The sequence below is a fragment of the Gracilinanus agilis genome, chromosome 3 (assembly GCF_016433145.1).
Source record: "Gracilinanus agilis isolate LMUSP501 chromosome 3, AgileGrace, whole genome shotgun sequence".
Taxonomy (NCBI): domain Eukaryota; kingdom Metazoa; phylum Chordata; class Mammalia; order Didelphimorphia; family Didelphidae; genus Gracilinanus; species Gracilinanus agilis.
Window position 1 is genome coordinate 617833200 of NC_058132.1, and position 72089 is coordinate 617905288.

A 72089-nucleotide genomic window follows, 5' to 3' on the forward strand; every position below is an offset into this window, starting at 1 on the left:
TTGGAGATTTGTTGAAATTTAATGGTAATAAACTTATTATAGTCAAGAGTACTTGGGTACCACTACAGATATTGGTTATATGATACTAAGCAAATCATTTAATCTCTCCATCCTTCTGTTATTTTATTTGAAAAACAACTGAGTTAGATTCAATGGTCTAGAAGTCCCTATGTGATTCTTATCCATATTGTCTCCCAAATCCTTCATATTGAAGTTTTCAATAGCAGTGGTTATGAAAAACTAAAAAATCAGGTGTTTTAGTGGATTGCAAGCTCGATGTAAATTCATAGTCTGATATGGAAGACAAACAAACAAAAATCTGTATGATCTTGGATTACATTAAGAGGGCCAGAGTTTATAGCGATTAGGAAGTGATAGTCCTCTGGTACTCAGTCTTTATCAGAACTTATCTAATTATCCTCATTTCTGTTCATTATTCACTATTCAAGAGGGCATTGACAAGCTTAAAATTGCCTAGAGGAAGAGAAATAAGTTGGCAAAGGGTTTCAAATCCATGCCATATGACTTATTTTAAAAACTGGGGATGTTTACACTAGAGTAACAATTCTAATACTTTTCAGCCTCAGGACTCCTTTGCAATCTTAAAAATGATTGAGGACCCCCAAGAGCCTTTATTTAGGTCAGCTTTATCTATAAGTATTTGCCGTATTAGAAATTAGAATAAATTTAAATACATATTTGCTAATTCATTTACAGTAATAATAATATACCCATTATCTTTAAAAATAAATAGCATTTTTGAGAGAATTCACTTTATTTTCCAGAACAAAAAACATTAGCGAGAAGAGTGATATTGTTTTACATATTTTTGTAAATCTCTTTAATGTCTGGCTTAATAGAAGACATCTGGATTCTCATATCTGCTCCTGCATTCAATCATTTGTGATATGTTGTTTTGGTTGAGGTATATGAAGAAAATCTGGTCTCACACAGTTATGCAATTGGAAAAAGGGAGGAGCATTTTCATAGGAAAATAATGTCTTAATATTATATACAAAAATAGTCTTGACATTTTGGATCTTTAGAAAGTGTCTCAGGGATCCCCTGATATCTTTGAACTACACTTTGAGAATGATGAACATGGAGAAAAGATTCAAGGAGGAAAGCACAATACCAATCTGCATGTATTTTATGAGCTATTATATGAAGGAAGAGTAAAATACATTTATTTGTTATTTTTTAAAAGGGTTAAATATGTTTTGTTTGACCACAGAAAAGCATCAGCAGCAATGAGTAGAAAGCGTAAAGTGGTGAAGGTATGTATAATATCAAAACTTCCTAACAATTAACCCTCTCCCCTCCTCAAAATGGAATAGCCTGCCTCAAGAGGTTCCCCCCTCCTTGGATATTTTTGAGCACAACCTGGATGACTTTTAGTCAAGTGTGTTAAAGTAGGGATTCTTTTTTGTATGAGTTGAATGAAATTGTTGTTGAGGTCTCTGCCTTGTCTCATATTCTATGATTCTATGATCTACTTGATTCATCCTGTCTTTCTCTGATTCTCCTAATATTTGGGGGGGGGCTATTTTGCATATCAGATAATCAATTCTTATTCCTGAACTCACTGGAAAACCAGTAAGGTATTCCATAGCCCTATTCATGCATACCTCAAATTAGACCTTGTCAGTGTACCTTTATGACTGGTCCTTCATAGCATGGTGCTTGGAATATAATTAAGTTCTTATTAAATTCTTGTTCTACCGACTTCACATAATTAATGCTTGTTGATTGACTTATGCCTTAATTGATAGATGAAGACCCAGAAACAATCTGCTATGAAGAAAACTACCTGGAGAAACTATTCTCATGGCCACAGACTACATCAATAGCCTTGTCTAGCTATTTCATACTATATGCTATGTTGTTGGTCACAAGAAGACCAAGGAAGGACTATGGATAATTCAATGCTTAATTAATGTATTTTTATACTATTACTTTCTACCTTAGAATGAACATTAATATAGGTTCAAAAACAGAAGAGTAGTAAGGCCAAGGCAATTGGGGTTAAGTGATTCATCCAGAGTCAAACAGCTAGGAAATGTCTGAGACCAGATTTGAACACAAGACCTTCCATCCACAAGCCTTGTTCTTTATTCACTGATCCACCTAGCTATTCCCGATGCATAACTTAAAAGACAAATACAAGATCTTCCTGACTCAAGACCTCGTGCTCTATCTACTGATCCACCATATGCCTTAAAGGAACTATTCAAATTAATTTTAGTGAAGATTTTTTGCACACATGCCATGTGCAAAACATCATGAAAAATATCATATGGGACACAAAGGTTAGTATGAAATTTCTGCCCTAAATAAGTTTCAAATCTGGTGAGATAATATTATCTGACATTCATGTAAGATTTTGATGCTTTTCAAAACAATTCTTTAAAATAGGGGGTAAAGAAAATATGTTTCTATTTCACAGGCCTTCAGGTAATATGTCTATACTATATTCATGAGGAAACTGAGGGGAGTGAGGTTAAATGACTTCTTCATGCTCACACAACTATTAAGTGAGAGAGGTGGAATTCAAACCCAGGTTTCTCTCTCCTGTCTCCATTTCCAAGTTCTTCCCATGACACTAGTCTGCCTCTTTAGGAAGGATGTAATGAGCACATAAGTAAAAGGGTACGATAGGCCAAATGCCATGAGAAATCCATGAAGAAAGTGGTACAAGGAATCAAACAAAAGAAAAATCATGAGAGTCAGGAGAAATGGCTAAACAGAAGTTTGTATGAAAGCAGAGCTGGGGATCTTTCTAGACTATGATTCAACTGCTAAAATAGCTAATGGGATCTTAGTTAGAGAGTCTATAAGAAGGGATAGGATAATTCCTCTATCTTCTGCACTGGTCATACTACATCTAAAATATGATATTCAATTCTGGATGCTATGTTTCTGGAAGTACATTGATAAATTGAAGAGAGTGCCCAGAGGAAGGGATCCAGGATGGTGAAGAAGTCTGGGATTGTACTACATGAATGTTGTTTAAAGGATCGTAGAACTTGGGTTTCTGGGAGTAGGTATGATAGTTGTCTACAAATACTGTATTTAAAAAGCTATGGGAGGGGGCAGCTGGGTAGCTCAGTGGATTGAAAGTCAGGCCTAGAGACGGGAGGTCCTAGGTTCAAATCCAGCCTCAAGTACTTCCCAGCTGTGTGACCCTGGGCAAGTCACTTGGCCCCCATTGCCCACCCTTATCACTCTTCCACCTAGAAGCCAATACACAGAAGTTAAGGGTTTAAAAAAAATAAATAAAATTGTCATTTAAAAAGCTATGGGAAGCCAGGTAGCCTAGAGTCAAGAGGACCTGGGTTCAGATTGTAGCCTCAGATACTTCCTAGCTATGTTTCCTTATCTTTTCCTCTTCTGTCCTAGAGTTGTGCCTAGGACAGAAAATAAATGTTAAAAAAATGAAAAAGTAAAAGCCTTTGATGTCAAAGTTTAGCTTAGTCTCAGAGGACAGAACCAGGATCAGGGAGTAGAAAAAAAAAGAAGCAAATCTCAGATTTCTATCTGGGGCGGGGGAACCCAAAACAACAACAACAACAAAAAAGAAATTAATGATTAACAACATTAACAAAATTTCTTAACAAATCTACCCAAAAGTTGAACAGACTGCTTCATGGTTTGTTACATGAGTTTCTAAAGCATCGACTGGATGTCCACTTGTGAAGGAGATTTCTAGGACATTTTTTCCAGGCATGGTTTGGATTAGATGACTTACTAGGTCCTTTCCAAGTGTTAAACTCTATGATTCTGCATGAAGGAACTCCCCGAAAGAGTGCAGACTCATTAACTTTCTTCCATGGAGAAAGAATTTGAATGGAGTCTTTAAAAATGGTTAGAATTTCAGTAGGTAGGAGTTATAGATTCAGAGAACCTAAAATCTAGAAGGGACTTATAAGGCCATCTAGTTTGATCTGTACCTGAATATGAATCATAGGTTCATGAAATCAGATTTAAAACTGAAAGGGATATAAGATGCCAAATTATGCTTAACTGGTAACATCCCTCATTTTAGAGATGATGAAAGTGAGACCCAGGGAAGTTCAGTGACTTGCCAAAGGTAACACAGGTAGCAAATACTAGAAGGAAGACTTGAACTTAGGTCCTCTGATTTGAGAACTAATACTCTGAATTGTTTCTCTACTGTCATCCAGTTCACTCATCTCTATTTTATCAAATAAGAATTTGCCAAATACTTTGCTGAAATTTAAGTGCAGAGTGATTATAATATTACTCTGATGTAACAGTCTAATTTAGGCCAAATTTGTGACTTCTTCTTTTCTGGTAACTCCCTAGTGTGGAAATAATCTATATTAATGTGGATAAGCAACCCATTGCTGACGTCATCTTAGAGAGTTGTCTGGGTCACAGAGAGTTTGAGTGTGTAAATGATTTGCTCAAGATCACATAGCCAGTATGTGTTAGAGGTAGAATTTGAACCCAGTTCTTTCTCATTCTGAGTCCATCCTTTACCCATTGTAATGGTGTTGCCTCTAATCTAGTTAATATAGTAGAAAAGAAAATCAGGTTAATCTGGCAGTTCAGAGGAGTGCAAAAAAGATTTGTTCCTCCAGCCAAAGGACCTAGTTTCAAGTCCTGTCTTTGATGCTTACTTTGTGTGGCCTTGGATGAGCCACTTGACTTCCATGGGTCCCAGTTTTCTCATTAATAAAATGAAAGAATTGGGTTGGATAATTTTTGAGGTCCCTTTCAGCTTTAAATCCAGGAGCCTAAGAAGGAAAAAAAACTATGAGTTGAGGAAGAGAATTCCAAACAGGGAAGACATGGAAGAATGAAAACATAGGAGCCAGGACGTGGGCAGTGAGTTGTCTGTCTTCGGTGGAACATAAAACAAATGAGACATAAGGCCAGAAAGATGGGTCATGTAATCATACTGTGGGGGACCTTTACAGAATGCCAATCTGAGGCATTTGGACTTAATTCTGCAAATACCATGGAAGGCAAGTGCCAGCTTCTTCCCCATATATATATATAATAAGTATTTCTTAACTAATTGGTATTTTCAGAGAGCATTGAGTATTGCCAATGAATTTAGGGGTCCAATTGGGCCAAAAGGAAATGGCAATACTTTTCTTGACATACTTTATATTTCATTAACTGTATATTGGAAAGTAGAAATTTGGACAAGAAGAATTCAGATCAAATGGTCAGAACTGTACCATCAATCATGATCAGATGGGAAGACTTGGTTCTGAGATGGACTCAGGGAGGTGAAAATACTAGCCAAACAAAGACTAAGAGGGTCAGCTGAGGTTTTAGTGAATCCACGGGGCATGTATACAGCCAAAGCAGAAGCAGGCCAATGTTAAGTGCTTTACGTATTTATGTTACAAAAACAAAAGCCGTTCTCTTCACGCAATCGATTGACACAGAATTATGGAGCAGCCTAGTCCAGTGGAGGCTGCCAGAAGCATTTTTCCTAAAACACTTTATCTTTTAGCTTGAGATATGAAACCATGCAAAGCTTTTTAGGATACTACTTCTCAGCTTTCCAAATGAATTTACTACATGTCTATAAATCAAGTTTATTTTCCATGTGTCTTTGTGGTAGGCATCCCACTGTCTGGAGACATCCTGGAGAGAATGAACTTTCCTCTTGCCCAGATGTCTCAGGAATGCAGTCCATTTTTCCTCCTTTCCCTCTCTTGTTCTCTTTTTAAATCACTAATTGTCATGTTTCTTATGATGGACAGTTAAAAGTTAAGTGCCTGGGAGGATGTGGTTGTGGGACCCTGTTAAATTAGGGCCAGTTAGGTTAGGAACTGTGACATAACTTATGTCTACATTTCTAACCCTGAACTTGCTTACTCTCTTTGCTGACCCTGAACTTGCTTTATAGTCCTTCTCATGAATTATGGTTGTATGGAAAAGGACTGAAATGAAAGATCATTTTCTCCCTTTTCTATCCTAAAAAGGTTTTGAGAACTTGAGTGGATTTCCCTTGATTGGTTTTTGTTTGAAATGGCGAAGTGTTTAATTTTTCCCCTTTAACCTGGTCACCCTTCTCCTCAAGCACTTTCCCACAATCCTTTGACACTTCCTTCCTAATATATACTAAGGTAGAAAAAAAAAGGGATTTATGAGCTGGTATTCAGGAAAAATATTAGATTTCAGCTTTGTGTAATTATAAAGGATGTATATATTTAATCAAGATTATTTTAAAGAATAGGAACTCCTTGCTCTTGAGTAGTTTACAATCTGTGTTCTAAAGTATCAAATGTCTACTTACACTAAAAGCATCAGTTAGATAAACTGAATAAATGAGAGCTCAAAACCAATAAATTAATTATTATATCTAGATCCTCCTAGTCTAATTATCTACAAATGATTAAGAATAATATTCTTGCTCCATGTTTCTCCATGGTGCTCAAAAATATCTAGTTTAGGGATCAATTATCTGCATGGTTGATGGAGTGTATAGATCATGCATTCAAATGTTTGACCTGATTTTATCTTGTTCATATGGATGATATGAAGTTATTATGGACCCAGTAATAATACTATGATTCTGAAAAGTCAGGAGTTTTAGTTGTCATTATGAAAAGCTCATTAACAGCTGAAATCTGAGAGGTAAGCAATTCTCCAAGCCTATCATAAGCCAGAGATTCAAGTAAGATCTCAGGCTGACAGGCACATGACTTCATATGAAAACATTATTATTATTGTTCAGTTGATTTTAGTTGTGATTGTGTTTTAGTTGTTTCTGACTCTTTGAGACTTCATTTGGGATTTTCTTGGTAGAAATAGTGGAATGATTTGCCATTTCCTTCTCCAGCTCATTTGACAGATGAGAAAATTGAGGCCAATAGGACTTGCAACTAGTAAAGTCTGAGGATAGATTTGAACTTAGAAAGAGGAGTCTTCCTGACTCACAGTCCATCACTCTATCTATTGCACCACTCGGCTGCCACAGAACTCAATTAATTGATTGCTTATTATTAATTGATCACATTCTAATTAATCATTTTCCCTGGAAAGGCTCTCCGTAGTGTGGCAGAAAATAGGGAAATGTCTGGTGGTTATGGTTATGAATAGTAAAACTTAAAACTGAAGAAAAGAAAATCCTTCTTCACCTCAAGGAACTTGTGCTTTTTGCTGCTAGGAAATAACAAGTATACAGATAAATCTATAAGAAGTAATTTTGGGAAAGAAGGATGTGAAGTGCTGACACCTAGGAGTGTTTACAATTTGAAGGATCAGAAAAGGCTTTCCATAAAAGGAAGCCTCTAGACAGAGCACCTTTCTCTAAATTGTAGTAGGTTATCCTAGACCAGGTTTGTCAAGGATGATTTTTGCCATATAGGAACCCTAAAAGAGATAAAAAACAAAAAAACTGCCTTCTGCGTTTGTCTCCTTGACATTGAATTGTATGTATTATTGTCTGCTGTCATTCTGGTGCTTTCGCCCACATTGATCCTCTCTTCTAATTAAAGATTGGAAGATATAGTTGCTAAACTTATTGGACTTTAAATATCTCATCTACTTCTTGCTAATTGTGATATCTTGGTCAAGTCACTGAACCACCACAACCTTCCCTTTCTTCACCTGTAAATTACAGGGCAGAGGCTTGATATTTAAGATTTCTTTCATCTTTAAATTACTAATATTCCAATCTCATGATTTTTCTTTGGTTACAAGATGGAGATTTTATGTAAACTATTAGGCAGAGCTTCTTAATCTTTTGTGTGTGTGTGTGTGTGTGTGTGTGTTAAGGGCCCCTTTGGCAATTGGGGTGGTCTATGGAACTTTGCTCAGAATATTGATTATAAATGTATAAAATAAAATGCATAAGATTACCAAGGAAATCAATTATTTTACAAAACAGTTATGAAGATTTATTTAAAGTAAGAATCACTTCTCTAAGCTAAGATCAATCAACAAGCAGAAAAATCTACTGCCCATAAGATTAGGGTCTAATTGAGAAGACAATATTTATGTCAATGTTGTCATCTTTTTATGCTTTGGATTCCTTAGTGACTATTTAAAAAAATTTACTTTAATTTTTACTGAATTAGTAGGGTTTTGTTTTTTTTTTTTTTGGTATGGTAAAAGGCACTATGAGGAGTCATACTATTTATAACATTAATGTGGTATTATCATTTTACAATATTAATAAAAATAATTAGCATTTATATGATCCTTTGTTTGTAAACTACTTTACAAATAATATCTAATTTTTGTCCTCACAAAAATCATCTATCTTATTTCTTCATGTTACTGTTGACGAAAATGAAGTAGAGAGAGGTGAAATTACTTGTCCAGGGTCATATAGCTCAGGCTCAATTTGATCTCAGGACTTCCTGAATTCAGACCCATCTTTCTAGCCATTGTACCACTATAATAAATAAACAATACAATACTAACATCCAGATTATAGTAGACAATTTTCTATGGTGGGACCAAAATTCCTTTCCAACTAGAATATTAAAGCATATTCAGAGAATATTAGGGAGAACTTGCCATATGAGGATTAGTGGAAGGAATTAGGACCAGTAAAGGGAAGGTAGGTGTAGGATATTGGAGATGTGGGGCAGAGTAGATGTCTTAAAATATTGATTGGGTCAGATCAGGGGTTTTTAACCTGGGATCAATGAAACTTTTTTTTTAAAATTCCTTAATAATTTCATTTCAGTGTGATTGATTTCTTTTGTAACCTTGTGATTCTTATGCAAATAATAGCATTTTGAGAAGGGATCGATAGGCTTCACCATATCTCCAAAATGGGCCAGGACACTAAAAGGTCTAAAATCCCTTGAGCTAGAGGAATTGACTCTTGATTGCAGACCTAAGAGTAATGAATGAATGAGTGGAAGTTGAAGAAAGCAAAAAAGCAAATAATAACAACAACAAAAAAAACCAAGTATTTTAATATAAGGAAAAACTTACCAAAATTGAATGTGCTCCCTCTAGAAGAAGTAGTTTTCCAATCACTAGAGGTCTTATGTATGGAGTTTGGATGGCTTCCTTTTAGGGATACTATATTTTAGACAGGGTTCTAAATAATCCAAAAAAGTTTGGATTATTTATTCTCTGAGATTCCTTCCTCATCAAAGATGTTATATGACACGAACCATAGAGTGTAAGGCCAACTTATCTTCAACGAAGGCACAAATGAGGCGCAAATTTGGATTTCAGCTGTTGGTGGGTTTAGATCTTGCAGAAATTGCCATCTAAAATTTTTGAGGGCCCTTCACTACTGACACTATTAACAAGTTGATATAGAGGCTAGAGCCTTGGAGCTTGGAATCAGGAAGCCTCATCTTCATGAGTTCAAATTCAGTCTCAGATACTTAATTAGCCATGTGACCCCTGAGCAAGTCACTTAACCCTTTTTGCTTCAGTTCCTCATATGTGAAATGAACTAGAGAGGGAAATGGCAAACCACTCTGGTATCTTTGCCAAGAAAACCCTAAATGGGTTCCAGAAAAGTCAGACACAATTGAAAACAACTGAACAGCAGCAACAACACTGCTGACAAGAATTTCATTGATAAAGGTAGCTCAGGGTTGGTAATTAGATGAAAAGAATCAAGTCAATCTAATTTCTTATAGATCAGTTTAACGATCTGTAGTTTAGATCTCAGTAGAACTGAAATTTTTGGAGTTCTATTCTACAGTTTTGTTATTCTTATGAGTTATAATGAATTATTGACAACTTTAAAACATATTTATTTTTAACATTAATTTTTAATTGAATCCCAAATTCTCTCCTGCCCTCACCCACACATTAAGAAGGAAAGTAATATTTAATGATCATATATGTGAAGTCATGCAAAATACATTTCTATATTGGCCATAAAACAAAGCACAAACAATAGAAAGCAAGGAATATAAAGAAAGTGAAAAAATATTCTTCAGTCTGCACTCAGAGTTCATCAGTTCTCTGGAAGTATAAAGCATTTTTCAGCATGAGTCCTTTGAAATTATTTTAGATCATTGTCTTGATCAGAGTAGCTAAAATTTTCAAAGCTGATCCTCATAACAATATTCCATTACTGTGTACAACTTTCTTCTTTTCAGCTCACTTTTCATCAGTTCATATGTCTTTCTATGTTTTTCTGAAATCGTCACCCTTGCCAATAGTGCTTCGTCATAATCATGTACCACAACTTGTTCAGCAAAACCCCAATTGATGGTCATTTCTTTAATTTCCAATTCTTTGCCACCATTGCTATGAATATTTTTGTACTCAGAAGATAGACTACATTTTTGCTTCAAATAATAATATGAAAAAAATAATATGATGAAAAAAAACAAGATATGGATTTTACATCTGTTTCCTCTTGCAAATATCATTCCTCATTATTTTATATTTTACTCTGTGTCTTCCTAAGGTCACTGATTCCTCCTTGATTTAATTTCTTGTTACTGAATATGATACCAAATATCATGCCATGGTACCACTTACTCCTATGAATATGTAGATTTTTTTCCAAGAACATCTTTTCATCAGGTTTAGGTCTGGGGCAAGATTCCTTCCCTTCCATATTTCTAGGAAGAAGGACAAGTATTAGTATTAAATAGATATTTATGACAGGTAAGGTTTAGTGGCACTTTAAAAAGCAATGGAAAATACTATTACACTATTAATATGCCAAGATGAAACAGCGACCTAGATGGAAGTTTGACCTTGAGCAAATTTGATTGGTTGAGATTTAAGAATTTAAGTGAGAAAAAAAATACAGTTTAGAGTGATTGATGAAATCCCCTTGTAAATGCTTCATTTAACATCAATCTGATTTTCTGATATAGGTAATTGGAAATCACATTGCCATTGTCCTTTGGAGAAAATCTTATCAAAGTTTTAGAAACTCTCATATCTCTGGGACTCAGTTTCCTCTCCTGAAAAAATAGTTTGATTAAATTATCTCCTACTTTTCTTCTAACTCTTTTCTTCTAACTAACATGGCAGTCACTCCTACTCAGCTAACTGTGCTGGATCAGTAATTCCCAAAATGGGTGCTACCGCCCCCTGGTGGGTGCTGCAATGATCCAGGGAGGCGGTGATGGCCACAGGTGCATTTATCTTTCCTATTAATTGCTATTAAAATTTTAAAAAATTAATTTCCTGGGGGATAAGTAATATTTTTTCTGGAAAGGGGGCAGTAGGCCAAAAAAGTTTTGGAACATTGTGCTAGATAAATGATAGATTTTTGAGCTTTAACTGGTCTATCTCTAACCAGGTTATCTGAACCCTATTCCTTCACCATGTTTCTTATGTTCATCAAAGGGAGAGAAGATCTACAGGTCGATATCTCCCATCCCCAAGAAGAAATTTCTATTCTTTTGATTTATTGACATCTGTAGAACTTTAATAATGTATAAGGAAAGGGTAGAAAATCCCTGACTTCTCAGTCTTGCAGAGTTTCTCAGTTGGAAAGCACTTTGGTAGCCATGTTGTCCAACACTTTCCTGACTAATAATTTCCCCTATAACTGTGGTTTCTATTTAGTGGTTCATTAAGCTTTTTGGGGTAAGAAACAGTTGTCAAATCTGACCCCAGGCACTTACTAGTTATATGATTTGGGGCAAGTCACTCAACCCTGATTGCCTACATCTTTCCTCTCTTCTACCTTGGAACTGAGTATCTACTCTAAGAAAGAAGGTAAGAGTTTATAAAGAAAAAAAAAGACAATTGTCCTAGTTCATGCTAAATTTTCATTAGTAGCACTTTAAGAAGAAGATAATCACTCAATTATGTTATAGATATATTTCTTTTCTGTGACAACAAATATCTGCATGTGTGAAGAATTATAGGTTTATTTCTATGGTGATTTGAAACCATCATGATCATGCACAAAACAGGTTTTGTACACATATGGAAATTACATCAAACCCTGACTGCTTCTGACTAAATGCTTCATGATTTTGCAGCTTCTCAACCAATTATCACCCCCCTCCATACCACAATGGTTTAACATTCAAACTGATTTCCAGTAGACGATCAGTCATATGCAAATATACTCATTTGCATTTTGTACATTGCACCAGAATAGCTCCCTCATCTGCATCTTACCCTGTAGTCATACCTCATTGACTATGTAATCATGTGATCAAGGTGTTATGAACATTTGAGGTTTCAGAGCACAAATGTCTGGCTGTTGAAAACCATGATGGCAGGACAAGTGCAACTTAGGCTATCTTGAAAAAAACAAGGACCGTGGTGTGTGCTACAAAAATACTTTATTTTCTTGTAGAACTTATCCTCTGGGTATGTGAGCATTATTCCCTCTGGTGGATTTTCAAATGAACTAGTTGGCAATAATGATCAGTTTTTCACTACAATTTATGGATAGTGTAGCCGGTGTGCTTGTGATATGAGATGAAAATCATGTCTTAAAAATATATACAAATGAATTTTAAACAAATTTATCATTTAATACAACATTTGTCACTAGGAAGTACAAAAATAAACATATTATATTGTAACTAGCTATTCTTTTTTATTTGTTGGTAAGGTAGCTAAAGTTAAAAAGAAATTTCTAGCTATCAATTAGGGAGCTCTTAAAAATCTCCTACTATTTTCTATCACATATTTGTATGGGCAAGCATTTTCAATTTATTTTTGTTTCTTCATAAAAGTACAGAAATAAACTCAATGCAGAACCAGATTTAAGATTGTATCTGGTATTGAGTGAAATATTATAAATCCTTGTTCATACAACAAAGTCTAATACAAAAAGGAGTTTATATATGATTTATTTTATTAAGTTAAATATCTTCCAAGTTTAACTTATTTTATTAAAATCTTATTGCTTTTTAACAAAATATGTAAAATGAAAAATTAAGGTAAAGTCTTGCAGATAATAATGTGTATGAGGTCTTGATGGATTACTTTTTTTAATCACACAAAACCCCACCTAAAGTATTTATAATTATTTCATTGCTTTATATTTTATATTTCATTTTTATTATTATATGTTGAACAAGCTTTTATATTTATAATTATAGGGTATAAATTTTATTTTGGAGCTTGGAGAAACAAAAGTTATCATTGTAGTTATTGTAAGTACTTAATGGATAAATTTGAGGATGTTACGAGCAGCATATTCAATTACCTTGGAGGTTCATGGCATATTTTTATTATTATTATAATTTAAAGAGGTTTACAGAACAAAAATCATAGGGAACACTGCTCCACAATGTACCCAATTAAGAGTGCTACAGATCTCAAATCTTGGGGAACTTGCTACCTACTGAGACAGATCATTCTATTTGAGGGTAGCTTTACTTGTTATGAGTTCCCAACCTCTAATGCCCCTCATTTCAAAACTGAATCTCCTTCTTTTGAACTTTTACCCATTGCTCCTAGTTCTTGCCTCTGGTACCAAGAACTAGTCAAATTTTTCTTTTAGGAATCTTATATTCTTGAAGAAAGCTATTATAGACCCTCTTTGTCATCTCCAACGTAAATTTCATTTCCATCAACCAGTCTTCAAGGCTCTTTAGCATCCTCATCCTTCTCTGGAGATATTCAGTTTATTACTGCCTTCCCTAAAATATAGTGACCAGATCTGAATAAACTATTTCCTGTGTAGATTGAGCAAGGGATTGTACATTGGGATTATCATCATGATAATTCCTCTTATGCCATGTCTGAGACTAGGAAAAATTGATACCATTAACAAGTCTTAGTTCCATGACTCCAGGGGTCATATATTTGTGCCAGCTACAGCATAGAAAATCAAGCATTAAGGTGACTGGCCTCTTGTTACTTTTCATTTTTATTCTATATAAACAATATTCATAATTAATACTAAGCTAAATAAATCTCTCATTTCTTGTTGTAGTTTTCTACTGTTTTGTTAGAGTCTTGTATTTTTTACTCTATTTCTGTATTGAAAACAAATTAAACTCAGCAAAATAGAAGATCCAGGGAATACAGCAAATAATTATTCCTGCCAAGTATGAGTATTTAGCACCTGCATATTTGGAAAACATTCAAATTGGTTTGCTTTGTATGGGTTCTAAAACTGCTCCCAGGAGCAGAGGAAATCTCCTTTGGATTTACTTGTCATTCATTTATTTATTTATTTAGTTATGGAAATGCATGCAATGGATCCATTAGATTAGGTTGCAAGGTCTCCAGACACTTTCATGAGCCTTGAAGATATTACATTTAGGTTCCTCTGGATTGTATATTGGTGTTAGGTTTGGAGTTATTAATTTGTGGACTTGGGGCCGGATGGATTATATTAAAGCAAGGATTTGTATGCTTTCAAATAACTCATCTTGCCATGTAGTATTATATTTCTCAGTGGCGAAAGGCTCACAAATGGCTCATAAATATTTTGTGAACGAAAGTTTGGGGATGATATGATAGTTTGTCACTGCCAGAGTGAATTCATGTAAAAGATAGAAGAAAGGGAGAGTGCTCTGGAAAGGCTGCAAATGTTGGAGAGCTGATTTAAAGGCCTGTGTGGTGTCTCCTTAATTACTTCAGAGATGGCTTTGGTAAATGCAACTCTAAATGGAACAGGGAATGATTGATAACCTGGTTTATGAGCTGAAATTAAAAATTCAATCCAGGATGTAGAGCTGAGGAAGTATGGGGCTACTCATTAAGCTGATCTAGGTTCAGTGAGTGCTGTTATTCCTTAGACAACACCTCCTTGTGGGGAGATACACGGATCCCTACTGCTCTGACAAGACAGGAATATCTGAAAACATCAGCTGAGTGGCTCCAGGAAAAACAAACTCAAAACAAACACAAATAAAAATATCTTTTGGATAAAAAACCATTTAGTCCAGCTCTTTGTTAGTCCCTCTGTAATGGCAGGAGTCTCAACATTTCTCAGAAGATGGAGGGGATGGAAAAACAGGTCCCTCTTCATTCCAGCTTTGGGGTATAATCTTGTTAAACCCATAGGGATCCTACCTTAGGGAAGTTTTGTCATTCACAGAGAAGGGGGCCAAAAAAGAGCATCTATCCTAGATAGTCCAGTAGAATCAGTTTACTAGCTGCCTTGTCCCTCCTTCAGGGAGACTTTGCTTGGACATACTCATGTCAGAGTCCATAGTGGTTCTTGGGGAGTTGAGTCAGGGGAGAACACAATGAATTTTATTGAGAACAACAAGTCAGAATAGGATCAGAATGAGAGATGAATTTAGCTCCTATAAAAAGCTTTGAAAGGAAAACAAAGGCATTGGGGAGAAAGTTTGAGTAAGTTTATGGATCCCAATCAATAACCTCACCTCCTGATCTGACACTTCCTTAGATTCAATTTCTACTTCTGCTCTTGGCATAATGATTATTCTAGGAATTATCAAGGGAGAATTACACACACACACCCATATGTGTATGAATAAACATGTTTTTTCTTAAAGTACTATAAACTATATTAATAAAATATATAAGTAGTAGTAATTAAATAACTCCTACTATGTGCCATGAATTATGTTAAACATTATGTATATATAATATATATATGCATATATTCAATAATAAAATAAAATTTAACCCTAACAGCAGTCCTGTGCCAGGGGAGCTATTATTCTCATTTTATACTTCTAAATATTTAGACAAACAGGTTAATTGACTTTCTCAGGGTCATTTAGCTAGTAAATGTCTGAAGTAAGACTTAAACACATGTGTTTCTGACTCCAGACCTGACCCTCAACCCACTGCACCTCCTAGGTCCCTCCAATATTATCTATTCTTATATTCTCCTCTTGGTTTTGATCATTTTAGAAAATCCTAAGTTACTGAACTAGCCTAGCCTTTGGTTTCTATTTGCCTCTACCTCAATTTGGACTCTGCCTTATCTTTCCACAAAAAGATATTTTTCCTCTGCTTTCCCCTTAACCACCCTTATTAATGCTTTAATCAGGTGCATGTGTCAAGACCTTATGGGAAATGTGTCTATTTTTGCTATCAAAATTGAGCTCACTAGAAAGAAATATGCATAAGCCATTATATAACTCAACTCATCACAAAGTGCCATTTATTATATGACAAGTTCTTTTTGTACCCTGTTAAAGAAAGTTTAGCTTTTAGGTAGGCAGCTAGGTGGCATGCCATGTAGAGTACTGGATTTAGAATTAAGGAGTCCTGAGTTCAAATTTTGATTTTTCTGCGTATTAGTTGTGTCTATCTTAGTAAGTCATGACAGCCTCATTTTCTTCATTTGTAAAACAGAGTTGAAAATCATATAAAATAGCATAGGTAAAATGATTTGCATATCTTAAGGTGCTATATAAATATTAATGTTATTATAATTAAAGTCCCCCAAAGATCTTTATAGAAGGCATTTTCACTTGGGAATTCTTTTCCACAGAAAGAAGCTGAGAACTGTGGTTTTGTGAGGTTTCAATGTATGGAAAGATTCATTTATACTTTTAATCAAAAATCATTCCCATGCATATTTGGTAATACATTATAGAAGATCATTGTTAAAAATAAATTGCGACCTTTGTATTATAATTCCTTTGGTCTGAAGCCATTAAGAGCTCATTTATGATCAGTATACACAGACATAGTAACTGATGGAGAGCTACTAATGAATAGAAAGCATAATGCATAACTGTGAAAATTATATTTAGGTAGTTAAGCACAGCTGTGATATTGATGTTTTATTTTGTAATTACATCTAACTTTTTAAAGATTAAAGTAATTTCAGAATGTCTCATTACTTTCTCCTTCTCCAAAGCCACTCTTTCTTCTTGAATACCTAGCTGAGTGCCATGAACACCCATGGATTTATGCAATCAGCTCCGTTCTCCCCCATTACATCTGAGACGGAGCTGGTAAGGTCCCCTGCTAAGAAGAAAAAGGGGGAAAACACAACAAAATAACCTTTAGCACCCCCATCCCTCCCTACCTTCTCCAGTTTCTGGTTTATGCTTAAAGTAAAAGTTTTAGGTAGAATTTTCAGTACCAATACCAATAATACCAATATTAGTATGCAAATGGAACAAGAACACCTTCTGCAGAGCAGTAATGTGTCAACTTGATGGTAAATAGGAAATCCAGTAGCTAGTTACACACAAGATCTCCCTGCCCTCTATTTGCCACTCTCAATAACTATTTTCAGGTTCTATATCCTGAGTGTTGAGTAAGCAGAAAATAAGTTCCATAGAACTGCTGTCTCAGAATAGGGCAAAAGGATACCATGGAAGTTTACCTTATGGATATCAATCTGCACCTCTGTTTTGCAGCAGACGACTGGAATCTGTGTGTCTCATTTGATCTGGTTGGTTATCTCACTTAGAACTCTGAGGTTTATGTCAAACCCTAATCCTAGCCCTACCTCCTCTCAATCAGTTCTCTTTGTTATTTCAGAAGTAGCATGTAATGGCTTACAGGTGGGAAAGAGAGTCTGACATAGTGGGTCCTTACCTTTCAGTGTGTTTCTAGATAAAAGCTTGTTGGATGGAGCCATAATGACAGAATCTCCAAATTTCTGGAGCTTTAAAATGGGTCTTAACTGTTAGTCATGCTTCCCTGCCCCCAGTCCCTGCAGAAAAAAAGTAATAAAGGCATATTGGGAAGGGATATGAGGCCTTTTATGTTTTTTACAAGGAACACCTGATATGGCTTCAGGTTTAATCTAGGCAGAAATGACCATCCCCTAATGAATTACAGAAATTTACAGCAGCTATCCCATTTAGATCCTAGAACTTTTCCTTATAAACATCTAAAAGGGGAATGTTGCCAAATCTGTAGGTATAAATTAAGTGCAGACAAGTTACAGCATCAAAATGATAATGTTAGCGTCTTTGTTCCATGGAAGAAGACGATGGCATATATTATAGTGGTAGTATATTTGTTTTTTGACAACCATTTATATATGTAACTACCAAAAGGCCTTAAACAAATTGCGTCTTCATGAAATGCTTTCAAAAAAAGACAAATAAAAAAACCTCAAATGAAAACAAACAATAAAGTTCTCTTTTGTATATTAAACATATTTTTATTTACTAAGTATCTTTAGCATATCCTGTGTGTGTATGAGGGGCTGTATCAGTGCTACATCTTGTGCTACACAAGATACAAAGAATTTGCCCTCTGGGCACTTATAATCTAATAGAGAAAACAAGAAATACATAGGATATTTTAAGATAATAAGTGCATGGTAGAATATGGTTAAGTGTAATAAATGATTGGTGCCAACACCATTTCAATATTCCAATAAATCCTTGATGTATGTGGGAGGTCTCTCCAGTGGTACAGAGGACAGCCCACTCATGCCTTCTCAGTTTGTGTAAATAATGTTCATATCTTTTTATAGAATAAGGGGCAAATATCATGGAAGCTTTCCTTGGTCATTAAAAAATGATAGTAATTCATCCTTGGCAGCATAGCACCAGAGGTGGATAGGCATCCTCTCTCATTTTAGCCATATAGTAGTAGGACCACTTTATCTTATCACTTTCAATTTGATCTATCTATCTATCTATCTATCTATCTATCTATCTATCTATCTATCTATCTATCTATCTATCTATCTATCTATCTATCTATCTATCTCTATTTAACAGAAGGCCTGGCACATACAGAGTCAGTCAATAAACTCCTATTAAGCATAATAAGTGATTGTTTAATAAATGTTTTTTGACTGCCTGAATGTGCCTCACATTCTCATATATACTCAACAATGTCTTTTACACCTGTTCTTGAATAAGTATTAGGTTCTCCAGCTGACCCAGAGCTTTGGGAAATAAAGCAAATCAGAAGGGAAAAGGAACACAAAGACCAACTTATCCTACCCAAAACTGAACAAGAAACACTGTGACTGTTGTCCCAACAAGTGGGCCATCAAGACTTTGTTGAAACGCTTTACTTTTGTCTTTATAGTCCCAACAATAAGCTCAGTGCTTGACACATAATGGATGTTTCACAAATGTTTTTTGGCTGATTTATGGCTCTACTTGATTTTATTTTCTCTTCTATGGAAAATAATCTTTGGGAATAGAATACTCAAAATGGCTAAAGGAGATGATAGCCAAGATAGGGAAGATGAGAACACCAAGCTATCCTTCATAAGATCATTTCATGAAACCAGAATGAACTATATTCTAGCTTTTTATATTTGTTTCCTTAGTCTAGCATTGTATTTGCACATATTGTAATTGTTCAGTTGTTTCAGTTGTGTCTGACTCTTCATGACACCATTTTGGATTTTCTTGCAAAGATACTGGAGTGGTTTACCATTTCTTTCTCCAACTCATCTTGTAGATGAGGAAACTGAAGCAAGTAGGTTTAAGTGACTTACCCAGGGTCATATAGCTAGTAAGTCTCTGAGGCCAGATTTGAACTCAGGAAGATGAATCTTCCTTACTCTAGGCTTGACACTCTCTCCATTGTGCCACCTAGGTGCCCATATATTTACACATACTAAGCACTTAATAAATGCTTTAAAAATAATTCATTCATTCATTCAGTCACTGTATCACTTTGATATAAAAGGAATTAAAGGTATTTTAGCATTATCTGCTCATGATGGAGTTCAGTTCATACTTTGTGATCCATTCCCTTTCCCAGTTGTTCTCTAAAAATCCCTTTAGTTATTTGCCATAGAAATTTACCCAAGAATTGAAGTTAAGCTCACTGACCTATATTTTCTTGCAAGTTCCTTTATCTTTCATTTTTTTTAAATTGAGAAAATATTTGCTCTTCTTCAATTCTTTGGCACTTCTCCCATTTTTCATAATCTTCCAAAGATGACTGAAAATTATTTGACAGTCACATCTGGCAGTTCTTTCCCATGCCTAATATCTAGAAAATAATTTACTGAGTAGGAGAGTAACACGGTCAGGCCTGCACTACAGGAAAATTATTCTGGTGGCTGAGTGGGAAAATTGAGTGGAGTTAGAAAAGTCTTTGGTTATGATAGTGAATATGACTGACTATGCACCAGTGAAGAATCAGAAAGATTGGTAAGACTGGTAAGAGGAGAATGAAGAAAAAGCATGAAATGCAAGGAAGAAAAGAGAATTCAGGAGGAGAGGATCGTCACTTTCTACTCATTGTCCTGTACCAAGATCCCCAAAAGAGTTGCTTTAACAGTTTTTTAATCTTTTTTTTCCCTAATGCTGTAAAAGAATCAATTTTGTTATCTCCAACCTTCCTAAACAGCCTCAGCTGACACTAAGATTTTACTCTTTTTACATTGTTTTTTTAAACCCTTAATTTCTGTCTTAGAATCAATACTATGAATTGGTTCAAAGGCAGAAAAACAATAAGGGCTAGGCAATAAGGCCTAAGTGACTTGCCCAGGGTCATATAACTAGGAAGTGTTTGAAGTCAAATCTGAGCCCAGAATCTCCTATCTCCAGGTCTGGCTCTCTACCCACTGAGTTACTAGCTACTCTCTCCTACCATTATATTTCAAAGAGTGACACACTTTAATATTTATCCTCCAATTCCTATATTCCTTTACCTCTTTCATATGTCCTCTGAAATCTAAATTGGTTGACGGGTTGTCTGTGTACCCACATCAATCTCTGTACAATTCTTTTTTTTTCTCAATAGAATAGTACCTCTCTGGAACTCTAAAATTCCATTCATCATGAACTGATTTACCATAAGGAAATTAGTTTATGGATTCCTTCTGTTCATGGTCAATGAAATGTCTTTCACTGGTATTGGTGGAAAGAGCTGGTCAGTGAGGTGAGTAGAGTTAGACCTGGAGTCTGAAAGAATTGAGTTCAAATCTGGTATCAGAAACTCCCTGTCTATATGATCTTGGATAAGGCATTTGATTTCCCCTAATCTCCATGTCCTCATATGTAAATTGAGGATAATAATAGAACCCACATTTTAGGGTTGTTGTAAGGATCAAATAAGAAAATATTTGTAAATCCCTTTAAAAACTTTAGGAGACTATACAAATTGCAGCCATTATTTGTGATTCTGCTTCATGCTTTTATTTCATACTCTCAGAAACTAGCTATTACTATATCTACTTTAGTACTAGGATCAGGAAAATATCCTGACAGAGAACCTTGATATATCAGGGGTAACTACAGACAATTGCAAGCCCTTTTATATCCTGAGGTATAGCTACTCTTCCTTCACAGACTATTAGTGAGTGAATGAATGAATGAATGAAGACTTTATTAAATGCTTACTGTTTGCAAAGCACTGTACTAAGTGCTGGGGTTACAAATGGAAAAAGAAGATAGTCCATGATCTCAAAGAGCTCATTTTCTAATGGAGGAGAAAATATATAAAGAAGATTTCTGTGGCAAATATGTTGAAAAGGTCTCAAGATCTTTAGGATACAGCAGCAAAGCAGATGGTATTGCCTGTAATTTCTACTCATGATATCAGTTTTTGGTGTTGACCTTTTGCCAGTGCCAAGTGCCAAGGACTTTGGTGACAAGAGCTCTGAGTCTTCAAGGAATGTAGTTGTAGGAACTGCTAGGTGTCTTGGTTGATAGAGAGCCAGGACTAGAGACAAGAGATCATGGGTGCAAATCTGGTCTCAGCCACTTCCTAGCTATATGACACTGGGCATGTCACTTGACCCCCATTGCCTAGCCCTTACTGCTCTTTTGCCTTGGAACCAACACTTAGTATTGATTCTAAGATAGAAGATAAGATTTAATTTTTTTTTAAAAGAAAAGAAAAAAGATGTGGATGTATCAGTGGTGGGAGAAAGTTTCCAGTTCCAATCTCTATAGTTGCTGCTTCCAGGGATGATAAATTAACTAGGTTGGAAATATTGAAACTCCCCAAATTCTTGGGTTCAAGATCCCAAGGGTGTCTCATAAGGGTCTGAGAGAAGATAGTGGTCAAATTGGTGGTGGAAGTTCAACCTCCTTGGAATATGCTCTATCTTCTCTTTCCTCCTTGTATTTGCTGCTTTAGGTAGGCTGCCCTGTGAATAGCAGTGGATGGAGATAGCTAATCCCTTATGCACAAGAATTGCTTTTCCAGATGATGATTGTGAAAGCTGAGCTTAGTAGCTTAACCAGTGATAATGCATTAAAGTATACAAAAATCTCTCTCTTACTCTCTCTGTCTTACTCTTTCTCTCTTTCTCTCTCTCTCTCTTTCTCTCTTTCTCTCTATTCACAAACCTACATACAAATCTCAGATGGGTATGTCTGAAACAGTGTTTGGAGGAGCTAAATCTAGTATAGTTGACAATCTTTTCATCTGTCCACAACATTAATAAAGCAAGGGTTTTCAACCTGGGATCTATGGAAAAATTTCAGGGGCTCCATGAACTCTACATCTTTATTTTAATATAATTTGTTTTCTTTGTCATCTTACATATTTTGTTTTATGCATGTAAAAAAAAATTCTGAGAAAAGATCCATAGGCTTCACCAGACTTCCAAATGAGTATATAACACCAAATGATTAGGTGAGGATTCTCCTAAGGAGTCTTTGTTGACTGTTAAATTCTAGAGATTTCCCTTCCACTGCAGTCTTTGCTGAGTAAGAAAGCATGATTGAGTGTCTTCTCTAGAAAGACACAAACACAATTGTGTGTGTGTGTGTGTGTGTGTGTGTGTGTGTGTGTGAGAGAGAGAGAGAGAGAGAGAGAGAGAGAGAGAGAGAGAGAGAGTTTGTGTGTTTGGTTGGGCGGGGTAGATAAACTATAAGAAAGAAAGAATGTTATGATGTTAACTCAAAAGTTATTGATGTTTTTGTAGTTGATTTGTTTCAGTCATGTCTGATTGCTTGTTACCCCATTTCAAATTTTTTTTTTATTTTAAACCCTTAACTTCTGTGTATTGACTTTATAGGTGGAAGATTGGTAAGGGTAGGCAATGGGGGTCAAGTGACTTGCCCAGGGTCACACAGCTGGGAAGTGGCTGAGGCCGGATTTGAACCTAGGACCTCCCGTCTCTAGGCCTGGCTCTCAATCCACTGAGCTACCCAGCTGCCCCTCCATTTCAAATTTTTTTGTCAGAGATACTGAAGTTGTTTGCCTAATCCTCACCCCGCCCCAGCTCAAATAGAGGAATGTTACCGATGAATGTTATGGGGGTAATTTGAGGAAAGGTGTTTGGGATAAGGGAATTGAAAGGAGGATGTTGGAGACTTGGTAAATGGATAAATTAGGCTACAGGTAGGCTGGGATTAAAGGAGATTCAGGGTATAATAGGACTGAGGTCAGGAGTATAACACAGAAGGGAAACAGAGATCTTTTTGGGAGAAAGAAGTTAAACTAAAACAGACTAACACAGCAGGCTTACAGACTGGGACTTAGACTTAAACACAAGCTGAGGGAAATAGACTAAACTGAAATTAACAAACAGGCTTTAGTTAATTTCACAAGAAGGGACCTATTTTGAAGTAACACCTTCCTTCAAGATGGATGCCCAGCTTCCCTCTGAGCCCAGAGTATGTTGTCTCTTTCCCTCTTCTTCCCACTTGATAACTAACAGACAAATTACACTAAATAGAACTATTGAAACACAAAGGGTTTAATTGTTTGAAGGATGTTGGTTAGGAAGGTGGATTAAAGGAAAGCCCTAACAGTTATCTCAGGAACCTCAGGTGGGGGAAGGGAAGTAAAGATGGAATCTGAGTAAGGAACTGCCTCACTCAGTTTTACAAAATGCTATCTAAGAGAAAATAAATGATGATTTGATTAAATTATAAATAATGCTGTCAATTAGATAACTCTTCACAGATTTAACTCCTCTCTAATTATTCTCCTTATAAACTCCACAGCCACTAAGGTAAGGGAGGGAAGGCAGGGTGGTATTAGGAAAGGAAGATATAAAGGGTCTATCTAAAATAATAATTTCTTAAGTAAATATATCAATGCTAGGCTAATTTTCAATATTGAAGCTAGATAATCTAAGAGCTCGCTCATTGACTTCCTCCCTTCACAGAAGATCCAGTCAACTGCCTCTCCTCAAGATTCTAAAACCTCTAACAGCTTTTTGGAACTCAGCCAAAGCTAGAAAAAACTATAACCCCTAATTCTGTATACTACAGGAGGAAACTGAGGAAATAGGATTAAAAGACTTGCCTAGAGTCACACAATTAATAAGTATCTGAGACTGGATTTGAACTCTGGTCTTCCTAACTCCAGGCCTGCCTGGCACATTATCCATTAGCATTCCTAACCATTCTAGCAAAGAGAAAATAATATCGATTGGGTCAAATTGTCAATAAACATATTATTTGCACTTTTTCTTCATATGGAATGACTAAAGATATTTGCCTACAACTTGTTCAATTTAAAATGTTTATAGATTTCAAGACCTGAAGACACAGGAGAAGGGGAACAAAAAGGTATTTTTGTTGATCATTGACAAGTACACTTTCTAGACAAGAGAAATTTAGTCAACAGACATGCTTGTTTTGAGAGAAGATTAGTGACACTATAAAGAAACCATTTTTCACATTCCAATCAGGAGTGATAGTGTTCAATAAGAGAAAAAATATATGAAGTATTAATTCCTCCATTTGACATGGAAATCTCTTAGTAATCTGGTTCCACTCTATCTTTCCAAGCAAATTTCCCATTGACTTTGCTCATGAACTTCACATGTAACACTGAGTGTCCAATTTACTATTCCCTATAGAATACAATTGTCTCTATCCTTCCTGTCTTTGCCATATATTCTCCCCCTTGATTGGAATGCACTCCCTCTTCATCTCTGCTTCTAAGAATCTTTAGAAGCTTCCTCAAAGGCTCAGGTCAATCCCACTCTTTTTTGGGAGATTCTATTTCCTCCATTTAATAATGCCTCTCAATGCACAAATTAGATTCTACTTATTTAGTATATTGTTTGTATTGACTTACATCATTTACATAATGTTTTTCTCATAGAAGAATACAAGTTCTTTTAACTTGGCAACTTGACAATCATTTATTAAGTATCTACTATGGGTGGGTTCTGTGTTAGGTATATTGAGAGTGCATTTGCTTCATCCTCCAGCACGTGGTAAAAAATCAATAAAGACTTTTGATTGCCTGATTTAATTATTGGAGAGCTGAGTTCTAGTCATGGCTTTGCAATTTGACAGTTGAATGATCTCGAACAAATCTTTTTACAAACTTTGAACATTTGTTTCCTTATCTGTCAAGTGAGAAGCATAGATGATCTTTAAGGCATTTTCCAGATCTGGCATTCTGTTGTTAGTGATTAGTGACAAAGTTTAGTTAGATGATTAGTGACAAAGTTTAGATTACAGACAACTCTTACATTACAGAAAAGAAATGAATTCTATGTTTTCTGAAACATCGAATAAGCTATAGGGACGAACGTTATCTCAATCTAAGTGTTTTTTGTTGGAGATTGCCTGATATGCTTAACTGAGTTCTAAAATTGAAAGAGAAGAAGAGAAAGGAAAGAACCTTAATACAATTGGAGAGAGTGAGAGGGGAGAGCAAACAAAAATGAACAAGTTACCACTACACAAGAGAAAAGGCTCAAAGATTGTTTTCTAAAGACAAAAAGACAAAGGATGGGAGTCATTTTCTTTTAAAGGTTCTGTTCTCCTTGCCTATATTGTTCAAAGTTCTTGTCATGCTCTGTGCAAAAAGTTGTAGGAAGAGGGAAAAGGGATTTTTGTCTTTATTTCTACCTTCACCTAGCTCCTCAATTCAGTTTTAGACAGCTAAATGGTAATGGGCTAAAATAAAACTCCAGTCTAGATATACTCTCCTCCATGTATTGTCTGTGCCCGCAGAACTTGTCTCCCATGTTCTCTGAATGCAATCTTTTATCTCTTGATTCTTGGATCTTTCTCATTCCTAGAATGTTCTTTCCACTTCACCTCTGGTTCTTATAGTTCAGTGATTCCCAAAGTGGGTGCTACCGCCCCATGGTGGGTGCAACAGTGATCCAGGAGGGTGGTGATGGCCACAGGTGCATTTATCTTTCCTATTAATTGCTATTAAATTTTTTTAATTAATTTCCAGGGGTGTTAAGTATTATTTTTTCTGGAAAGGGGGCGGTAGGCCAATAAAGTTTGGGAACCACTGTTAGTTAATCAGTTTCTTTAAAGATCAGTTTTTGTGCCATTCCCTACCCAAATTCTTTGGTGGTTTTGGTGGTCTTTTCTGACACCACAATTTAATATGAATAAACCTGTGTTTACCTGTTGTATATTCTCAGCTCTGTACACCCCATCCTCCCCGATATAAGCTTTTTGATGGCAGAAGTTTTTTTTTTTCTTTTCTTAATAGCAATTAATAAATGCTTGTTGGATGGCATTGAATTACATAAAGATAAACGTTTGCTTTCCTTCTTCTCTGGATTGTAATTAATTCAGTATATTTATATTTCTTAGGCTAGATTCATCAGAGGTTGATCAAAAGGAGGGGAAAGATGACAGGGACCTAATTTCTCTATTGAGAAATTGCTTCATACAACAGCAGGTAGTATATCCCTCCACGCCACATGCCCTCCAATTGTATACTCTGATCTTACTAACCCGGACAATATGGGAGCCTCCTTTTTTGTCTTTGTTTTCTCTCCCCCCCCCATCAGAATAAATACTTTGATGGAAAAGGTTATAATGCCTATCATGCCCAGAAGGTTTAGCATTGCCTTCTTGCACCATGAGAATATCTGATTGGCAAAGACCCAAATCTTCAATCACTCTGGCTCAAATCCTTGGTTAATGCAGCTGATTTATGACATTTCCCCTGACCAAATATTCAGGGAGAAAAAAAGGAGAGTGAAGCTCTGATGTATAATGGGCAAAGTTCACACAGAACATCCCTACACCCTTCACAGTGATTTCCCTAGTGATGGCTTAGAGTCTAGAGTGAGTGGCATTTTTTAAGTTCAGGGCACCGTCTTTTGTTGGAGGTCAGGTTTCTAATTTCATACTCTAGCTCCACTCAGAGAGCAGTGAGCCCACTTTGCCACAAAAAAAAAAACTTTGACTAAAGGCAATGTGTTTGCTCCTCTTCAAAGAGATAGTGCTCATGGATGTGAAATACATAGGATTCCTGTGTAAATTTCTCTATAGCTCAAAGTGTTGAAAACCAAACTCAGTTTATCAAAAACACAGCTGCTTTCTTTGGGGTTTCTGAAGGCTCATAACAAATATATATTTTTTTATGATCTTGTGAGAACACCCTGAGGAAAACAGCTGCGTTATTGTAGACATGAAGAAATCTCAGATGAGTTTGAACTATTACAATTTAAATAAGAGTGCTATTTTCAGAACTCTTTTTTATTTTAAAATAATTTCATTATTTGATTTTTTTCCTAAACATGTTATCCAGGTAAATAGAAGAATTACCCTAGGGACTGCTTGGCACCAGAGCAGAAAATTAAGGGTTCTAATTGAGAATTTCAAATGTTGTAATACATGACTAATATTGACATAATAATGGTATTTACATACATGGAGTTATTTACGATGATCATTTTGTTCTACCCAGTAGGAAGTTTCAGAATGATACAGATCCTCCAGTAGGTCAGGGATTCTTAACCTGGCACCCATCATGAACTCATTAAAAAAATATTTTGATAACTGTATTTCAATATGATTGTTTTCCTTTGTAATTCTATGCATTTAAAAACATTATTCTGAGAAGACATCCATAGGTTTCACTGGACTGCTAACAGGGTCCGTAAAATTAAGGAAAAATAAAAAGATTGAGAATCCTTGCTCTTGGTTCTGTTTGTGTCAAACTTGAGGGGGTCTATCCCAAGCTACTGACACATTCGACTTTCATTTTGTGATCTAAAAGAATGTGCCCTTTAAGAGACTTTCTACTAAACCTAATCTATGTCCTTAAATGGTTTATCAGATCAGATTGAAAAGTTTGGCTGACCTAAGTCTTCAAATTGCAAGTAAGTATTTGGAAAGAGAAAAATAGTTATGCAAAAGTCAGAATAATAGCATGGAATTATATAGTTCTTTAAGGTTTCCAAAATGTTTTCCTCATAATATCCCTAGGATGTAATTCATTTATTTTCACTCCTTTTTTTTTTTCAGGTGAAAAGATTCAAGAGATATTTTATAGTGAGTTGACCAGAGAGATAATCTGCAAGCAAGTTTTGGAGTCATCATTCAGGTCCAAGTATTTCTGCTTACTTGTCTTATTAACCTTTCTCCTCATCCTTTTATTCTTGTTCTGCTCCTTTTCTTTCTTTCTTCCTCTTCTTTTTAATCTTTCCTCATCTTCCTCCTCCTTTTCCCCCTCCTCCTTTACCTTGCTCCAAGAAGCTGTAGCATTCTTAGTTGCTACACCTTAGTGGTTACAGCGTATAACTGTTTTCACAGAGAGGCTAAACTAGTTTGAAGGTAACTGACAGGCTTATCGGTGAATTAGGGGAGTCATTACCACAAACAGTGAAGACTTCCCCCAGTAGTATGTGAAGATTAAATTGATTTATTCTAATAGCTATGAAGATGGCTGAAGTAGTCATTGTGGAATGCTTAGATCTTGGCCAGTCATGGAAGATCCTAAAGTTATCCACTGCATCCTGGGCCATTACCAGTTGTCCAGACTTTTGTCTTGCTACTGGACTTGAATGAGCATAAGGCTGATGCCTGTGCATCTCTGTCTCACTTAAATCAACTCACCTTAAAATCAAGACAATACCTTGGAATGTCATTAGACTCTTTCAGGAATGAAGGATGAACAACAATAACAAGGTAAAGGTCCCAAAGTATATACCTCAGATAATGCCTTAAAACCTAGTAAGTCATACACAGGTTGTGATCTATGCTTGTAAAGAGAAGATCAACATGCTGAGAAGATCATAGGTTCTTTATGGATTCATGTATCATCATCATCCATAAAAACAGCTTTTTTGTTTGTTATTTTATGAATTATGAGAGGTATGTGGTATATTGAATAGACTGAAAATCCTGAAGCCATTGAATATGTGATTTAAGGTAATTCTCCTAAGGTTGTAAGTTGGAAAGAATTTACCAATCTGTATTAATAGAAGGAACCTTACCCTGAGAGTTCTGGCTACCCTAGAAATAATAGATCTAGTCTCTATCCTGCTCCCCTTTATATTGGGTCATAAGGTTACAAACAAAGACCTAGGAACAAACATTTAAACTACCACCTTCCACACTGGATCAATCAAATGTTCCAATCAGATGTTTCATAGCATTGGGGCATGAGTGGTTTTTAATTTCTCTTACTGCTTTTTGGTTTAGTGCCAGGATAGGGATGGTAGAAGAGTATCACATACTCCCTTTCATGTTAAGCAGAAATATAGACAAGAAGAGGCAAATTCAAGGTAGTCATGTCCTTCCTGATTGAACCATGCTGTTATAGATACAATCTGCTACTAAATAAAAAAGGAAGTCTGCATCAGATAATAGAAAGTAAGGTAGATTTAGATTCAGAGGACTGGAGTTCAAATCTCATCTCTTCCATCAACTATCCATGTGTCCTTGATCCTCAGTTTCTATATCTGTAAAATAATAGTTGAACTAGGTGATTTTTATAGCCTCTTCAAGCTCTAAATCTATGATTCCTGAACTTAAAATTAAATTTAAAAATAATTTTCCAATATCTCTGCAAGACTACAAGCAAATAAATCAACACTTTTTAATCAAACAGTAGAACATTTCCTGTAAGGAGGAGTATTTTCAAGAATGGCTTTCCCCCCTTTCTATCCTTCCATTAACTAATTCTCTTTTATCTCTCATGTATAAAATAAAGAAGGAGAGACAGAAAAAGAGGTAGAAAAAGAGAGGGAATAAAAAATTAGGAAAAAGAGATGGGAAAGAAAGAAAGAGAGAGAGAGTAAGAGAGAGAGAGAAGAAGAGGGAGTGAATATATCAATTTCCTCAGGCCCCATTAAAACATACACATGCAGATTTTCCAAGGACTTTGTTGAACATCTTTTGGAATCAGTATATGAAGTAGAAATCACTTATATCTTTATCCACATCTGTTTCATATCTTGTAGTAAATGTTTGGCTTCCTGAACTTTTAAAATTTAAATTATATTTTATTGTCCCTAATTCTCTAGTTTCAATTCCCTCAGGGTATAACAATGCATCCCACTGGAGCTGTGGAGAGGTGAAGACTTTTTCTATGTCAGGCCACCCTCTCTGCTGCCCCTCCCATCCATCTATGCTTTAATCTCCCCAGAGAATTACATGGTTCAGTTACACCATACTCCAAATTTTATGGAGACTTTCTTGAATGCTGAACTTTAGAACACATAAAATCATGCATTTGAATATTGGCATTGAGTAAGGAGCAGAACATTCCCAGAATTATCAACAGGCAACCAAATTCTCTTCCAAGCTGCCCTTTTCCACTCCTACCATGCCACAGACCATTCCCCTAAACAGATTTATGCAGCTTTGGAAATGACAAAATCTTCCTCTATTCTAATAAACAAAGTTAGAATGATCATTTTGGTCTTCTTTGGAAACTCATAAAGGACTGTCTTCTCTAGGTTTATGATAGTGCCATCTTTATCATTGTCTAGTCCAGCAATTCCCAAACTTTTTAATCTCAATATTGCCTTTACATTATCAAAATTTATTGAGGACCCCCCAGAAGGTTTAGTTTTTGTGGTTTGTAGCTACCCATATTCACTGTGTTAGAAATGTAAATAAATTAGTATTATTATGAGAAGAATCTTGATTTTATTGAACCCACAAAAAGGTCTTAAGGACCTTCAGAGGGCCCTAGACTATTCTTTGAGAACCACTGGATTATATTTTATCTACAGCCATAAAATGATTAATAATGATGTAATATAGCAGAAAGAATGCTGGGTTTGAATTTAGAAGACCTGTATTTGAAACCTAGCTATGCTGCTTACCATTTTTTGACGTTAGGTAAAATCCTCCCCCTCCCTGGGTCTCAGTTTTGTCAACTGAAAAATAATGAAGTTGGACTAAGTGAGCTCTACAGATCCTTCTTGTTCTAAAAATTGTGAGTCTGTAATAATTCATCATGCAACCCCCAATGTATCACATGTCTTACCTGAGGAATGCAAAGCAATTTAACTTCAATATTCAATTTTGTTCCAGATAATGACAGTATCTTTTATTGATTTCTCCCTGGGTGCAACAAAGATCATCCTACTGAATTGGCAATCTCCAACTCATGCCTCATCCAGCTTCCTCACCTTCTGAGCCCACTTTAAAAGAGGCTATAATCCTTTGTTCCTAAACAGCTATTAAAATATGATATGACAGGCACAAAGTAGAGCAGTTACTTGGTACCTAGACTGATTAGGCAGAAAATAAAATTAATGAGCCCAACTCACTCTACCACAGAGAGAACAGGAAGGAAAGGGCTGTTTCATAGAGGAAACGTGGAATGTCAGAGTTGGAAGCATAGTCACTTATTCCAGCTCCTTTATTTTATAGATGGGGAAACTGGGACACCAAAATGAGAGTTTCCAGGATGATACAGATAACTAGTAGCAGAGCTCTAGTAAGACTAAATCAATTTTTAAACACAATTTTGGGGAAAATAAGTTGGAAAAATAAGAGTAAGATGATAGTATATCAGGCAAATTCAGAACTGACTGAATGGAAAAGGCATAGGCAGAAGTCAAAGAGCCATTATTTGTTAAATATCAACTTGAAGAGAGATGGTGGAGTAGTCTGTGCATCTGTATTATTTAATTGTTTTTAAAAATTAATTAATTAGATAAAGGTGTAAATGGCATGCTTATCAAATTTGCAAATGGCAATGGTAGAATGATAGCTCAAGTACTCAGTAAATGAGGTCAGCACCCTAAAATATGTAAGTAGTTTAGAAATATAGTCCAAATGGAATCAGATAAAAGTTAATAAGGATGAAATAAATTAAAGTTTTATACTAATAAGAAATCAACTGTAAAAAATGTAGGTATAACTAGACAAGAGTTCACATGAACCTGATTGGGGATAGGGGCCTGTTTCCAATAGAAATAAATAATATGTTGTGACAGTAAGGAAAGTTAATGGGTAAATAACTCTAAAATAATCAGTGGAGGAGGGAATCATGACATTAAGAAAGCTATATTCTCTAGTATTCATCTCAGGGTATTTTGCTCAGCAAAGTTCACATATGGAGTATTGAGTTCACTTCTAGAGGCCACATTATAGAAAGGAATTAATGCCCTGTTTTCAGAAGTAGATCACGAGTCAGTCCGTCAGTTATTAAGGCTCTATTAAGTATATGCTAGGTACTTTTAAGCACTGGAGATAAAGAAAAGTAAAAAACACTCCCTGATCTCAACAAATGTATGGTCTAATGGAGGAGACAACATGAAAACAAATGTACATAAACACATGTATTCAGAATAAATTGGAAATGATCAATAGAGAGAAAGCACTAACAGTGAGAGTGATCAGGAAAGACTTCTCATAGAAGATGGGATTTTAGCTGGGGCTTGAAGGAAGCTAGGGTAACCAGAAACAGAGATAAAGAGAGATATCATTCCAAGCATGGAGGAAAGCCAAAAAAACGACCAGTCTAGAGGTGGAGTGTCTTGTGCAAAGTACATAATGAATGTATGTGCCACTATTTCACAGAATCCACTAGAGAATGAGATGTAATAATATTGGGGGGGGGAAAGAGGGCCAGGATATGAAGCACTTTGAATGAAAAGCAAATTTTATATTTGATCCTAGAGGTCATGAAGAACCAATGAAATTTATTGAATGAGACAGTGATGTGGTTGGGCTTAGGCTTCAGAAAGATCACTTTGGCAGTTGAGTAAAGGATGGATCAAAGTGAAAAGAGATGAGGCAAGAAGACCAACAGCTTGCTGCTATTGCAATAATCCAGGCAGGAGGTAATAGAGGGCTAGCACCAAGATGGTGGTAGTGCAAGAAGGGAGAAGATGTCATGAGGGTAAAAAGGACAGGCCTTGGGAAGAGATTAGATATCAGCCGTGGGCATGAGGGAGGTGATGAGAGATAGTAAGGAGCTGACCAGGACACCTTGATTGCAAACCTGGACTATTGAGATGGTAATTCCCATAAAAATATAATAAGCAAATTCATAAGGGATGGAGGTTTTGGAAGAAAAATAGTGAGCTAAGTTTTAAACATGTTGAATTTAAGATATCTAAGGGATGCTCAGTATGGGATTTTTAATAGGCAGTTGGAGATGTGAATCCGGAGGTTAAGAGAAAAGTCAGGATTGTATAAGTAAATATGAGGCTGGTGAAAGGCCTGGAGAGTATATCATATGAAGGCCAATTAAAGGAAGAAGGGATGTTCCACATGTAGAAGAAAAGTCTTAGGAGGAACATATTAAGGAGTGTTGCGGTAGCCCTTGAAGGACTCACATGTTGAAGAGGGAGTAGTCTTGTTTTGTTTGCCCCAAAATGCAGAAGTAGGAGCAATGAGTTGAACTTGCAGACAAGCAGGTTTAGGACTGATATAAGGAAATGCTTCTTGAATAATTAGAATGATCCAAATGGAGAACAAGGCAATTTGAAGTACATAGTAGGGTCCTTTCAATTAAGGATTTTTCCAGCAAAGGTTGTACATCTACTTATCAAAGAATTGGTATGATACAGGTTGAAGTTGATGACCTGAGGAGTACCTTCTATTTGTGAGGTTTTGTGCTTCTATACTATTTCCTCTACATTTTGGTGTTCTTTTTATTATACCTCAAGACTCCTCATGAATAGCCATAGACCTAAGTAGAACTATATGCCATCTCAAGGGTAGTCATAAGTCTAGGTAGAGTTGTCTACTACCTTCACAGTGTCTCTTGAGAGGGGGAAAGGTATAATCTCTTCCAACATATTTCCCTTAGTCACAATGAAATTGAATCTTTGTCATTAACATGTTTTCTTGAGACTTAAGGGATTAATAAGACTTGACTGAGAAGTAACACACCTATCTGGGTAGACTAGAAATTTAGTTAAATATAGTGGAGCTGATAGAAGATAAGAAATATCCACCTACATGGATGACATAGGGAAGCAATGGTGAATCTTTCAGAGACTGAGTGCCCAAAATGCACCTTCACACTACATACCAGCCCCCCCCACTTACCTCAGACAGGGGAGGGAGGAAGTGCTCCCATTGGGCTGCTGGGCAGAGAGGCAGGTAAAGTGAGAAATGTCCTTAGGAACTCATGGAGAAGAGGAAGGGAGTAACCACATCTTGCACACGCGCCATAGGTTTGCCACCACAGACAAAGGTATGTGTGTAGTCCTTTAGGTAAATAGTCATTAGGAGAGGAGATTTTCTAAAGATTATATGGAGTGTGCAGCTAGGTGGCTCAGTGGATTAAAAAATAGGCCTAGAAATGAGAGGCCCTGGGTTCAGGATATTTGCCAACTGTGTGACCTTGGACAAGTTATTTAACTCCATCTCCCTTACTGCCTTCCTTCCTTGGAGTCAGTGCACAGTATTGATTTTAAGATGGAATGTAAAGGTTTAAAAAAAAATAAAAGAATCTACAAGGGCTGCTCTACTTTACTTCATATTAGCTTTTCATACCTAACAAAATAAAGTCCTAATTATATGGGTCACTTCCACCTTAATTACTGGGATAACCAAGTCTAACTTTGCAGGGGAATGGGAAGAGATGGGGTACTATTCTTGGAATCTTTGTAGTACTTCTTAAGTAAACCATTTGCATCAAACAGATGTAAATTTTAGACGACTTGAGTATCACTCTGAAATACAACCCAACTTATTAGCCATAAGTGATATATCAGACTAATCCATTAACACCATTGTTATTTACTGGGAAGTGTGACTCTGAGAGATTGGAACATAGAATCATAAATTTTGAAGGTGGAGTTTGGGGTGGACATAGGTTAAAATATGGGTACTTGGATAAACACTAGTAGAGTGCCACAGTAGAGGTTCCTAAATTTTTTGCTCAGTCATTCCAGTTATATTGGAATATTCATAACTCCATTTGTTTGTTTGTTTTGTAAAAGATATTGGTATGTTTTGCCAATTCCTTCTTTAGTTTATCTACCAGAAATAATGAGTACTACCAAGGTAGAAAAAATAGAGGTCTTTAAATGAGGGAAGGGAATTGCAACTCATTTGGGGTTGTTACACAGTACTAAAGTGCAGGAATGCCCAAAGAAGGGTAGAAGGGACAGGGTTTTAATACACTTCAGAGAGTACTGGGATTGCATACTGAGAGCTAGCTAACACGACATAGTAAAGAAAGTTCTGCTTTCCCCTAAATCCTCTACATATAAGAACACACACACACACACACACACACACACACACACACACACACAAAGTAACAACAACAACAACAACAACAAAGAAAAATAGGAGGAACATATCTTATTGAGATAAGAAGAGAGAGTAGCCCAAGGAGCGCAGCATCTTTGGGAACTGGCAGAATGAGCACCAACCCAACATGCTGCAACATCTGTGGCTAGAGGCAAAGAAGCAGCAGAGTAGGGGACCAGTCCAGCTTAAGTCACTCAACATGTGTAGTGAAATCAGACTGAGCACAAAACCAGTGCACTTCCACATGGCATGAGGCAGTGAAGATGCAGAACCCCCTAAGCAATGTAGGATTGGCTTAGGCTAAGCCACCTTGGAAGGACAGTAAAAGCAGAATGGAAAGGAGACCAATGCATTCCCAAACAAAAATGCCCCAAATAATCTAGTATCCAAATTCCTAGAGAACTTAGACTAGTTATGGGCAGAAATAGCTAGTAAAACATTACTGGTGGAAGACCTTAACCTTCCCTTCTCAGAAGCAGATAAATCCAACTAAAAAAAAACAACCACCAAAAAATAAGTTAAGGAGGCAAAAAAAGAATGTTGGAAAAATTTTATATGATAAACCTTTGAAGAATATGGAATGGGAAAAGAAAGCCATATATATTTTTCTCAGAATTATATGTCACCTCCACAAAAACTGATTATATAAAAGAGCATTTAAAACTCACAACAAAATGTTGAAAATAGAAAATCATTAAAAACATGCTTTTCAGACCATAATGAAATAAAAATTACATTCAAATAAAGGCAGCAGAAGATGAATTAAAAATGTATTGGAAACTAAATAATCTTATCCTAAATAATGAATGTATCAAAGAAGACATAGAAACAATAATTTAAACAACATGATAATGTGGAGACAACATACCAAAATTAATGAGATACAGCCAAAAATATACTTAGAGGTAAATATATCCCTCTAAATGCTAACATTAATAAAATAAAGAAAGGCCAAATCAATGAACTGGCCAAGCAACTAAAAAAAGAAAAACACTAAAAAACAATTAAAGGTATCTAATTAAAGATCATATTAGTAATCATAAAGGTCAAAGGAGAGATTAATAAAATTAGAAGTAAGAAAACTACTGAACTAATAAATAAGACAGCTAGTATGACAGTAGTGTCTGAGGTCATATTTGAACTCAAGAAGATATGCCAAATAGCAGCTCCATTAAAATTAATCAATCAACTAACCTCTATTAAGGATTTATCATATTCCAGTCACTGTTAAGTGCTGGGTTTACAAAGACTAAAGTGAAATTGGTCCTTTCCCGCAAAGAACTCACATTCTAAAAATTGTGGATCATAAAGGGGAAATAAATTCTTGGGTAGGAATCAAGGATGAAAGGATGAAGTATACTAAAGTGATCAGTGGAGGAAGACAATGAAGACAAAGTTTATTACATTTATCTGTTTTACAATTTGGCAAGTTTCAGAATTCTGAAAGAGCCCATAACTTTGGCATCCATATGGCATTTCTGGGCAGCAGCAATGATGCAAAAAATAACTCTATCTTCATTTGCATCTCACCTAAACAGACATGATGTCAGAACATCCATAAGCACTCATCAGTACTCACCTCACCCCCTCATATTAGATGATGAAGCTATAAACTCCTTCATTTAAGGAGGAAAACAGGACTTAGATCTCCTCAAATATTTCTTCATTCTCCTCTGGCTTCACTTGCTTTGGGATACTTTGGCTTCTTCTTTGGACCCCCACAACCTTCTTCCTTTTTAGTGTTCTTTCATATGATATCTTCCCCTATTATTATTTGTAAGCTCCTTTAGAGGAGGGGCTATAAAGTATTTTTCAAATCAATCAATCCATCAATTAACATTTCTTAAGTATATACTATGTGGCAAATAGCACACACTTAATAAATGCTGATTGACTACTGATTATTGACACTTGAGCATGGTGGTTTTCCCTTTGGAATCTTGGCCCACTGCTCTTCCCGTTGCAGGAAGAGGACATTTATATTACCTTGTTAACAACATGAAGACATCTTTCAACAGAACCTTCAGAGGCCAACAATTTTGAGATATTGGATATGGATAGAGGAAAGACTTTCTCAGATCTGAGCAATGCAGGGAGAATATCTGTAAGGATTGTACTGGTGAAGGTTGGGTAGCATACTAAATATGTAAAGAAGAAAATATAAAATATTATAAGTGCCAGTGATTGTTATCATCGTCATCATTGTCATTATTTTTTCTTGAGCCGGGAAAGTAAGACTGTAAGAGGTAAAATGGGATGCTTAAGACTATGGGGGCAGCAAGGTGGCTCAGTGCATAGAGAGTCATGCCTGGAGATGGGAGTTGCTGGGTTCAAATCTAGCCTCCAACAGTTCCTAGCTATGTGGTCCTGGGCAAGTCACTTAATTCCCATTACCTAGCCCTCACTACTCTTCTGCTTTAGAACCCATAGGGTGGTATTGATTCTAAGATGGAAGTTAAGGGTTAAAAAACAAAGGCCTGTTGATTGTTAATGCTCATCCCAAGGGGAAAGCTAATGGTGACTCATGCCTCAGATTGGGTTAGTGTACCTGCTATATACACTGGTAGTATTTAAAGGCTGGTCCACAGAAGCTAATTCTTAAGACCCACTCAGGGGATCTGTAAAGCCTAAACTACTTTCATAACTCATTTGAATTAGTTTGAACCAGATTGAACTAGTTTTATGTAATTTAGACTGGCTTGAGGAAGATTTCTCTAAAGACTTATCATATATAAGTATATAAGTACTTATTCATCTAAACTTCTTTGTAATTAATTAATTATCTAAGGACCTATGTCTAGTACATAAGTAACAGAACTAACTAATTACCTATTAATTACCTAATTACCTGAGTATATAAAACCTATATCAACATGATTACATAATTATCTAATTACCTGTGGACCTCAATAACTCTTTACCTTAGCACCTAAATATCTAATTATTTGAGTATACAAGTAACTAATTACCAATAGATCTAATTGCCTGTGTACCAAAGTACCAAATTTTATAAATACTTAAGTATTAGGTTAATTAATCTGAATATCTAAGAATTTTATCAAAGTGTCAAATTATCTAACTAACCATGAGCCTTAGTACCTGTGTACTTAAATTATTTATGGATCAAAATGTCTAATTACCTAATTATCTGGGTTAAACCAATGAAGTATATAATCCAGACTGAACTGGCTTGAACCAGACTGATCTAGTATAGACTAGATTGAACTGGTTTGAACCAGATTGAATTCAGTTAGACCAGTTTAAGCTCCTTTGAACTTTTGAGACAAAATTGAACTGGTTTAGACTACTTTGAACAAAATTTATCTAAATTCCTATCCTAAGCACCAAAGTACTTAGACAAATAATTTCCTATGTAATTAATTAATTGCCAAAGTACCAAGGTAAATATTTACTTGAGTACCTAAGACCTATACCAAAGTGTTTAAGAACTTAATTATTTAATTATTAATTTACATTTCTAAAGGATTAATCAATGAGAGAGAGAATGAATCAATGAATTGGGACATGCAAATAAAATCAACAAACTAAAATTCTCCATTCAAACATCAAATTTAAAAATCCTAAAAAATCAAAAATGGGATTCATAAAATTGAAAATAAGGCAAATAAGCAAACAAACAAAAAAAGACATTCAACTAATAAATAAAACTAGAAGCTGGCTATGTGAAAAAAGTCAAATAAAATAAATTATTGACTGATTTGATTTAAAAAAGAAAGAAAAAAGAAATTACCAACATCAAAAATGGAAGGTTTAATGTACCACTAATGAAAATATATTTAGAGTAATTACTTGGAACTATTTCACCAAATTATCTGCCAATAAATTCAACATTCTGAGTGAAATGGATGAAGATTTATAAAAAAATATTAGCTCCACAGATTAACAGAAGAGGAATTAAAATATTTAAATAACTGTATCTTAGAAAAAGAAATTGAATAAATTATCAGTGAATTCCCTAAGAAAAAAAAAGCCTTATAAACAGATGGATTCACAAGTGGATTCTACCAAATGTTTAAAGAACAATTAATTTCAATGGTATAATAAGTATTTGGGAAAATATACAAAGAAGTTTTATCTAATTTCTTTCATGATACAAATGTGAGTCTGATCTCTAAACCAGAAAGTGCAAAACAGGGAAAAAAGACATTAAAGACAAATTTCCATCATGAATATTGAAACAAAATTTTTGAATAAAATACTCTGAAGGAAATTATGGCAATATGTTGCAAAGATCATATACTATAACTATAATCATATACTATGCCAGGAATGCAAAACTGGTTCAATATTAGAAATACTGTAAACATAACTGACTGTGTCAATAAAAAAATCATATGATTATATCAGTAGGTGCAGAAAAAGCTTTTAAAACTCATTTTCATCAAAAATACTAAAAAACAAAGGAATAAATGGAACTTTCCTTAAAATAAGTGATAGCTGTGTAAAAACATCAGCAGGAATTATGTATAATGAGGAAAAGCTAGAAGCTTTTCCCAATAAGATCAGAGATGAAAGAAGGTTGTACATTGTCACTATGATTATTTAATATTGTACTAAAAATACAAGGTAGCGATAAGAGAAGAAAAGGAAATAGGAGAGGCAGGGACAAAACAAAACTATCAGTCTTTGCAGATGATATGATGGTACACTTACAGAATATCCCGGAATCAACTAAAAAAACTAGTTGAAACAATTAACTTTAGGAAAATTGCAGGATATAAAATAAACCTACACAAATTATCAATATTTATATATGTATATATTATCAAAAAAGTAAAGCAGAAAGAGATAGGGAAATTCCACTTAAAATAACCGTAGACATTTTAAAATTCTTGGGAGACTACTGTCAAGATAAATCCAGGGACTATATGAACACAATTTCAGAACATCTTTCACATAAATTAAGACTATCTAAACTACTGAAGAAATATTAGCTGCTTGTGGGTAGGTTGAGCCAATATAATAAACATAGTAATCCTGCCTAAATTAATTTGCTCCTTCAGTGGCACACTAATGAAACAATAAAAAATATTTTTTAGAGCTAAAAAAAGTAATAAATTCATGTGGAAGGAAAAAAAGACAAGAACATCAAGGAGACTATGGAGAAAAAAGGGAGGGAAAGCAACCCCAGCGTACCAGATTTTCAAACTATTACAAATCAGCAATTATGAAAACAATTTAGAACAGGCTAAGAAAAAGTTGTAAATCAGTGTAGTAGATTCGGTAAACAATACATAGTAATAAATGACCCTATTTGATTAACTCAAAAATCCAAAGTTTTTGAGGGGTACAAGAACTCAGTATCTGACCAAAAATTGCTGGGAAATCTAGAAAGCAGTATGGCAAAAGCTTAGTATAGAGTAATATCTCATACAATGTCAAAATGGGTACATGACTAGACATAAAAGGTGATATCATATGAAAATTAGGGGACCATAAGAAATGTTACCTGTCAGATCTTTGGATGAGGGGAAAATGTATAACCAAACAAGAGGGGAGTAAAATTCATAATTTGATTGCATGAAATAAAAAAGGGTTTGCATAAACAAAGCAATGCAGCTAATATTAGAGAGAAAGCAGGAAATTGGGAAATGTATTTACAGCAAGTTTTTCTGATAAAGTCCTCATTTCTCTAATATATAGGGAACTGAGTCAAATTTCTAAGTATATGAGTCATTCCCTACTTGACATCTTGTCAAAGACAATGATAAGCAAGTTTTCAGAGGAAATCAAAGCTATTTATAGTCATATGAAATGCTCTAATTTACTATTGATTAGAAAATGTAAATTAAAACAACTGAGCTACCACCTTAAGCCTACCAGATTATCTAACATGACAGAAAAGGGGAATTACAAATGTTGATGGCAGTGTGTAAAAATTGTGATTCTAATGCAATATTGGCGTAATCATAAACTGGTCCAATTATTCTGGAGAATAATTTGTAGCTAAGTCCAAATGACTACTAAACTGCATATACTCTTTGCTATGTATACTTTGAATAGTATACATATACACTACTAGGTCTGTATCCCAAAGAGATTATAGAAAAAGGAAAATGACCTAATATATACAAAAAATATTTCTAATAACTGATTTTTGATGTCAAAGAATTAGAAATCAAGAGGAATCCCATCAACTGGGGATGGTTGAACAAGGAGCATATAATTAGGACAGAATTGTGCTAAAGAAATGACAAGCAGAATGCTTTCAGAAAAATCTGGGAAGATTTATATGAGCAGCTTCAAAGTGAAGTGAGCAGGACTAGGAGATCATTCTACAAAGTAACAGTAATATTCTACAATGATCACCTGTAAAATACTTGACTATTCTAATCATCTAAAACATGGACATCATCTAAAACAATTCACAAGGACTCAGGTTATAAAATGCTATCCACCTTTAGAGAGTAAACTGATGGAGTCTGAGTACAGATTGAAGCACAATATTGTTTTTACTTTTAATTTTTCTTGCCTTTTTGGGGCAATGTGGCTAATATAGAAATATATCTCACATGAATTCACATATTTAATTAATATCATGTTTCTTGTCTTCTCAATGAGCACATGAGAGCTGAGAGGGAAGTTGAGATTTAGAATTCAAAGTTTAAAAAAAAGTATGTTAAAATATTAATATTACATATTAATAGAGATATTAGTAAAGATGTCTCACCTCTTCCCTTCTCTCCATTAGCTGGCGGCCATTCTAGTCCAGAGCCTTAACACCTGGACTATTACAAAAACTCCTAATCGTCTCTTAGTTCATACTCTTTCTATCCTCTTGGTCAATAGTGCTTACAGGTATTTGGTCTTTCAGAAACATTTCTTTCCATATTCAAAACATCTATGCAATTGCTTGCAAATTCTTCCACTCCATAATTGAAAAGGATACAATCTGATTCTTCCCTACATTTACAACATTGTTTTTCACTATCATTATCCATTGAGCATGTGTTCCTATAAAATCCCACTTCTGCTCCTTTGCTTAAGCTACATAGCCTGAAATGTACCATTTTTTACTCTTCTGAGCTCATGTGTTTCAAAATCATTGAAAGATTAGTTTGTCTTAATTTCTCAATAGAGCTTTTTCCTTTACAATCAAGATATGAATTGATCTACTCATCTCTTTGAAATTTAATAACATTAAATTTTGTTACAATTTTTTGGTAGAAACAAAACTGTACAAATGGTTAGCTTTCTATAAGTCCAGTGATCATTCAGGAAATTTTTTTGGGAAAAAAAAACACAACCAAACAAGCAGTAGCTTTAGAATATTTAGGAAGTTATTCATTCATTTGACAACATTGACAAAGGAATGAGTTATCTTCATTGGGCATGTATCAAGGAAATGATAGAAAATTTCCAGAAATTTGTCATATAGATGACCACTACATATGTTTGGTGATTCACAGGGACAGAAATAATATTAGCAGAAGGAATTGTCTAAGAATTGCAAAAGACTATACAATCTGGGATAAGAAAATGAAAACTTTAGGAACACAAGTGGTTTATTTATCACTGTTGTACATCATATCCAAGGGCTAAATTTGAGAAATGAATGGCCATTTAAGAAGATGATCTAAGAAAGCTGGATTAGGATTTCTGAAATACAGTTTAAAATATTAACAGTAGAAATCTCCTGGATGTGAATTGAGTACCCTTTACAGAGGTTGGCAAGAATGTATTTGGTAAAGTTATATCTGTCTAATCAAAGTGGCATTGAATTGAGAAAGGAAGGTTGATCAAAGTGCCAATCTACCATTCTAGGTACTGTTTTCCTTCTTTTGATATTTAATTTTCATATGAAAACAAATTTAACTTTTTAAATTTTCAGTTCCAAATTCTCTCTCTCCCTTCTTTTTTCCTTCCTTGAGAAGACTAGCAATTTGTTAAAGATTACATGTACAGCCATGCAAAGCATACTTCTATATTAGCCATGTTTCAAAAGAAAAAAGTCCAAAAAATTCCCCCCATCAAAATTAAAGTAGCTTAAAAAAGTATGCTTTAATTTGTATTCAGACTCCATCAGTTTTTTCTCTGGATATGAATAGCTTTTTTCATCACAAGTCTTTCAAAACTGTTTTGAATCATTATATTCTTAGAATAGTATGTACATGCTATTGATTAGGAGTCCTTAATCTTATGCTAAGGGAGTCCATAGATAAACTTCAAGGAGTCTATGAAGTTTGATGGAAAAACGTACATGTTTATTTTCACTATAATGTAAGGAAAATTTATAATTTCTCTCCATTATTTTAAAATATTATTCTGAGAAGAGGTCCTTAGACTTTACCAAACTGCTAAAGAGATCCACGTCACAGAAACATTAAGAACTCCTCCCACAGATAATAGCTATACTATAGTAAGAAGATTAGTTGAGAAACACAGAAAGCTTACAAAATTGAAGAAAATTGTTAGGAATAAAAGTCATAGTTTCATGTGTCTCTACACAAAGAGACCAAATACAGTTACAAGAAAGTAAATTGATCTCATAGGTATCACTGATACTTGGAAGGACCAATGATTGAAAGGATGTCTGTCCTTTATTCAAAAGGATTAGTCTATAGGCAAGAGAAAGAGCAAAGTATAATTGTATATTAAAATGACTGGCTTAAGAGAGGAAATTCAGAAACCAGGAGTGAAATATATTGTAAGCATTTGGGTGAAGATCCAATGTCAGAAATAGAAATGAGGCTATCATTAAAGTATCTTAGTTTACCTAGGTAGGAAGAATAAATAGATACAAATTTAGGAAATGAAAACCAAGCTTTACACAGAGGTGGATAAGAACTAGTAGTAGAAATGGTGAAGTTGAATTACTCAAACAGGTGGGGAGGTGGGGAGAGGGCAAGATAGATGGGGAGAGAAGGAGAGAGAGAGAGAAAGATATAGAGGCAGAGAGAGACAGAAGAAAGGGGTGGCATGTGGGTTCAAATTCTATTTCTTTGACTTTGTAATTATATGACTTTGGGTGTGTGTTTTTTTTTAACTTCTCTGGCTTCTATATCTTAATTTTTTTCAAAGTGAGAGAGCTAAAGGAGATGACTTTGAAGTGTTTTCTAGTTATACGTCTCCAAATCCATAAATCATTACTCCTTGTTACTAGACAGTTTCTTTTCAGAAAGATCTAATTTGATGAACTTTGTACTTAACTTCTTTTAGGTTTTGACATCTGGCTTCTTGATCCTGGTATTCTTCATTTGTCCTCTTTGGCTTGGACTGTTCCTCTTGCTATCTCACTTCAACTAGCTCATGTTGGGTTTCCACTTATGACTATTCCCTCCAATTTGTCATTTCAAATTACATAATATTTTAAAGTCCTCTGCAAATATTTAAATTCTACATAAATGTTAGATATTATTTCTGACCTCCCCTCCCCTCTCCTCCAATTCTACCCAACTTGGTGTTTCAAAAGAACTCACCTAAATAGCCTTGTCCCAGAAGCATTTTTTTAGATCTATGTTGGTAAATGTTTCATTGGATCTCTTGAGAAAATATCACGTATATCATATTTTTAAAATTCAAAAATATATCATTTTACCAATTACATGTAATAATAATTTTTGACATATGTTTTCCAAAATTATAAGATCCAAACTGTCTGCCTCCTTCCCTTCCTCTCCACTATCAGAGATGGTAATCAGTTTGATCTGGGCTATACATGTATTACCATGCAAAACATCCTTTTATATTAGTCATTGTAAGAGTATACTCATTCAAAATCAAAAACTTCCAATAAAACTATAAATACACTGATGTGAAAGATAGTATGCTTTGATCTGCATCCATCTATCTGACTTCAACAGTTCTTTCTCTGGAGGTAGATTGTATTCTCTGTCATAAGCCCTTCAGAATTGTCCCAAATCATTGCATTGCTAAGAATAACAAAACTTTTACAGTTGATCATCATTCTCCTGGTTCTGCTTATTTCTCTCTGCATCACTTCATGTAGATCTTTCCAGTTTTTTCTGAAATCATTCTGCTAATCATTTCTTTTGGCACAATAGTATTCCATCATCAACATATACTATAGTTTGTTCAACCATTTCCCAGTTGATGGACATCTCCTCAATTTCTAATTCTTTGCTAATGCATAAAAAGTTGTTATAAATATTTTGTCCCTTCCCCCTTTTTATTGCCTCCTTGACATAGAGACCCAGTAGTGGTATTACAAAATCAAATGATATGCACAATTTTATGTCCTTTTAGGAATAGTTACAAATTGCCCTCCAAAATGGTTGGATCTGTTTGCAACTCCACCAACAAAGCATTAGTATTCCAATTTTGCCACATCCCCTCCAACATTTACCACTTTCCTTTACTGTCATTGGCCGATCTCATAGGTATGAGGTGGTGCCTCAGTGTTGTTTTAATTTATATTTCTCTAAACAATAATGATTTAGAACATTTTTATATGATTATTGATAGTTTTGATTTCTTCATCTGAAAATTGCTTATTCATATTCTTAGACCATTTGTCAAATGGGGAATGGCTTGTATTCTTCTAAATCTGACTTAATTCTCTATAGATTTGAGATTAAGTCTTTACCAGAGAAATTTGAATAAAATTTTCCCCATTTTGTTGTTTCCCTTCTAATGTTGTTAATATTGGTTTGGTTTGTACAAAAGCTTTCAAACTTAATAAATGAAAATTATTCATTCACATCTTATAATTCACATTCATATCTCTATCTCTTTTTTGATTATAAATTCTTCTCTTCTCCATAGGTTTGCCAGGTAAACTATTTTATAAATTCCCCTAATTTACTAATGGTATCACTCTTTATATTTAAATAATATACCCATTTTGACCCTGTCTTGGTATACGGTGTGAGATATTAGTCTATGCCTAGTTTTATCATACTGTTTTTCGATTTCCCAGGAGTTTTTTGTTAAATAGTGAATTCTTATCCTAAAAGCTGAGGTCTTTGGATTTATCAAATGTATATAACATTTTGACACTTAATTTAAATTATTAACATTTTTCAATTACTTCCTTATTTTCAATAATAAGCAAAACAAATTAAAACCTTATTTGTAGTGCTTGCAGATTTCTAAGATGTAAATGATCACACTGATAAATTAACAATTGTCTAAAAAGTTTAACAACTGACTCATCACTTAGAGCTTGCTTCAAACACTTCTATTTTTAGCCTTCTTCTCCCTACATTTGAGAGATTATAACACTTCATCTATCTCTAGTCCCACCTTCATAGGTAAAAAATCAGATAGAGCTGTTAATTGCAAAATACTGAGGCTATAGATAGAAAGAGCCTGTAAACAGCGTGAATAGTTTATCTTTCTCAGTATCATTGTATAGCATCATTTCCTGGAGAGTGTTTCCACTGCATTTACTTTTATTATAATAAAACCTTCTAAACCTCTGTTTTTGTTTCTTGGATTTCTCTGTTTCTATTCAAAGAAGAAAATGCTACTCTTCTAAGTAGCAGTCTATTCTATCTCTAAGCCACTGAATAGTTAATGAAAATGATTGACCAATAGAGAATGATTTGTAGTTGGCCAAGAGTGGGTCTGGGATTTGAAGAATTATATAGCATTCCCTTTGCACTCTTTTGGATTTGGCTCCCTAAGACAGCAGGTACAGTGCATGTTGCAAAACAACAGCATATGGTGAGATATAAGAAAGAAATTGAAATGAGTTCAATGGTGAATCAAGTATAGGGTTTTTTTCAATATAAATGATAAATTACTAGAAGAAATGGGATACAGAGTATTTCAAACACAAATGTAAGGGAGATATCCACTCTGAAACATAGTCACTGACATTGGATACACAAGGAGAATTTTCAATAGTGTATAAATTTAGTCTAGTCTAAGAACATTGTTTCCTCATGGATTTGGAACATATACAGAAATACAAGTCCTGAGAGCCAAGAAATGTATAAATACACTAAACTCTTACATGCTCAGATAAATTGTAAAAATAAATGAAGTCATCAACAATATCAAATGTAATTTAATAATAATCTTTCATTCAACATTTAATAGCTTCCAGATGGCTTGATATGTCTCCAAAAATAAATATAGTATAAAAATTATGGAATATAAACAAATAGGTAATTATTTTTTCATAATAGATGCAAAGTTCTGATGAAAAATACATAGATTTTAGTTTATTTATGGCACTTTTCTGCCACATACAAATTGCATAGACTTCACTCAAATATGTATTCAAACTGCTCCTGAAATTTCACCTCCTTCATGAGACCTCATCTTTCACTTCATGTTTTTTTCTCTCCCTCCCTTCTTTCCCTGACTTTTATACACCAGTATTTATGTTTACATTAAATTGGATATCCCTAGATGGCAGAAAGCACATATTTTTCATTTGCATCATACAAGGTCAAGGGTAAATCCTAGTAGTATACATAGGAACTGAAGAAATGCTTGTACTGCTCATGATACTTAGGAACCCACAATGCCTACCATCCTTCTGATACCCAGATTTGCAATTTCAGAATAATTCTGAAGTCTTTCTTCTCCCTTACTCCCACATTCAATCAGTTGCCAAGTCTGGTTGATTATATAGCCACAATATCTCTCATATCTATACCTCTCTGTCCACTTATACATTTGCCATCCTAGTTCACGTCAACAATACATTTCATCTGGACTGTTGTGACAGCATTCTTCTAGTCTCTTCTCGAAAGGAATTTGTCTAATGATCAGATCTGACTATGAACCTTCAGTTGCTCCCTATTGTCTTTAGGATAAAATAGAGACCCTGAAATCTGTTATTTAAAACCTTTTGTAACTTGGTTCCAGCATATATATATTCCTGGAATTTTTCCACATTATATCTTCTAACACTGTATATTCCTCCAAACTTGGTCTACTTGTGATTCATTGACCTTGATATCCAATCTTCTACTTCAAACCTTTGAACAAGCTGTACCTCATGACTGGAAATGAACCCTTTCCTCTGTTTCTTGGTATTTCCAATTACCTTCAAAACTCAAGTTTTGAGTTACCTCCTTTAGGAAGATTTATCTCATCCTTCTAAATATTAGTGCTTTCCACCTCTTCAAATTATTGTGCATATATTTATCTGAGTACCTATTGTATCACTCAATATAATGTAAGGTCCCTGAAAACAGAGGCTGCATTCTATTTTTTTTCCTTTGATCCTCAGAAACTAATGCATTGTTTTGCATATTGTAGACTTTCCATTAAAGCTTGTTGTCAGGGATTCTTACCTGTTTCTGTGTGTGTGTGTGTGTGTGTGTGTGTGTGTGTGTGTGTGAAACCCCCATTTGGCAGTCTGGTAAGCCTTTAGATGACTTCTCAGAACAATATTTTTTAAATGCCTGGAGTAAAATGCAAAAGATTATAAAGGACAATAATTTCATTGAAATATGATTGTCAAAATATCTTTTAAAAATTGATGGACTCCAGGTTATAAGCCACTATATTAGATTCGACAGCATGGCTATATTTTCGTTCCTCTTTTCTTGTCTTTCCATAGGAACAGGAAAAGAACTGGACCTGTGATTTTGTTGCAATAGAGAAAGCCTAGGTGGGATTTTTTTTTTTTACCAAAATAGGTCAGCATATTCTTTTTAACTCAAAGTCAGAGAGCTGCCTAATGTTTTGAGAGGTTAAGTAACTTATTGCTCAGGGTCACACAGCCAGCAATATGTAAGCAAAATAGTACTTGAACCCACATCTTCCTGGGTTTGAAGCCAGCTCTTTATCCACTATGCTATATTGCTTTGTACACGTTATGGAGATAAGTTTTATAAACTTGTGAAACTATGGTAGGAGTTTTTAGAAAATTATTTTGAACATGATTAAGGTGTGTATTTAGCTGACAGACTTTAAATGTCACTAACATACAAGTGTCTATTTTAAGTGAGACACTGGGCAATTTCCTCAAAATTGATATCAATTAAAATGTATTAAAATACAGTACGTTTTCAACATATTCAATGTGAATGCATTCTTAATTATTTTAGTCATGTGCTTCTGATTTGAGAAATCATTGTCGTCATTTTCACTTGTCAAAGAGAGAGAACAGTTATCTTTTTACATATGCTAATGACTTCCCACTTTTATTGTGGTCTTCACCAAATTTTCCAAAAGTTAAAGCTCCTTGATTGACATTAGATATTTTCCTATTATGAGATCTTATCTTATAAGAACAGGTGAATTACCTTATCATTTAAATTAGTTCACACCCTAGGGTATTGCTTCTAATTTACTTTATTCAAACATTATACTATGTATTTGTAATTATCTAAAGTAAGTAACTACTTTATATCTATGAAAACACAAATAAACAAAAAAATAAAGATTCTGATTCCAGGACTATGGAACCCAGAAAAGAAGTTGTGAGTTGGGAATGAATCAATCAAATTGCTTAGAATCATAGAGATGCCTGGTTGGGAGGAATCTTAAAGGTTATCTATTCCCCTCATTTGAAAGATAAGGAAATTGAAGAAAATGCCATTTAACTAATTTGCCCAATCTCACATAGTTATTAAGTGGCAGGACCAGGAATGCTAATTGAGGTCCTCTGACTCTAAAACCATCACATTTTCCATTGAAACTTGCTTTCTCCATGGAATTTGTTATGAAATCTATTGCATTTTCACTATCTTTTATGTGTTAAGCTCCATAAATCGTTTGATAGTAGGAAGGAAGCCTCTTTTCTCTCTCTATTCATATTCTGTGCCTATAGCTCTTAGTAGGTGTGAGTGCTCATTGGAATTGATAACTTTCTTCCATCCCTCTGAAAGCTATGCAAACAAGGAAGAATAGGTTATCCCAGGTGATATTATCATCTGGTCAATGGCCATGGATTAGCAGGCAACACCCCAAATCACTCTCATAATATTGAGGTTGAGACCTGATATGTGGGATATTTATTGAAATTATCAATTGAATAAATTTATTGGCTTTGATTAGATTAAATCATAATTAAATCTGGGACTCTATCCTCCTCAGTTGAGAAGAGAAGACAAATCTTCCTCTGACAGTCTTTCCATCTCCTGCTAGGGTTTGCTTGTCACTGAGAGAAAGTTGCAAGGGACTTGTCCACTAGGTGTCTTCTATTTGTTCCAAAGCAACTTCTATCTATGTTAGCACAAGGCAACTTTCACCTTCTATTGCCAGCCCAATCTGCCAGCTGAGATGAGGAGAACCTCTGGGTCAAAGAGGAAGAATCTGCTTTTTGATGCAAGGTATTCTATCCCTTGCTGCATCTTTCTTTTGAGGGATTTTGTTGTTCAGTCATTTCAAATGTATCTGACTCTTTCTGACCCCCATTTGAGGTTTTCTTGGCAAAGACACTGTAGTGGTTAGCCTTGTATTTCTCCAGATTATTTTAAAGATGAGGAAACTAAAGCCAACAGAGGTAAGTGACTTGCCCATGGTAACACAGTTGGTGTCTGAGTTCACATTTGAACTCAGGCCTTCCTTATTCCAGGTCTGGCACCCTACTCAGTGCATCACCTAACTCCCCCAGAAGGGAGAAAGAGGAAGAGGAAAGTTGGTGGGGAACAAGATTTCTTTCTCCTACCCTGTAGGTTCAACTTTCATTTCCTTTCATCTCTCCTGCCACACCCTTTCATGCCTAATCTCCAAATTCTGGAGGGGAAAGAAATAGTGATCTGACTGTGGGTGTCCCACCTTAAACTGAATTTGCTTCTAATCTGATTTCCAATCTCCTTTGAGAAGTGGACGAGGGTATGAAGGTAAGCAATGCATCCAGGTTTGCAGAGACAGTAATCAGCTGGGTTGAGATTTAAATCTAGGTGTTCTGGTTTAAAATACAGCACTTGAAATGTAGGATGTTTCAGAATGCCAAGCAGAATGCCAAGCCCAATGCCCACTTTTCCCCCAGAACCTTAAATCTGTAGAATAGTTTTTGACTAGCCCACATAACTTTGGGAAAATCCTTTTTCTTCTTGTGCCCTTATCATTCATAATATAAAAGCTTTAGTTTAGGTCCCTCCCAATTGGAAAATTATATGACAATGTGAACATGCAGAAATATTACATGTGAGAGAGGGGCAGCGGCCTCATTCCTGCCTGTGGTAAGGTAGCATGTCCTTACATTCAAGGAATTCAAATAAACATTGCATACCTCCTCATTAGGCACTGAGTCATGGCTGATGGGAGCCAGGGCCAGAGCTGAGGACCACACAACTGAGCTTTATTCGGCAGCTTTGTCACAACCTTACTTTGCCAGCTTAGTGTCACATGGGTTAGAACATTGGGACTAGGGTTAGGAAGATCTGAATTCAAATCCAGCCTCATAAACTCACTAGTTGTATGACCCTGGACAGATTACTTAACTTCTGTCTGCTTCAGATTCCTCAATTATAAAACAATAATAACTGATGATAATAGCATCTATATTATATCCTGGGACTATTGTGACGATCAAATGAGATAATATTATAAAGTACTTGGCACATCGTAGAAACATAATGAATGCTTCCTTTACATTGGTTATGATAGTACATACTTAATACAAGTATGTGTTTATGTATTTTATATATTTATTTATAATGTATATAAATAATTGAGTTCATAATTGCCTTTCATTGATGCAACTGCCTGAAAGTTGCCTTATGAACATATTCATCTATATATGTACAGATATGCTTATATTGCATTAAAGGTTTATTAAATGTTCTGATCTATGCTTTGCAGAAAAAATAATCTATGTGATTGATTTCACAAAGAAGGAAAAAATTAGTTTTTTTTCTGTTAGAAACTCTGACTTTGCTTTTGGAGTGTCTTTCAATATTATGTGAATTTCAAGTGACAGCTGTTAATATTTTGTTCCCTTTATTCCTTAGATTCTTCTAGCCTTGACACACATTTCTCTGAATTGTTTCACTTGCATGGGACTTCCTTGTGAATTTGCCTTTGTCTCATGAATCCCATTTTTTCAGACGTTGATTATTTGTTCCACGATGATGAATGCATTAAGGGCTGTGTGGAGAACTCATCATCATTTTAGTGCAGTCTCTGAAGAAAGCTGATGACAAAAACCTTCACAGAGAAATTTTAATGAAATCCATTGGCCCAATTATAACTGTATATGAAAAGAACACTGTAATTTCTTGACCTTACCAGGATGCTACAGGGGAAAGACTAAAGGAGATGCCGTCGGTCTTAGCCCTCCCTTGTTCCATGAAGTCAGCACAATAACTTCTTAGGGGATTTAAACTGAAATAGGATAGGAGAATACGATCTTATAATTGGGATAAGAAATATCCTAGGATTATAAGATCATAGACCTAGAAAGGTATGTGACTTGCCCAAGGTCACATAAGTAGTACTGGAGAAATTTTTAAATGATGAAATAAAAATGAAATAATAATAATAGCAGTTTTAATAAAAAGAATAAATTCTAGAGTCAGTAGAGAATCAGTGGAGTATACTAGGTAAAGGTAACCACTGTCAGATCTCTTTAGGAAAATCATCTTGGCAACTGTGTAGACAGTGAATGGAGGAAGAAAAGAGTCATTGAGATGAAGTATATACTACTATTGTAACAATACAAGTGAGAAGTGATGAGAGCCATAATTATGGTGTTGCTGAGTGAGTTGAGAGAAGGGAAGAAATGAGAGGGATGTAGTTTAAGCAGAAACAACAAGATGTGGCAACTGGTTGGATATGTAGGGTCAGAGAGATTGAGAAGCAGAAGAAGGCACTGAATTAAAAAACCTGAGAACTAAAAATATGGCATACTCCTCAATAGTAAATAGACATATTTAAATCTGACATAGTAGACAACAGTAAAATGGGCAGCTAGGTGGTAAGTAGATAGAGTACTAGGCTTGGAATCTGGAATACTCATCTTCATGAGTTCAAGTCCAACTTCAGACACTTACTTACTGGTTATGTGATCCTGGGCAAGTCATTTAACCCTGTTTGCCTAAATTCCTTATTTGTAAAGTGAGCTAGAAAAAGAAATGGCAAGCTACTCCAGTATCCTTGACAGGAAAACCTTGAATGGAGTTATAAAGAGTATGAGATGAGTCAAACAACTAAACAACAAGTCAATAGAAAATCAGCACATATTTGGTTTATGAAAGTCACACTGCAAAGTGTTTAAGAGATAATTTCATATGTAAAATGATAAGGAGACATGACATTATTATCTAGATTTCTGGATAAGTAGAACCTAGACTTACAGGGTCAAGTTCCTTTCTGCAGAACTCTATCATGTTGTTACAAATTGCCAATTTACTACATAATTCTGGGAAAGTCATTTCAGACCTCTAGCCATGACCATAGACAATTATTTTAAATCATTTAACTCCATGCTTAATGCAAGGCTTCTTTTTTCATGCATAATCTGATAAAATGGGAAGATTATCAAACTTGGTGTGTGGTTTTAGCTAAAATTCTGCCTGGGTAATACACAAAACTTTTCAGGGCTTTGGCTTTGTAACTTTCCTTATCCTTTCCAGGTTTGGAACTAAAGCATGATTTTCTGATACTATAGTTTCTTTGATCTGCATAGTCTGAACATCATGATTCAGAGAAAAAAACAAATACTTGTTCACCTTCATTGAGTTATCACTTTCAGAAACAATTCAGACTGATCTAGCGCCATGCTTGGTACAAAGAAAGACATTTGACAATACAATGTTGACTTGTTAAAATCAGGAAGCTTTTTCTTTTACAAAAAAGTGATGACAAAGTATCAATCTGTTCTAATGTTCTAAAAAGATATGGTAGTGTTCTAGGTCAGTGTTCCAGGGGATGAGCATCCATCAGAAATATTCCCTAGAAGGCTCTCACAAAAGGCTGGAGGTTGATTTAGTTGATTCCTGAGGTAATTTCCAACTCTCACATTACATGATTCTATGAACTAATTAAATGTCATATATGAAGCATTCATGGAAGAAGGTAAAATATAATGGCTTCTCTCTCACAGATGGTTACAGGAAATGGCATGGTTTGGTGATGACAGGTTTTGCAATAAGGCATTCCACTGAGAAGTTTCTCCTGCAACTTTCAGGGGATTAGAGACTTTTCCTTTTGTATCCATATGTTCTAATTTCCCCACCTAGAAAAGAAGGTTTAAAATGTTGGCGACTTTCCTGCTAGAAAATTATGAAGGGAATAGTGGGTTAATAGCTATAAAAACTTATTGTCAGAGAGATGCTGTATAAGGGAAAAATGAATAATGACTTAGGAAATGACAGGCTTCCTCTGAGAGTTAAACAATTAAGCTCTCTGTATTTAAGATCACCAAGTTACATAAAACTGAAATGTATTGTAAAATTGTTAAACCCCAAAACAACATTATTTGAGGGCAGTCACTTAATGGATTTAACTTTTAATAAATTCCATATAACAAAGATAATGGCTTTGTTGTGATGTAGTGGACACCAACACTTGCCAATGTGTCCATCCAACATGGTTTAAAGATCGAATATATATGATGTGCTATGGGTAAAATGGGAAAAAAGGAATTGGTTCTTAACTTCTAGGATCTAACATTATTCTGGAGATTGGGAGGGATATAGTTTTTCTGCAGATAAGTAAATACAAATTCATATCACAAGAGAAGAAGCACCAATACCTAGAGGACAAGTTAATCTTTTTTTTTAATTGTTTTTTTTCTCATTGATATAATTTTTTAATATTTATTTTCTGATATTTTGCAATCTATGTTTTTCCCTTCCCAAGAAGGCAGGTAATGTGATATAAGCTGTATATGTTTTCATATAATACATATTTCCCTGTTTTTCATATTGTAAAACAAGATGTATTTTGCTTACACTAGAGAAAAATTCACAGAGGAAATTAAGTGAAGAATGATATGTTTAAATCTGCATTCAGACTCTGTTCCTTCTGTGGCAGTGAATATCTTTTTTCATCATCATTTCCTTGGCATTGTCCTGGATCCTTCCCTTGTTGATAACAGTGAAGTCACTTATATTTGATCATACATTATGGTTAGTGAGTGCAACATTTTCCAGGTTCTGTTCTCTTCTCTGGTTTTGCTTTTTTTTTTTTTTTTTTTTTTTTTTTTTTTGGTGATCATTTCGTATGTCATTTCTTATGGCATAATGGTATTCCTTTACAATCAAAAACCACAACTTGCTCAGCTATTCTCTTATCAATGGACATCCTTTCAGTTTCCAGTCCTTTGCCATCTCATGCACTTGCTAGGCATATGTCCCTTGCAAGTCACTTAACCCTATTTTTCTCAGTTTCCTCTGCAAAATGAGCTGGAGAAGGAAATGGCAAAGCACTCCAGTATCTCTGCCAAGAAAACCCTGAATGGGGTCACAAAGAATCAGATACAACCAAAATCACTGAACAAAAGAAAATATATCAAGGCGAGTGCTGTGAAATAAATTAGGGATATTAAAAAGAAGATTTGAAATGATACATGAAGGTAGACATTTAAAACATAACTTTGAGTAAGAGCATGATGCAATGAATGAAGTTCTGGACTTGGAATTAGAAAGACATGGGTTTAAAACCTTACCTAAATACTAGTTATATGTTACTAGACATGTTATTTAATCTCTTCAGGCCTCAGTTTTGAGGCATAGGAAAATTAAGTGCCTTACCCAACATCAGTCACGATTTGAAACCTCGTTCTCTAATTCAACAATAGGTTTATTGTCCAAAAGGGACTGAATGTATGGTGTCTAGAGCCTTAAAAAGAAAACAAACAAACAAACAAAAATCCCCAAACTGAAAAGACTTTGAAAAATTTTGGAATATTAAAGCAATTTATTATTGAAATACATAATGAGCATCTCCTATTGACTGTAACAGCACAGACTGCAACTTTAGATGCACAGAATCTTAGAGTGGTATTGCTTTCTTTATTCGTAATAGTAAGAAATGAACCGCTTGATACATAGTAATCCCCATGAAGAGGCCATAGATGTATTGAACCATTGAAGCAAAAGAAGAAAATTCATGCTAGCTGGAAAACTTGGAAAGATGTCAAAATCAAATTTTTGTGTAGTCCCATTCTCTAAAGGACCCAAGGGACAAGACATTAGGACAGATAGGTTTCTGAATCTGGACCTACTAGAAATGTAAGATGTGCCATCTTGTGAAGAGCCTTAAATACCATAAAAAGGAGTTGGCCCCTTGTATAGCAGCCAATATAAAGTTACTTCAGCTTTTGAGCTAAGGAATGGTATTCAATTTAACCAGCATTTCTTAAGTATTTTTCATGACCAAATCTCTGCATTGGTAAGATTATCCTGGCAATAATAAGGATAGATTGGAATGGGAAAGGGTAGAAGCGGGAAAACCTACAGGGTACTCCCTCCCCTATCCCTTATCAAAAAATTATTTTCAGGAAATATAGGGATATGACTCATTTGCACTCTAATGGAAATTAAAGACTTTATGCATTACTTCTCATAGGAATATCTGTGATGTAAACCTCATCTCTAATTGAACAATAAAAAGCTTTTAGTCTTATTAAAGTATTTTAGCATAAGTCTGCTGGTAAGGGAAACCATTTTAAGGGGCAAAAGGTCTATACTTGAGGAGTCTACAATCAGGCTTTATAGGAAGCTACCTACTCTATGAATGGGGAAAGCTAATCAATGCAAGAGGAGTCTGGAAGAAAGAATGTGGTCCAGAACTCCCAGGGAAGAAGGAGAAATGGAAAGAATGCACTAAAAATCAACCCTTCTCAGAAGACACAGCTGCACCCAGTTGAGGCTGAGGAAAGAGAAAACTGTCTTAAGAAGTCTCTTCCATATGTGGCCATCATTTGAAACTCCTAAGACCCACTAACTCCCCAAAGAAAGAGTCTTGAACTATGCCTCTTATTAGATAACTGATCATATTTTCTAACTTGGTTTAATAATACTAGAGCAGTTTGTCTTTGGTGAGATTTGGTGTGTATTCATCAGGTCTTTCATGACAGAGACTGCCTCGTTCATCTTGACATTCACCACAGTATTTGTGTATAAGGTAAACACACAAAAGCAATCTCAATAAACACTTGATAGATTTGCTTATTTGGGAAAGTAAAGCTCAGTTCATTTGCTTCCATGATTCACTCAGATTATCTTTACAGAACTTTGAGAAATACAACAGAAACATTAAAAAATGAAAATGTCAAAATCACGTCCCCAAACTATTTTCAATAGATTTACCCATGGATAAGATAGGATGATTTGACACAGTGCAGAAATTGCTTAAGTTGGGGAACCAATATAAATTTCATTTTCCTTAAAGGTTGCTGGAATAAAAAAATGCTTTTACTGTGTTGAGTGCTGAAATTCGTTACAAATTAAATATATTTCCTTCAATATTTACTTTTGTCGGAATTCAGTTTGGAGGAAAGAAAAAGATTTTAACTGTTGACTTTTTAACACTGCTAATAGCTTTGCCTCTAATTTCTTAGGTTTCTTTAATTGTTACTATTTCTGACACATCCAAAAGGATGCTTAAAATAAAATGACAGGAAAGCAAGAATTTTATTCTGGTGCATGCATATGAGATTCTTGAATGATAGCATGCCTGCCTCCAAGAATACATTGGCACTTTGTGTAGTTCACGATTGGGGAAACAATGTATGGTCATTTTTAATGGAATCCATTTCTAAGAATCTTTCAGTTAGTGGTAGCATCTCTATAGTAAGTGAGCAGCTCTAGCTTTGATTTGAAATCTTCATTATGGAGGTATGAGATACATTGCACACATAACCAATGTTCAAAAGGTCTTTTTTTAAAATCTATTGTCTCACATCACCTTGTTTTTCCTAATGCTTATCGCTCTCAGCCTTCTAATTATCTGTTCATACAACACTGTCTAAACAGTATTGCTGTATGCAAGAGATTCAGGTTACTTTCATAAGAATCCCTGCACGGGTTGAAAAAAAAAAGTCAGCAATTTGAGTTTGGCATTTTGAGCAATTTGCTATTCTTACCCTTTATTTGGAGCATGAAGATGGTTAAAAAATTGATACTATGAATTTTAGTTCTGGGGACTTTACCATATTTTCTAAATCAAAATTTAGGTAAAATGATATAGCAAAGGATTGTAATTTCTTCTGCAATGTCTCATCAAACATTTGATCAATTAACACCCATTTATTAAAGTCTTACTGGGCTAAATGTGGAGTAATCACTCCACAAAGATAGATGTCAGATGGTCCTTATTCTTGAGTAACTTACATTCTAAAGGGAGAGGCAAAATAGCATGTATGTATGTATATATGCAGAATATAAATAAAATGAATATAAGGTAATACTGAAAATGGTAAAATAGTTGCTGAGTGTAGTGATGATGATGATGACAGCTAATATTTATATAGTATTTGCTATCCCTCAGACACTCTGGTAAATGCTTTATAAATATTATCTCATTTGATCCCCACAAAAACTCTGGTAGATAGTGATATTATTGCCCAAATTTTAGAGATTATTAAACTGTGCAAAAAAGAAGCTAAGGGACTGGCCGAGGTCAAGCTTAGCCCACAGGTAAGTAAGTGTTTGAGGCTCAATTTGAAGCCAGATCTTCCTGACCCCAGGTCCAGCATTTAATCAATTAATAAGATTAGCTGCCTAGGGTGACAGGAAAGATTTCATGGAAATGACCTTAAGCCTTTGTCCTTGATTTTTAAAAGGAACATATTTCCAGAGGGAAAGTTAAGGAGAAAGGGCATTTTTGGAATGGGGAACTGGCAATATCATTGTATGCACAAAATAGTTAAGTAGGAGCCATTATGGCTGAAACATGATATTAGAAAGGGAGTAAAGTCAAATGTGTGTATAGGGTTGGGGAAAGACAGACGTGATCAGATCCACTCTTAAGGAAAACTACTTTGGCATTTAGGAGTGTGAACTGTGGTTGGCATGTGGCACCCAATGAGATATAGGATAGAAGTTAACATTGATGGTCAGTCAATCAATAAAAATTTATTAAATGTCTACTATATGTTAAATACTGTGCTAAGCACTGGGGATATAAAAATTATGGGAAAGACAATTCCTAATATTAAAGAGCTCATTCTAATGGAGGAGATAACAGGAAAACAATTATATACAGACAAGTGGTAAACTAGATAAAGAGGAAATAATTAACAGAAGGAAGACAATAGAATTAAGAGAGATTGGAAAAGGCTTCTTATAGAAAGTGAGATTTAGCTGGGATTTGAAGAAAGCCAGAGAAATCAGAAGAGGGAGAACATGGTGATGGAGAATCTTGTTCCTATGGAACTATGGAGGCCAGCATCACTGGATTGAAGAGGTCAGGTCTAAGACATAAGACTTCTGGAAAGGGAATAAGAAGCAGTTAATGAAGAGCTTTGAATTCCAAACGTACAATTGTGTACTTGGCCCTGGAGGTAATAGAATTTATTGAAAAGGGGTGAGAAAGGAAATCTATTGAGTTGAACTTTATCTCTGTAACAGTTGAGTGAAGTATGGACTGAAGTTGAAATAGACTTAAGCCTGTAAGACCAATCAGCAGACTAATGTAATAGTCCACTTATAAGGCAATATCTTGGGCATATATCAGAGTGATGGTAGTGTCAGTGGAAAAATAGAGGTATATTCAAAATATGTGGAAAAGATAAAATTGACAGGCCTTGGCAATGAATTAGTTATGAGGACAAAAGGGGATGAGAGAATGAGGAGTCAAGGATGATAGCCAAGTTGCAAGCTAGGTTACTGGGAAGATTGTGGTACACTCCACAATATTAGGAACATTTGGAACTGGGATTACTTTAAGGAAAAATATAATTAATTCAGTTTCAGATAGACTGGGTTTAAGGAGATAGGTTCAAGAAGTCTAATAGGCAGTTAGAGATCTGAGTTTGGAAGTTAGCAGTGAGGTGAAGGCTAGATAGGTTGATCTAAGAATCATCAATATAGATAAGTGAATCTATGAGAGCTAATGAGAAGATTAAATTAAATAGCATAAAAGGAGAAAAGAAAAGGACAGAGGACAGGGCCCTGTAGAACAACAGAGGTAAGCAGGCATATCTTGGATGAAGATCCAGCAAAGGATACTGAGTACGAGTAGTCAAACAGAAAGGAGGGAAACTAGAAGAGAGTATTATCCCAAAATTCTGGAAAGAAGAGATTATTTAGAATTTGATGACGGGTTTTTTTGGCAATTGAGTAGACTGCTGTATTCTTAAATATGGGGTAAAGATTAGTATACAGATAAAATTGAGGACAAAAGGAAAAGAAGGGTAATAATGTGGTCAATAAGCTTAAGAAGATAGATGGTAGACTCAAGAAAAAATATCTTTATTTTCTTGAAATTGATATTATCCTAGAAAATATTGGAAGTATAACCATTATAAATACTGAACATTTTAAATTTCATAGCGTTGGTTCACCTTTTTGATTGATTAAATTGAACTGAGATTGTATTAGTATCTTTCCATTACTGTCATTCCATTAGTAGCTTTCTAGTAAACAACTAGGTATGGTCCATCTACTTGGCAGCATGATCGGTAATGATGCACAATAACTATTCATTCCCATCCAGTCACTAGGGAAGTGGATTGACTCCACTGAAGGCTGTGTTTCTTACAGTATAATAAATCTTTCAGAGATATCATCATTTACTATCTTCTCATTCAGAACTGTATTTTGACTAAAAACACAAAAAGTTACTTATATATGACAGAATTTGACAAAGCTGTTGAGACATTACAGAGAACTCCTGGCCTTTGTCAAGGTTATTATGATAGACTCTGAGACTTTAGGCCAAACATTTTTTTTTAAATTCTTATTTTAATTCACCCAGGTGTGAACATTCCAATATCTATGTTAAATCATTTAGAGGTACATGTGTGTATGTGTATCCTTTAAAAAGAAAAAATTTCTGGCAGAGCTGATACTAAGAATTGTTGGCAAGGTAGGGAGCTACCTAGCAAATAACATATGTGGATATGAGGTCAAAACAAGGGATACGTTGTAGTGTAATTTTTTAAAATGAATTCACACATTTTAATTCTATTTAAAAAATTCAACTCTCCACAGCATATAAGTACAGGTTTTTCATATATCAAGTAACTTGACCTCCAGTGAAAATCCAAAGCCTCTCATGGAAAGTTGTTTATGGCGTACAGATGTCATGACCCCATTCTGCATTTTGTTCCTCCTGAATTGCAATTTGCTGCCAGTTTATGTAGGTCTCCATTTTACAAAGAAGCTATAGTTGACTTTAATGATGCTTTGGATATAAGACAATCTGAGCTGTCCCATGCCTGTACATTTGGTATACTTGCTCAGTGGACACTCATAATAAGCTTTTCATCTATTTTCAGGTGTAATTTGCATAAACTTGCATAGGTCAATGTGGTTTTGCAATAAAACTATTAACACATCACAAACAAACCCCACCATGAAATCAACATGAAAAGCCCACTGTATGGCCTTTGGATTGATTTGCTGGGACTAAACCAAATCTTTACTTACCACATTTGATTGACTCCAATCTGTTCAGGGTAGGCTCTGTGACCAGCTAACATTTAAAAAAAATCAGCATTATTTATTTATTTTAATATTGTTTCCAGATTACATGTCAATATAATTTTTCATAATCATTTTTTACATTTTGCAACCTATATACTCTGCCTCCTTCCCCACTCTCCCCCTTCCACAAGATGGCAATTAATAGCATATAGGTTGTACATGTCTTATCATACAGTTTTCTATTTCATAATTTTATGAAAGAAGACACATATTGTTGTAACATGGAGATGGCAGGGTGGAATTCCTGCAAGAAACAGGATCAAGCCTCAACCCAGAATTCTAGGGCCCCCAGAGAACTCTGGGTTAGGGGGAAATTTAAGGCAGTTAGGGGCAGTTGGTTCTTGGGGTTGGAAGCAAGAAGATCACTGTGCTTGCTGATCCCAGTTCTTGATTGGTTTGGAGGCCTTGTGCCTTAAAATCTACATAAGCCATTTGGTTCTTCCCTGCTGCTAGCCTGTTTAGCTGAACTAGACCTTTCTAGCAACAGCACAGTTGTTATTTAGTTATTTAGATATTAGAAGAGATTAATTATAGGCTTTGAGGGCAAGCTAGATATAAAGGCTACTGGAGGGAGGCGCTGTTTCAACCTAACATTTTAGGGCTTCCCAGACCTTATTCTATCCTTGACAAAACCTCCCTCCTTTCCCTTCCTCACTTATCAGTAAACCCTCATCTTTTCGAGTTGTGCCTGGCTATTATTTGGGGGAATACTCACAACCATTTTCAAACTTAGTTCCTTCAGCTGTGTGGCCCATACAAGTCAGGTCTGCCTTTCTGTCCCTGATAATTACATGACATCAAGTTTCTCCTATTTTCCCCTAGTCAAACCTGTGGTGAAATAAGTTGAGAAAGTTAACATCCTAAGGAGACTAGCTTTGCCTAGCCTTGCTAGAAGATATCAGATCAATCACCATTTCCAACTGATTTCTAACTGCTTGGTGGGAGGGGTGAGAGTAAAAGGAGTACTCAGCCAGCTTGTGCCCCTCCCTTCTCACTCAAGCCTGACAGTGGGGGAGGAGTGAGTCCAGTAGGTTACTGGTCACTGGCATAATTACACCTTCCCACAAATATCACTGAAAAACCCAACATAACAATTGCTAATACTAGAAAAAATTCATAGAGAAAATAAAGTGAAGAATGGCATGCTTCTATCTCCATTCCAACTCTATGTTATTTCTTTTCATGGCAGTATTTCAGTTGACAAATGAAATATTATTATCATTACCTCCACTACTATTAATCAAATCTACAATTTTTTTTATGTGTGACAATACTTGCAATGTAGAAATGAATTGAATATAAGCAAGAGCCTTGTGAATTTGTTTCAAAAAGTCATTAGTCCTATAATAATTCCCGTTTCCATTTTACAGGTGGAATGTAAGCAGAAAGATGTGTTAGGAAGATTATCCTGTAATGATGTAAAGGAGGGATTTGAGATGAGAGATAAGTGATCAGGAGATTAGTTAAGAATCCACAATTATCCATGAAAAGGACAATGAGAATCTAAATAGGAATTAGCCTAAAACAGGAATTTGCAATGGGCAAAGAAAGTAGAGAATGGATGAAAATATACTGTGAGGACAGAACCAGCAGGATTTGCCAACTGATGGGATCAAGATGATCAGAGACTGGTAATGGAAAAAGGAAGATGATGGCACCTTCAGTAGAAACAGGAAAAATAAAGAGAAAGAATTTTTTTTTGTGAAGGATGGAAAATTGAGGGGTGAAAGAAATATGTTTGGTTTCAGATTTGTTGAGTATGAGGTTCTGGAAGGCCTTGCAGTAGAGAAATCCAACAGAGAGTTAGAAACTTGGAACTAGGATTGTGAGGAAAGTTAGGTGGTGGTAGGATGGAAAAAGAAAGGGAATGTGATTAAATTTTTTTAGTACCTGCTATGCACCAGGAACTGTGCTAATCACTTTTACAAATATTACCTTATGTATGGTAGGAAATAGACTTTGGCATCATCTTTATACAGGGATTGATGGAAATTATTGGATATGTCTTTCTTGAAGGCAGCTTATGGAAGGATCATGGTGGTGAAGGTTCACAATCTTCTAAAAGAAGCACTTGGTGAGCCTTAGAAAATGTAGTTAAGTATGCAATCATGGCCTATTGGAAAATGAACTTAATTTGCTGCCATAAGACCAGAGTTTGAAGTCTAATTTTGTCATTTATTGTACCCTCTGTAACCTTATGTCTGTCCCTTTTTCTTTAAGTTCTCCAGGGTCTTTCTTGAATCTTGATTCTATGATGTTAAGCCTCAGACAGGACAAGGTTACATAATGTACTGGACATCAGTCAGGTCTCTACATTGGGGAAGGAGGAGTTAAGCTGAGATATCCATACAAGTAGAATCGCATCTCAGAGAAGTATAATGGAATGTGACCCCTTTATAATATAATGGAGTGGTGATTTGATAAGAATATATAATTTCAAGGATATAGCCAATTAGAAAAGGAAGATAAAGCATGGTTCTTTTGCCATGCATGTATTTGCATCCATTTAGAAACATTTTATGTTTGGGATAACTGTACATATATAACATATCAAATTGCGTGCTATCCCAGAGTGGATGGTGGGGAGGGAGGGAGGAAATTTGGAATTCAAAATTTAAAAAAAAGATGTTTAAAATATGTAATTACAAAAAATTAAATATTTGGGAAAGATAATTTTAGCATGTCAATTTCAAAATGTCAATTTATGACATTTCAATAATTTATTTTTCCTATTATTGTAGAGACTACATGTTACTTTGGTATTTGTATTGTAATGCGAGGTTGCTAACAGAAACTTTTTGCTTCTGTAATTTCTAACGGTCACAAAAAGTCAGTTAAAAATCTTAAAATCTTCAGAAAGTCAGTTAGAACTTGAAGCTATAAATAGAGGTGAAGTTCCAACTGAAGGGGCTTTTGCCTTCTGGCTTTTCTTGTGGCTGGAGGCTTTTGCTTTGGCTTAGCCTGTTGACTTAGGCCTTTTGGCTTGGCTTTGACCTAATTGCTTTGGCCTTGGCTTGTGCTTATCTTGACTTGGGGAAATTTAGACCTATCTCATTTCTCTGGACCTCTCCCTCATCTCTCCATCTACATCCCTCCCTTTCCCCTGAATTTCCTTTGGGCCCTGGGTGGAAGGGAGGGTTGGGTGATTGGACATTGTGGGTTTAGTTTCTATAGACAAGTAGAGTATCCTCAAATAAGTTACCCCTAGTTTTAATGATTTGATAAAGACTTTACTTAAAAGGCAGTCAAATCTTCCTGACTGGGAGTGCAGGCTCTCTCAGTCTAAACCTCTCGTGCGACCCTTCCCCCACCATCACCCCTCTCCCTAACAGCAATTAGAAAACCCTAAACCCCTCTCCCCTTCTGACTGACCCTGGTATTAATAAATCCCCTTGTTACTTATTCAAACCCTCTGGTGAATCATTGTGTGTCAAAATTAAGACAAGGGCTGAAAGGGAAGGAATCATTTTCTTTTATTTTCTTGAGGGAACAGTGGGCATCCATCTTGGCAGGAAGTGGTTATCCAAGACTTCCTCCTACTAACAGTTTCTCTGGCAGGGAGGAGCTCCTCCAACTCCTCCCTCGAGGAACTTTGGAAACTGACTAGAGAAACACTCCAGCCTGAGTTAAAACATTTCTGACTGGCCCAACTCCTTTGTACCTACAGAGATACCTTTCTTTGCCTGGAAGGGTTCAGCCTATTTTCCCCAATATCCTCAGTCTTTAGCCTCTGTGAATAAACCTGTTTGAGTTGCCCTCTACTACATACACCATTTCCCTTATCTCCTATATACCTTCCTGTACCTTCATTCCTCCTTCAATCACCTTATAATCACCTTTATCCCCTTTATCCTTCCTCAAACCCAAATTGCCTTCAAGACCCACTCAGATTACTTACTTTTTTATAACAGTAGCCATATCAGTTAGCAAAATTCCAGGAACTTAATGAATGTTTTTTTTTTCATTTATTTATTCCCACTAGAGAGGCTTATTTTCCTTCTTCTATGACGTAGCATCCTAAAATCTGCACTGTCCCTCACTCCATGTTTATGATCAGTTATTAAATCATTTTTTATTTTATTTTATATATTCTTGCTGCCTTGTGAAGTCATTTGCTTCTAGTTGTTGAATTCTATTTTTTAAAGACTGAATTTTATCCCTGGCTTTTTGGTCATCCTTCTCCTTCTGGTCTAATTTTCTTTGTAGATCATCTTTTGCCTTCTTTGCTTCAGTTTTGAGCTGGTCAATTTTGGCTTTTAAGACTTTATTTTCTTCTTTAATTCACATATTTCCTTTTTCAAATTGTCTTCAGCCTCTCTTGATTGCTTTTTGAGTTCCTGAAGTTTTTGAGTTAATTGAATTTTGAGGTCTTCCAAAGCTTGTGTCCAATTTGCTGGAGCTTCCTGATGTTCTATTTCATTTGCTCTTTTTTTTTTACTTCCTGGAAAAAAGCTGTCAATTGTAATTTCTTTTCTCTTTTTCTGTTCTTTACTCATATTTTTTTCCTTCTCTGTTCTGCTAGTTTAAGCAGATGGATTAAATGAGCTTTGATGAAAGATCTTCCTCAACCTGGTAATGGAGGTTTGTAGTTATGTTCTTTGCAGTCTGTGGGGGAGGGTGTTGAAGTTTCTCTGCACTCTGCAGACTTCTTGTCTGTCCAGTTGATGGGATTAAGCCTGGATTGGGTTAGTCTATAGTGCTTAATGTGCCCTGAGGCTAAAACCTTGAGAGAAAAAAAAGGGGGGGGCAAGATGGAGTGTTTTCACTGAGCTGTCTAGTAGTAGGTTCCCCCTGCTCTGTCTTGCTGTTAGACCTGGTTTTCTTTCCCATCAAAGAGCTTTGTTCTCTATCTCAGTTTGGTAAAGCACATAGGTCTGAAGTTTTGCTCCATCTAAGCCTCCATTTTCTGAGCATTTTTGCTGTGTGTCTCTGGCTTTCTCCTCTAGCCACTTCCCCAGTGCTTGTGTTCAACTCCCTGAATTCGGAGCCAACCAGGCCCTCTCTCCTGGCTGATGTGCCCACCCACCTGGAGATTTCAGGGGCCCCTGGAGACTTCACACACAGCCCATTGGGGAGGAGTCCTGGGATTTCCTTTCTATACCCTTAGACCCAACAGTTCAAGAATTCAATTCTTTTTTTCTTGGATACCTCTTGAGCTGTCCAGCAGTAGGGTAGCCCTGCTCTGTCCTATTGTTAGATTTGGTCCTCTTTCTTCTCAAAGCTCTTCCTTTTCTATCTCGGTGTGGAAATGGTGTAGAGGTCTTAAGATTTGCTCCATCAAAGTCACCATCTTCCCAGAATTCCAAAAATTGGCATTTCTTTAGCATTTTTTGGTTCATAAAACAAGACCTTACAAATATCACCCTATTTAATTTTAATAACAACCTTGTAAGGAAGCTGTTATACTCACAATTCACAATTATTATTTTCATATTTTTATAGATTAGGAAACTGAGGCTGAGAGGAGTTAAATGACTTGTCCATGGTCATACCACTAATAAGCCTATGAATCAGAATTTAAACTCAGGTCTTTATTATTCTATCCCTTTTTTTAAACTCCAATTTTCTATCCAGGGTGGCATCCAGCTCCCTCATTTAGTAATAATAATTACAACTAGAATTTGTATAGAGAAAGAAAAAGAAAGAAAGAAAGAAAGAAAGAAAGAAAGAAAGAAAGAAAGAAAGGTCCCATTCCGGAACAGTAAGGGAAAACAAGAAGATTTCTATTTAGTTCTGAGGGATTAATAAAGAAATTTTCCTTTACTGAACAACTTACAGCTACCAAGTAAGTAGTCTCCCAACATTCTTCCTCTTTGTGAGATTCTCATTCAAATCTTATAACTTTGTAAAATTGTGGTTGTCTGATAAATGTTTAACAATTAGACCACCAAAACAAAAAGTACCCTTTCATACTTTTCAGTTTAATTTAACTGATTAAAGCTTTCTCCATAATTTTCTCCAATCTAGATAATAAAAAGGGGAAGGGGGTGAGAATCAAGACTTTATTTATAATTTTCAGTTTTTGAAGTATCAGTGTTTATTTTTTTATTTAAAGAGTTTTATATTTGAAAATTTAATAATCACAAGCCCATTAGAACTGGCTTAACACATCTCTGGCAAATATTTCCCCCATGTTACAGGTAAGGTAATATTCCTAAAGTCTCTAAGCAAGTAAGAAGCAGAGCTGGAAAATTTGAACCTGGGGCTTCTGGGAGTGGCAGAATATGCCAATAAGAAGCACACTTGGAGTGGAAGGATATCAGTAGGAATCTGGAAGCTGGGATTCATGTCCTCCTTTATGTATATCATCTCAGGTAGGTAATCCTACCTCATGGGGCTTTGTTTTCTCCATTTATAACATGAGGAAAAAGTACTAGATGACCTCTAGGGTCCTTTCCAGATCACAATATAATTAGGCTGTGATTCTGAGTCCAAATTTCTTTCCATTAGACCACACTACCTTTCAGTCCTAATCTGAAATTGTGGCAAACCAATCAATAGAACACATGCCTGAGCACTGGTCATCACATCTCCTTGCAAAATGCTCTGTCATAAATAACTCATGTATCCATTAGCGAGATCTGTCTGAATCGTCAAAAACACTTGGTTATGAATCAGCATGTGTTATTTTAATTTTTTCCATCAGTCACATAATCAAAATGTGAAGCTACTTTAAAAAAAAAAAGCACATTCTTTTTTCGATCATTACAGAAATCACAGTGTTTCTTTATAACAAAGTGAGTGTCCAGATTTAGCTGTGATTTATTGATTGTGTAAAGTATTAGCCATATGTTTGCTGTGTGCCAGGATTATTGTAAATTGTGTGTATTAGGAAAAGGAACAAAGCAAAGCAATAACAAAAAACAAGGAAAAGGAGGAGGAGGATTTAATCTTCATAGAAGTTATATGCCTCATGACATTTCTACATTATGGATGAACCCTTCTCTGACTTAGAATGCTAGTTGGCTAATAACTCTTGCTGGGTGCAATAAAGAGCATAAAGCTAGACTCAGAGCAGAGTTTTGCATCTCACTTTTTGATACTTATTAGCTGTGTGACTTTAGGCAAGTTACTGTCCACTCAGATCCTCAGCTAGCCTCGTCTATAAAATGACAAGACTTGGACTGGATGGTCTCTAAGGTTCCTTCCCCTCTTCGATTCTATGAGATCAAGGTAAGAAAAAATGAATGAACATACCCAATATTAGATCTGTTATATTAATATTTCATATAATTCACCAATTGCCAGCAATATCATATTTGGGCTGAAAGATGTCCTTCAACATGGCAGGAGACCCATATCCACAATATATTTAAATTCATCATATAGTAGGATAGATCACTTCACTTTATGTAAGTCTTTGCAGACTTTTTTTATGATCATCTTATTTGTCATTTTTTATGACACAATAGTGTACTATGATTTTAATATACCACATTTTGGTTGTCCTCTTCCCAACTGATAGACATCCTTGCAGTTTCCAATACTTTGACAACACAAAAAGCTGCATTAAATATTTTTGTACAAGTAAGTCCTTTTCCTCTCTCTTTGATCTCTTTGTGATACAGTGAGTGCTAATGGTGGTATTGTACATATATACAATTTGGGTCATGGTTCCAAATTACTTTCCAGAATAGGTATATCATTTCATAGCTCCACCAACAATGTATTAGTGTTTCATTTTTCCCACATCCCTCCAACATCTATCATTTTCCTTTTTTGTCATATTACCAATCTTATATGCATGAGATGGAATTTTTATTTCTCTAATCAACAGTGATTTGGGGCACTTTTTTCATATGATAATAGCAAGCCAATTTGGAGTAAGGAAGACTTGACTCAAATGTTGCCTCTTGGACACATTACCTAGGTAACTATGAACCTTCAATTTAATATCTTAGAATTCCAAACAAATTTCTAAAACCAATGGTATCAAACTCAAATAGAATTCAGGCTACTAAATCATGTGGATCTTTGGAGACCTCATATTAACTTAGAAAACAACATATTAAAATTTTCGATGTTCTACTGAATTTTTATTTGTTAAATATTTCCCAATTATTTTATAATTTGGCTCAGCCTAGACAAGGTTGTCATAGGTATAAATTAGAGATAGACTGCCAATCTGAATTGGTGTAAGAAGTTGAAGAGTTTCTATCCAGAGTCCCCAAACAACAATGTCATAATTGTGATTAATTAAATGGACTATTTCGTTCCCGAAAAATTGCAAGATATTCTTCTAGGTGTTAGTGAGAAAAAGATAAAGTGGAAAATAAAAAATGCCAAATCTAACAACAGAAATCAGTCCTTGACATCACAGATCTTATATTCTTCTGGGATAGGGAGAAGACACAGTTAGGCTAATAAAAATATATACAAAATAATGCAATGTAACTTTAATAAGAAAAGTTAATGTCTGTGTGTTAGGAAAAGGCTCATATAAGCAGTAGCAATTGGTTATGTTTTAAAGGAAACGAGGGATTCATAGAGACAGTGATGAAGAGGGTGTACATTCAAGATATGGTGTGGGAAGGGGGGGAAAAGGCATGTAAGTAGGAAACTGAATATCATATTTTGGGAGAAGACTCATTTTGAAAAAAGTGCGAAAAAATGTATGGGAGAGAATAATATGAAATAAGACCAGAAAAGACCATGGTTCTTCTGTCTATGCAAAAACAGAAATTGTCTAAATATCTGGGGCTGGTAATTGAATCTCGTAAGGGTAGCAGAGGAGAGATTAAAATAAAAGTGAGGAGGAAAAAGAATAAGGTATTTTCCTCAGTGAAATTGAAAGCTTTCTTGTCATCTTTATGGTATAGCTATTTTTAGGCCCAATAGATATAACAAATTGCCAATAGGTTTCCCAAAAGACACATCATATTGGTAAGGAAGAACAGAAATTGCTGAGCGATATTTGGAAAAAAAAATCTAAAGCAATCATTAAATTATTTTGACAAGATTACTCCCTAAAGCCAAATAGATTTCTAGCTGTCAAGTGGTACCATCATTATAAAATAGCCTGTCAGGCCCAGAACCCACAGAAACTATGTGGGTCACCCTGACTCTAGGACTCAAGTGTTTCATTGGGTTCACTTGGTTTTCTTCACTGCCTTGAAGTGAAAGTGCTGCATTCTAAATGGAGATTATTGCCTCGAAATTCCATTTATTCTTCATGCTTACTAAATATCTAAGGCAGGAAAGATCATGACAAACAGTTTGGATTAAATTGAGCAAATACATTTTCTGGAGGCAAGATAATCTTGGAAGTTATCCTGATAATGTGAGAGCTTACATGTATATGTTGCTATGCCAATAAGCTCTATCTGCACCACTTTTTATTCATTACAGAATTCTGAAATAAAGGAGACTGTCAAGTTGTCTGCAGTTACAGTTCCCAAGATCATACCAATTTATGGGGGTTGTGCAAAAATCCACAGCATAAATTTACTCATCCAATTTAAGCTGGAGGCTCTTGTAAAGAAATGGAGTTTTAAAATTGTTGGTACAGTGCAGAGAGCACTGACCTTGGAGTCAGGAAGACCTGAGTTCAAATCCTACACATAGTGTGTGTGAAGCAAGTCACTCAGTCTCCCTAAATCTCAGTTTCCTCATCTGTAAAAGTGGGATAATAATAGGATTTACATCTCAGAATGTGGATTAAATGAGATATTCATAAGTGCTTTGTGAACTATGATGAGCTATGACATTGCTAGCTATTGATGCTGGAGTTGTTGTTGTTTTCCCCCAAAACCCTTCTGTCTTAGAATAACTGCTAAATATCTGAGGCAGAAGAGTGGTAAGTAGACAAATTGGATTAAGTAACTTGGCCAGGGTCACACAGATAGGAAGTATCTGATGCATTCAGGAAGTCTAAGCTCCAGACCTGACTCCATCCACTAGCTTCCCCTGTTATTATTTTCTTATTATTAATACAGTGAAGGGGAAAAAATAAGGATTTTATTATCACCATCCTGGTTCTCTTTTTACAACCTGAAAAAGATATGACACAAATTAGAAAAGCTTCCATGAGCCCAGAAAAAACTATGAGAAGATTCCTATCTGTGAGCACTGGTTGGCTCTGTCCTGCTTTTCTCTCTATCCCATATTATATAGGAAGGATCACAATATGCTTCAGAGATTGCATGTTTTAGCGAAGTGATGGGGAGGTGAGGAGGTGGGAAGAGGCTGCATGATCGTGGGGTCCTTCTGTCCATTGTCAGGGCTTCTCACCCAACTTTTAGTATCACTCCATTTTTCTTGCTGGAGTTCAGAGTCAATTTATTTGTCATGAGTGAACCCTCAGAAGTTCCAGAAAAAATTTGAGGCAGAATATCTTGGGGACTGATAGGAGTTTTAATAAGAAAACTTTATATCTGAAGCTACTTGATTAATGAAGAAGTAAGCAGAGCCAAATGTTCTCCAGTAGAGATGTTGAAGAAAGGAGATGAGATCTGAAATT